Raw genomic sequence first — 72,089 nt, 5'->3', positions numbered from 1 at the left:
TAGCACAGTGTCCAAAGACGGGCCGAAAGTATATAGAATGGTGTCGTCTGCGTAGAGGTGGATCAGGGAATCGCCCGCAGCAAGAGCAACATCATTGATATACACAGAGAAAAGAGTCGGCCCGAGAATTGAACCCTGTGGCACCCCCATAGAGACTGCCAGAGGACCGGACAGCATGCCCTCCGATTTGACACACTGAACTCTGTCTGCAAAGTAATTGGTGAACCAGGCAAGGCAGTCATCCGAAAAACCGAGGCTACTGAGTCTGCCGATAAGAATATGGTGATTGACAGAGTCGAAAGCCTTGGCGAGGTCGATGAAGACGGCTGCACAGTACTGTCTTTTATCGATGGCGGTTATGATGTCGTTTAGTACCTTGAGTGTGGCTGAGGTGCACCCATGACCGGCTCGGAAACCAGATTGCACAGCGGAGAAGGTACGGTGGGATTCGAGATGGTCAGTGACCTGTTTGTTGACTTGGCTTTCGAAGACCTTAGATAGGCAGGGCAGGATGGATATAGGTCTGTAACAGTTTGGGTCCAGGGTGTCTCCCCCTTTGAAGAGGGGGATGACTGCGGCAGCTTTCCAATCCTTGGGGATCTCAGACGAGATGAAAGAGAGGTTGAACAGGCTGGTAATAGGGGTTGCGACAATGGTGGCAGATAGTTTCAGAAATAGAGGGTCCAGATTGTCAAGCCCAGCTGATTTGTACGGGTCCAGGTTTTGCAGCTCTTTCAGAACATCTGCTATCTGGATTTGGGTAAAGGAGAACCTGGAGAGGCTTGGGCGAGGAGCTGCGGGGGGGGCGGAGCTGTTGGCCGAGGTTGAAGTAGCCAGGCGGAAGGCATGGCCAGCCGTTGAGAAATGCTTATTGAAGTTTTCGATAATCATGGATTTATCAGTGGTGACCGTGTTACCTAGCCTCAGTGCAGTGGGCAGCTGGGAGGAGGTGCTCTTGTTCTCCATGGACTTCACAGTGTCCCAGAACTTTTTGGAGTTGGAGCTACAGGATGCAAACTTCTGCCTGAAGAAGCTGGCCTTAGCTTTCCTGACTGACTGCGTGTATTGGTTCCGGACTTCCCTGAACAGTTGCATATCACGGGGACTATTCGATGCTATTGCAGTCCGCCACAGGATGTTTTTGTGCTGGTCGAGGGCAGTCAGGTCTGGGGTGAACCAAGGGCTGTATCTGTTCTTAGTTCTGCATTTTTTGAACGGAGCATGCTTATCTAAAATGGTGAGGAAGTTACTTTTAAAGAATGACCAGGCATCCTCAACTGACGGGATGAGGTCAATGTCCTTCCAGGATACCCGGGCCAGGTCGATTAGAAAGGCCTGCTCACAGAAGTGTTTTAGGGAGCGCTTGACAGTGATGAGGGGTGGTCGTTTGACTGCGGTTCCGTAGCGGATACAGGCAATGAGGCAGTGATCGCTGAGATCCTGGTTGAAGACAGCGGAGGTGTATTTGGAGGGCCAGTTGGTCAGGATGACGTCTATGAGGGTGCCCTTGTTTACAGAGTTAGGGTTGTACCTGGTGGGTTCCTTGATGATTTGTGTGAGATTGAGGGCATCTAGCTTAGATTGTAGGACTGGCGGGGTGTTAAGCATATCCCAGTTTAGGTCACCTAACAGAACAAACTCTGAAGCTAGATGGGGGGCGATCAATTCACAAATGGTGTCCAGGGCACAGCTGGGAGCTGAGGGGGGTCGGTAGCAGGCGGCAACCGTGAGAGACTTATTTCTGGAGAGAGTAATTTTCAAAATTAGTAGTTCGAGCTGTTTGGGTATGGACCTGGAAAGTATGACATTACTTTGCAGGCCATCTCTGCAGTAAACTGCAACTCCTCCCCCTTTGGCAGTTCTATCTTGACGGAAGATGTTATAGTTGGGTATGGAAATCTCTGAATTTTTGGTGGCCTTCCTGAGCCAGGATTCAGACACAGCAAGGACATCAGGGTTAGCAGAGTGTGCTAAAGCAGTGAGTAAGACAAACTTAGGGAGGAGGCTTCTGATGTTGACATGCATGAAACCAAGGCTTTTTCGAACACAGAAGTCAACAAATGAGGGTGCCTGGGGACATGCAGGGCCTGGGTTTACCTCCACATCACCCGCGGAACAGAGAAGGAGTAGTATGAGGGTGCGGCTAAAGGCTATCAAAACTGGTCGCCTAGAGCGTTGGGGACAGAGAATAAGAGGAGCAGGTTTCTGGGCATGGTAGAATATATTCAGGGCATAATGCGCAGACAGGGGTATGGTGGGGTGCGGGTACAGCGGAGGTAAGCCCAGGCACTGGGTGATGATGAGAGAGGTTGTGTCTCTGGACATGCTGGTAGTAATGGGTGAGGTCACCGCATGTGTGGGAGGTGGGACAAAGGAGTTATCAGGGGTATGAAGAGTGGAACTAGGGGCTCCATTGTGAACTAAAACAATGATAACTAACCTGAACAACAGTATACAAGGCATATTGACATTTGAGAGAGACATACAGCGAGGCATACAGTAATCACAGGTGTTGAATTGGGAAAGCTAGCTAAAACAGTAGGTGAGACAACAGCTAATCAGCTAGCACAACAACAGCAGGTAAAATGGCGTAGACTAGGCAACGGGGCCAACAGATAAAACAAACAAGCAGAATGGAGTACCGTGATTTATGGACAGTCCAGCGTGCATCAGCTATGTAGCCAAGAGATCAGTGTCCAGGGGGCAGCGGTGGATGGGGAAGGGAAGCTGGACTGGCGAGTGTTATCCAGGTTAAAAAAACGAACAATGACTAAATAGCTTGTAGCTAGTTAGCTGGTTAGCTTCTGGAGGTTCTTGAGTGTGTTCTAAAAATAAATAAAAAATAATAGCGATTCCGTATCACATTGGGTGAGGCAGGTTTCCGGAAGGTATAAACAAATTAAAAGTCAAAAGAGATAGAAAGTAAATATGGGTCCGGTGGGCGTTTGGGACGCGGCGATTCAGGCGGTTAGCAGGCCTGTGCTAACAAGCTAACAGTTTGTAGGCCCGGGCTAGACAAGGTAGCAGTTAGCGGGCCTGCGTCTGTAATGGGTCCGCGGTAAAACGACCACCCCTCATCACTGTCAAACGCTCCCTAAAACACTTCAGCGAGCAGGCCTTTCTAATCGATCCTGGAAGGATATTAACAAACAGATCGCCCACCATTTCGAATCCCACGTTACCTTCTCCACTATGCAATCTGGTTTCCGAGCTGGTCATGGGTGCACCTCAGCCACGCTCAAGGTCCTAAACGATATAATAACCGCCATTGATAAAAGACAGTACTGTGCAGCCGTCTTCATCGACCTGGCCAGGGCTGTCAACTCTGTCAATCACAGCATTCTTATCGACAGACTCAATAGCCTTGGCTTCTCAAATGACTGCCTCGTCTGGTTCACCAACTACTTATCTGATAGAGTTCAGTGTGTCAAATCGGAGGGCCTGTTGTCCGGACCTCTGGCAGTCTATGGGGGTGCAACAGGTTTCAATTCTCAGGCCGACTATTTTCTCTGTATATATCAATGATGTCGCTCTTGCTGCTGGTGATTCCCTGATCCACCTCTACGCAGACGACACCATTCTGTATACATCTGGCCCTTCTTTGGACACTGTGCTAACAAACCCCCAAACTAGCTTCAACGCCATACAACACTCCTTCCGTGGCCTCCAACTGCTTTTAAATGCTAGTAAAACTAAATGCATGCTCTTCAACCGATTGCTGCCCGCACCCTCTTGTCCGACTAGCATCACTACTCTGGACGGTTCGGACTTAGAATATGTGGATAACTACAAATACCTAGTTGTCTGGTTAGACTGTAAACTCTCCTTCCAGACTCACATTAAGCATCTCCAATCCAAAATTAAATCTAGAATCGGCTTCCTATTTCGCAACAAAGCCTCCTTCACTCATGCTGCCAAACATACCCTCGTAAAACTGATTATCCTACCGATCCTCGACTTTGGCGATGTCATTTACAAAATAGCCTCCAACACTCTACTCAGCAAATTGGATGCAGTCTATCACAGTGCCATCCGTTTTGTCACCAAAGCCCCATATACTACCCACCACTGCGACCTGTACGCTCTCGTTGGCTGGCCCTCGCTTCATACTCGTCGCCAAACCCACTGGCTCCAGGTCATCTATAAGTCTTTGCTAGGTAAAGTCCCCGCCTTATCTCAGCTTGCTGGTCACCATAGCAACACCCACCCGTAGCATGCGCTCCAGCAGGTATATTTCACTGGTCACCCCCAAAGCCAACACTTCCTATGGCTGCCTTTCCTTCCAGTTCTCTGCTGCCAATGACTGGAAAGAATAGCAAAAAATCACTGAAGCTGGAGACTCATTTCTTCCTCACTAGCTTTAAGCACCAGCTGTCAGAGCAGCTTACTGATCACTGTACCTGTACATAGCCCATCTGTAAATAGCACACCAGACTACCTCATCCCAATATTATTACTTACCCTCTTGCTCTTTTTCACCCCAGTATCTCTACTTGCACCTCATCTGCACATCAATCACTCCAGTGTTAATGTTAAATTGTAATTTCTTCACCACTATGGCCTTTTTATTGTCTTACATCCTTACTCTTCTACATTTGCACACACTGTATATAGATTTATCTATTGTGTTATTGACTGTACATTTATGTGTAACTCTGTGTCGTAGTGCTCTGCTTTATCTTGGCCCGGTCGCAGTTGTAATTGAGAGCTTGTTCTCAACTGGCCTACCTGGTTAAAACATGGTGGTATAGTGTGTGTTTCCCCCCCCCCCTCCAGAATGGTGATATTATGTATGTTTCTGCCCCCCCTCCAGAATGGTGAAATTATGTATGTTTCTGCCCCCCCTCCAGAATGGTGATATTATGTATGTTTTGGTCCCCCCTTCCAGAATGGTGATATTATGTATTTTTCTGCCCCCCCCCCCCCCTCCAGAATGGTGATATTATGTATGTTTCTGCCCCCCCCCCCCCTCCAGAATGGTGATATTATGTATGTTTTGGTCCCCGCCTCCAGAATGGTGATATTATGTATGTTTCTGCCCCCCCCCCCCTCCAGAATGGTGATATTATGTATGTTTTGGTCCCCCCCTCCAGTATGGTGATGTTATGTATGTTTCTGCCCCCCCTCCAGAATGGTGACTGACGTGCAGCTGGCCATCTTTGCCAACATGTTGGGTGTGTCTCTGTTCCTGCTGGTGGTTCTGTATCACTACGTAGCTGTCAACAACCCCAAGAAACTGGAGTAGAACTGGTTTTTCCAGAGAGGAGGAGAGATGGAGGTGAGGAGAGGGCGTGGGGTGAGGAGGAGAAGGGTTGGGGTGAGGAGGAGAGATGGGGGGGGGGGGGGGGGGGGGTTGAGGAGGAGAGGGGGTGGGGTGAGAAAGAGGAGGAGAGATGGGGTGAGGAGAGTGGGTGGGGTGAGAAAGGAGTGATGGGGTGTGAGGGGGGAGGAGTGATGGGGTGTGGGGGGAGAAGTGATGGGGTGTGAGGGTGGAGGAGTGATGGGGTGTGAGGATGAGGTGTGGGGGGGAGTGATAGGGGGGGTGAGGATGAGGTGTGGGGGGAGTGATGGGGGGAGTGAGGATGAGGTTAGGGAGAGGAGTGATGGGGTTAGGGAGAGGAGTGAGGATGAGGTTAGGGAGAGGAGTGATGGGGTTAGGGAGAGGAGTGAGGGGGAGTGAGGATGAGGTTAGGGAGAGGAGTGATGGGGTTAGGGAGAGTGAGGATGAGGTTAGGGAGAGGAGTGAGGATGAGGTTAGGGAGAGGAGTGATGGGGTTAGGGAGAGTGAGGATGAGGTTAGGGAGAGGAGTGATGGGGTTAGGGAAAGGAGTGAGGGAGTGAGGATGAGGTTAGGGAGTGGAGTGATGGGGTTAGGGAGAGTGAGGATGAGGTTAGGGAGAGGAGTGATGGGGTTAGGGAGAGGAGTGATGGGGTTAGGGAGAGGAGTGATGGGGTTAGGGAGAGGAGTGATGGGGTTAGGGAGAGGAGTGAGGATGAGGTTAAGGAGAGGAGTGATTGTGTTAGGGAGAGGAGTGAGGGGGAGTGAGGATGAGGTTAGGGTGAGGGGGAGTGAGGATGAGGTTAGGGAGAGTGAGGATGAGGTTAGGGAGAGTGAGGATGAGGTTAGGGAGAGGAGTGATGGGGGTTAGGGAGAGGAGTGATGGGGTTTGGGAGAGGAGTGATGGGGAGTGAGGATGAGGTGATGGGGAGTGAGGATGAGGTTAGGGAGAGGAGTGATGGGTTTAGGGAGAGGAGTGAGGGGGAGTGAGGATGAGGTTAGGGAGAGTGAGGATGAGGTTAGGGAGAGGAGTGATGGGGTTAGGGAGAGGAGTGATGGGGTTTGGGAGAGGAGTGATGGGGAGTGAGGATGAGGTTAGGGAGAGGAGTGATGGGTTTAGGGAGAGGAGTGAGGGGGAGTGAGGATGAGGTTAGGGAGAGGAGTGATGGGGTTAGGGAGAGGAGTGAGGGAGTGAGGATGAGGTTAGGGAGAGGAGTGATGAGGTTAGGGAGAGGAGTGATGGGGTTAGGGAGAGGAGTGATGGGGTGATGGGGGGCTGGGGAGTGAGGATGAGGTAAAGAGGGTCTGAAGAAAGGGATGATAACTCTGCTAGTCAGCCATTGGAGGTTCTGCCCCCAGATATTGGTATCAGTTTACCCCTACCAGTTTTCTAACCATCCTGTCAGTCTGTTCTTTCGTTCCAAATGGAATCCTATTTAGTATTTAGTGCACTACTATAGACCAAAGCCCATAGGGTCAAATATAGGGAACGGGGTGCCATTTGGTCATCAGGATTTGACTTGACTTCTCTCTCCTCACAGGTGGCTGAAGAGGACCATCGAGAGTAGCAGTCAGATGCCATACCTCTGCTTGCATTAGTGCTGTCTCATTCAGTGCAGGTGTTTTCTAATAAAATTACTCTACAAACACCTGTCAGTTTATTGTGTGGTGATTGATTAGAAAGAATTGTTCATTTTAACACAAAAATGACATACAAACATTACATACAAATATGGACACTCAGGGATGGAACTTATTGATTTTTTAAATTACTTCTATACAACAATTCCTACTGCCCTGCATCCAAAATCTGGGCCATGGGATATTTGAGGAGACCAACATTTTCTACTAGCCTGGTCTGAAAAATGTCAGGTATCTTGATTACCACTGTGTACACTATACAGAACATGTCTCAGAGCTGTCTGCCAACATGTATTTAGTAACTATATAGAACATGTCTCAGAGCTGTTGTCTTCAAGCTCACCGTTATAGAGGTCTATAGAGCCTGTCTGCATTCAGGATTTCTGTAACCGTTTGCTACCCTGTGTAAAAATGGACTTAATTTCAGAAACTTTTTTTTATTTATTTTTTTCAAACATGGTCCTGTTTTATCAATTGCTGTGCTGATCAATGGACAGTTCATTACCTCTGTCAAATTATTATGTAGCTTAAAGTTGTATTTTATTCATATTTGCAAAGATGACGCTACAATACACATTTACACTAAACCTATATCTAAAAATACATCCTAATGATAGATCTACACTACATATATACAGTGGCAAAAACAAATGTGAACCCTTTGAAAATACATGTATTTCTACATAAATTGTTCATTAAATTTGATCTATACTTCATCTAGGTCTCAATAATAGACAGTCTGCTTAAACTAATAACACACAATTCTACGTTTTCATGTCTTTATTGAACACACCATGTAAACATTCACTGGTTGTCCCTTTGGCAACAATAACCTCAACCAAACGTTTTCTGTAGTTGTGGATCAGACCTGCACAACGGTCAGGAGAAATGTTGGACCATTCCTCTTTACAAAACTGTTTCAGTTCAGCAATATTCTTGGGATGTCTGGTGTGAACTGTTCTCGAGGTCACGCCACAGCATCTCAATCGGGTTGAGGTCAGGACTCCAGAAGGTGTAATTTCTTCTGTTGAAGCTTTTCGGTTGTTCGTTTTCTTCTGTGTTTTGGGTCGTTGTACTGTTGCATCACCCAACTTCTGTTGAGCTTCAATTGGCGGACAGATAGCCTAACATTCTCCTGCAAAATGTCTTGATTTTTCCATCGATAATGGCAAGCTGTCCAGGCCCTGAGGCAGCAAAGCAACTCCAAACCATGATGCTCCCTCCACCAGCCTTTACAGTTGGATTTTGATGTTGGTGTGCTGTGCTGTGCCTTTTTTTCTCCATAATTAGTGTGTGTGTTCCTTCCAAACAACTAAACTGTAGTTTCACCTGTCCACAGAATTGTTTTATTTAACTAGGCAAGTCAGTTAAGAACAAATTCTTATTTTCAATGACGGCCTATGAACATGCAGAACCCACTGTTCCGGGGCAGAACGACATATTTGTACCTTGTCAGCTCTGGGGTTTGAACTTGCAACCTTCTGGTTACTAGTCCAACGCGCTAACCACTAGGCTACCCTAGTTGTGCTGTGGAACATCCAGGTGCACTTTTGCAAAAAAAATTGGACAGCAGTGGCTTCTTCCGTGGTGACCTCCTGTGAACACCAATCTTGTTTAGTGTTTGACATATCGTAGACTTGTCAACAGAGATGTTAGCATGTTCCAGAGATTTCTGTAAGTCTTTAGCTGACACTATAAGATTCTTCTTAACCTCATTGAGCATTTTGCACAGTGCTCTTGCAGTCATCTTTGCAGGACGACCACTCCTAGGGAGAGTAGCAACAGTGATGAACTTTCTCCATTTATAGACAATTGGTCTTACCTTGGACTGATGAACATCAAGGCTTTTAGAGATACTTTTGTAACCCTTTCCAGCTTTATACAAGTCAACAATTCTTAATCTTCTGAGATCTCTTTTGTTCGTGGCATGGCTCACATCAGGCAATGCTTCTTGTGAATAGTAAACTCACATTTTGTGAGTGTTTTTTATAGGGCTAGGCAGCTCTAACCAACATCTCCAATCTCGTCTCATTGATTGGACTTCAGGTTAGCTGACTCCTGGGGTGGCAGGTAGCCTAGTGGTTAGAGCGTTGGACTTGTAACCCAAAAGGTTGCAAGATCAAATCCACCAAGGTAAAAATCTGTCTTTCTGCCCCTGAACAAGGCAGTTAACCCACTGTTCCTAGGCCATCATTGAAAATAATAATTTGTTCTTAAACTGACTTGCCTAGTTAAATGGAGAAGTCATTAGCCTAGGGGTTCACATATCTTTTCCAACCTACACTATGAATGTTTAAATGATGTATTCAATATAGACATAAATGAGTGTTATTAGTTTGAGCAAACTATGTTTATCTATTGTTGTTGTGACTTAGATGAAGATCAGATCAAATGACCAATTTATGCAGAAATCCAGGTCATTCCAAACAGTTCACATACTTTTTCTTGCTACTGTACATTATTTTCCTAACATGTTACTGTAACACATTTACACTAGGCCTACATCTAAAAATACATCCTAATGATAGATATACAGTATATACATAATTGTCCTATCATTAGGATGTGTTTTCAGATACAGTTGAAGTCGGAAGTTCACACCTTAGCCAAAAACATTTAAACTCAGTTTTTCACAATTCCTGACATTCAATCCTAGTAAAAATTCCCTGTCTTAGGTCAGTTGGGATCACCACTTCATTTTAAGAATGTGAAGAGAAAACGCGTCTCCTTCCTGAGCGGCTGCGTGGTCCCATGGTGTTTATACGTGCATACTATTGTACAGATGAATGTGGTACCTTCAGGCGTTTGGAAATTGCTCCCAATGATGAACCAGACTTGTGTAAGTCTACAATTTTTTTTCTGAGGTCTTGGCTGATTTCTTTTGATTTTCCCATGATGTCAAAGAGGCACTGAGTTTGAAGGTAGGCCTTGAAATACATCCACAGGTACACCTCAAATGGACTCAAATTATGTCAATTAACCTATCAGAAGCTTCTAAAGCCATGACATAATTTTCTGGAATTTTCCAAGCTGTTTAAAAGGCACAGTCAACTTCAGACCCACTGGAATTGTGATAAAATCAAATCAAATCAAATTGTATTTGTCACATACACATGGTTAGCAGATGTTAATGCGAGTGTAGCTAAATGCTTGTGCTTCTAGTTCCGACAATGCAGTAATAACCAACAAGTAATCTAACTAACAATTCCAAAACTACTGTCTTATACACACAAGTGTAAGGGGATAAAGAATATGTACATACAGTGCCTTGCGAAAGTATTCGGCCCCCTTGAACTTTGCGACCTTTTGCCACATTTCAGGCTTCAAACACAAAGATATAAAACTGAAAAATTGGGCGTTGCTAAATTATTCAGCCCCCTTACTTTCAGTGCAGCAAACTCTCTCCAGAAGTTCAGTGAGGATCTCTGAATGATCCAATGTTGACCTAAATGACTAATGATGATAAATACAATCCACCTGTGTGTAATCAAGTCTCCGTATAAATGCACCTGCACTGTGATAGTCTCAGAGGTCCGTTAAAAGCGCAGAGAGCATTATGAAGAACAAGGAACACACCAGGCAGGTCCGAGATACTGTTGTGAAGAAGTTTAAAGCCGGATTTGGATACAAAAAGATTTCCCAAGCTTTAAACATCCCAAGGAGCACTGTGCAAGCGATAATATTGAAATGGAAGGAGTATCAGACCACTGCAAATCTACCAAGACCTGGCCGTCCCTCTAAACTTTCAGCTCATACAAGGAGAAGACTGATCAGAGATGCAGCCAAAAGGCCCATGATCACTCTGGATGAACTGCAGAGATCTACAGCTGAGGTGGGAGACTCTGTCCATAGGACAACAATCAGCTGTATATTGCACAAATCTGGCCTTTATGGAAGAGTGGCAAGAAGAAAGCCATTTCTTAAAGACATCCATAAAAAGTGTTGTTTAAAGTTTGCCACAAGCCACCTGGGAGACACACCAAACATGTGGAAGAAGGTGCTCTGGTCAGATGAAACCAAAATTGTACTTTTTGGCAACAATGCAAAACGTTATGTTTGGCGTAAAAGCAACACACCTCATCACCCTGAACACACCATCCCCACTGTCAAACATGGTGGTGGCAGCATCATGGTTTGGGCCTGCTTTTCTTCAACAGGGACAGGGAAGATGGTTAAAATTGATGGGAAGATGGATGGAGCCAAATACAGGACAATTCTGGAAGAAAACCTGATGGAGTCTGCAAAAGACCTGAGACTGGGACGGAGATTTGTCTTCCAACAAGACAATGATCCAAAACATAAAGCAAAATCTAGAATGGAATGGTTCAAAAATAAACATATCCAGGTGTTAGAATGGCCAAGTCAAAGTCCAGACCTGAATCCAATCGAGAATCTGTGGAAAGAACTGAAAACTGCTGTTCACAAATGCTCTCCATCCAACCTCACTGAGCTCGAGCTGTTTTGCAAGGAGGAATGGGAAAAAATTTCAGTCTCTCGATGTGCAAAACTGATAGAGACATACCCCAAGATTACAGCTGTAATCGCAGCAAAAGGTGGCGCTACAAAGTTTTAACTTAAGGGGGCTGAATAATTTTGCACGCCCAATTTTTCAGTTTTTGATTTTTGTTAAAAAAGTTTGAAATATCCAATAAATGTCGTTCCACTTCATGATTGTGTCCCACTTGTTGTTGATTCTTCACAAAAAAATACAGTTTTATATCTTTATGTTTGAAGCCTGAAATGTGGCAAAAGGTTGCAAAGTTCAAGGGGGCCGAATACTTTCGCAAGGCACTGTAAAGATATATGAATGAGTGATGGTACAGAGCGGCATAGGCAAGATACAGTAGATGGTATCGAGTACAGAATATACATATGAGATGAGTATGTAAACAAAGTGGCATAGTTAAAGTGGCTAGTGATACATGTATTACATAAAGATGCAGTAGATGATATAGAGTACAGTATATACGTATACATATGAGATGAATAATGTAGGGTATGTAAACATTATATTAGGTAGCATTGTTTAAAGTGGCTAGTGATATATTTTACATCATTTCCCATCAATTCCCATTATTAAAGTGGCTGGAGTTGAGTCAGTGTGTTGGCAGCAGCCACTCAATGTTAGTGGTGGCTGTTTAACAGTCTGATGGCCTTGAGATAGAAGCTGTTTTTCAGTCTCTCGGTCCCAGCTTTGATACACCTGTACTGACCTCGCCTTCTGGATGATAGCGGGGTGAACAGGCAGTGGCTCGGGTGGTTGTTGTCCTTGATGATCTTTATGGTCTTCCTGTAACATCGGGTGGTGTAGGTGTCCTGGAGGGCAGGTAGTTTGCCCCCGGTGATGCGTTGTGCAGACCTCACTACCCTCTGGAGAGCCTTACGGTTGTGGGCGGAGCAGTTGCCGTACCAGGCGGTGATACAGCCCGCCAGGATGCTCTCGATTGTGCATCTGTAGAAGTTTGTGGGTGCTTTTGGTGACAAGACGAATTTCTTCAGCCTCCTGAGGTTGCTTCACGCGCTGCTTCACGATGCTGTCTGTGTGGGTGGACCAATTCAGTTTGTCTGTGATGTGTACGCCGAGGAACTTAAAACTTTACTACCCTCTCCACTACTGTTCCTTCAATGTGGATAGGGGGGTGTTCCCTCTGCTGTTTCCTGAAGTCCACAATCATCTCCTTAATTTTGTTGACGTTGAGTGTGAGGTTATTTTCCTGACACCACACTCCGAGGGTGTAAGGGAAATAATCTGTAAACAAGTGTTGTAAAAATGACTTGTGTCATGCACAAAGTAGATGTCCTAACCGACTTGCCAAAGCTATAGTTTGTTAACAAGAAATTTGTGGTGGTTGAAAAGCGAGTTTTAATGACTCCAACCTCAGTGTATGTAAACTTCTGACTTCAACTGTATAGGCCTAGTGTAAATGTGTTAGATATACAGTGTATACATGATTTTCCTTTCAGGACACTAAAGTCCCTTATTCCACTGAATAGTATGAATTAGGCTGTTTGAGAAGGTTTGAATCCTAAGCAACCTGCTTACACAGTTTGAAGTACAATAGACCAGCATAGCTACTGTCGTAGGTCAAAGCTGTGTACTGGAAAATGTGGAGCATGGGTGGAGTAGTGTTTGGCTTGCTCCTCAAGAAATGCTGGCAGCCATAAGTTGACTTGAGGTTTGATGCGGGTGTTTCTTCTTGGGTGTGTCCTTGCCACCACCAAGACAGACGCACCCTCAACATCAGTCAAATGTTGGTGAGGTCTGGTCTTCCAACACGCAGTACCTTTCTAGACAAAGTGCCGGACGGTAACTATAGATATATTTTATTTTTTTCACCAGGTAGGCCAGTTGAGAACAAGTTCTCATTTACAACTGCGACCTGGCCAAGATAAAGCAAAGCAGTTCGACACATACAACAACACAGAGTTACACATGGGATAAAACAAACATACAGTCAATAATAAAATAGAAAAATAAGTCTATATACAATGTGAGCAAATGAGGTGAGATAAGGGAGGTAAAGGCAAAAAAAGGTCATGGTGGCGAAGTAAATACAATATAGCAATTAAACACTGGAATGGTAGTTTTGCAATGGAAGAAAGTGCAAAGTAGAAATATAAATAATGGGGTGCAAAGGACCAAAATAAATAAATACAGTTGGTGAAAAGGTAGTTGTTTGAGCTAAATTATAGATGGGCTATGTACAGGTGCAGTAATATGTGAGCTGCTCTGACAGCTGGTGCTTAAAGCTAGTGAGGGAGATAAGTGTTTCCAGTGTCAAATATTTGTGTTCGTTCCAGTCGTTGGCAGCAGAGAACTGGAAGGAAAGATTGACAGAGTCGAAAGCCTTGACCAGGTCAATGAATACGGCTGCACAGTATTGTTTCTTATTCGTGGCGGTTAAGATATCGTTTAGGACCTTGAGCGTGGCTGAGGTGTACCCATGACCAGCTCTGAAACCAGATTGCATAGTGGAGAAGGTACGGTGGGATTCGAAATGGTCGGTAATCTGTTTGTTGACTTGACTTTCGAAGACCTTAGAAAGGCAGGGTAGGATAGATATAGGTCTGTAACAGTTAGGGTCAAGAGTGTACCCCCCTTTGAAGAGGGGGGTGACCGCAGCTGCTTTCCAATCTTTGGGAATCTCAGATGACACGAAAGAGAGGTTGAACAGGCTAGTAATAGGGGTTGCAACAATTTCGGCAGATCATTTTAGAAAGAGAGGGTCCAGATTGTCTAGCCCGGCTGATTTGTAGGGGTCCAGATTTTGCAGCTCTTTCAGAACATCAGCTATCTGGATTTGGGAGAAGGAGAAATGGCGAAGGATTGGGCGAGTTGCTGTGGGGGTGCAGTGCTGTTGACCGGGGTAGGGGTAGCCAGGTGGAAAGCATGACCAGCCGTAGAAAAATGCTTATTGAAATTATAGTGGATTTATTTCCTATACTCAGTGCAGTTGGCAGCTGGGAGGAGGTGTTCTTATTCTCCATGGACTTTACAGTGTCCCAGAACTTTTTTGAGTTTGTGTTTGTGTTGCAGGAAGCAAATTTCTGCTTGAAAAAGCAAGCCTTGGCTTGTCTAACTGCCTGTGTATATTGGTTTCTAACTTCCCTGAGGATGTGGCGGATGTACCCAGTATAACTTTACCAACGAATGCACGATGTTCAATCCCCCTATTACGGGCAAGGTCATTCAAATTAAGGGCAGTTGTTCCCCTTCCATTTAATCCCAACAAACCTCCTGCAAGTTGAGTTCAATAACTACAGTTATGGTGAGATGCCGGAGGAAGCTTTGAATAGGTCAGTAGCACATGAGCACAGGAGGTTGGAGGCACCTTAATTGGGGAGAACAGGCTCATGGTAATGGCTGCAGCGGAAGGGGTGGAATGGCATCAGATACATCAAACATGGTTTCCATTACATTTTAACTGTTCCAGCCATTATTATGAGCTGTCCTCCCCTCAGCAGCCTCCACTGGTCAGCAGCAATTGCTGTATTTATGTAGATATTAGGTAAAGTGTTATGGTATCTTTCAACAATAGCAAGAAGTCCATGTAGAATAAACAACCCTTTACATAATACCATATAATCAGTGTTCTGCTAATATAACAAAGTTCACCATCATCTTTCATTGTCATTTCCAGCCGACACAGATACTGTCATTCCCAGCCGATGCAGATACTGTCATTCCCAGCCGATACAGACACTGTCATTCCCAGTAGATACAGATACTGTCATTCCCAGATACATATACTGTCATTCCCAGCCGATACAGACACGGTCATTCCCAGCAGATACAGATACTGTCAATCCCAGCCGATACAGATACTGTCACTCCCAGCTGATACAGATACTGCCATTCCCAGCCGATACAGATACTGCCATTAACAGCCGATACAGATACTGTCATTCCCAGATACAGACAATGTCATTCCCAGATACATATACTGTCATTCCCAGCAGAAACAGATACTGTCATACAGACACTGTCATTCCCAGCCGATACAGATACTGTCATTCCCAGCCGATACAGATACTGTCATTCCCAGCCGATACAGATACTGTCATTCCCAGCCGATACAGATACTGTCATTCCCAGCCGATACAGATACTGTCATTCCCAGCCGATACAGATACTGTCATTCCCAGCCGATACAGATACTGTCATTCCCAGATACAGATACTGTCATTCCCAGCCGATACAGATACTGTCATTCCCAGATACAGATACTGTCATTCCCAGCCGATACAGATACTGTCATTCCCAGCAGATACAGATAATGTCATTCCCAGATATAGATACTGTCATTCCCAGATACAGATACTGTCATTCCCAGCCGATACAGATACTGTCATTCACAGATACAGATACTGTCATTCACAGCAGATACAGATACTGTCATTCACAGATACAGATACTGTCATTCCCAGCAGATACAGATACTGTCATTCCTAGCAGATAGAGATACTGTCATTCCCAGATACAGATACTGTCATTCCCAGATACATATACTGTCATTCCCAGCCGATACAGACACTGTCATTCCCAGCAGATACAGATACTGTCATTCCCAGATACAGACACTGTCATTCCCAGATACAGACACTGTCATTCCCAATCGATACAGATACTGTCATTCCCAATCGATACAGATACTGTCATTCCCAGATACAGATACTGTCATTCCCTGTTTTCTGTCCAGTTATGTAGACCACTACTCCCTGACTGTGCTCTGCCAATGCCCTCTACTCTTCCCTGTCCCCCTCTTCACTCCCTCTCACCCATAAAACGTATCACCTCTTTATACAATCCATAAAGCCTTAAGAGCCGCCTAATCATTTCCAATAAGCACACACCATGTGTGGGGTGTCAAAACTGTAAACCAAAGAGATCCAAGGCTGGTGACGGTAGCCAGTACAAACCCTGTCATGACACTACTTAAATAGTCTGGTAAAGACCGGAATCTTTCGTCTCATTATGTTTTTGTTGTTCATTCACTCAGTACTGATTGCACATTTATTTATCTTGCTTGGTAAAAAAAATAAGAAATAGCCTAAAACAGTGTTGAAAACAGTCACATAGCTAGCAAGTTTTCTTTTGACTGCCAAAAAGGTCACGCAAGTAAGCAGTAATGTTGGTGTGTTTAATCTGGGTGCACCCCACCTCCCTGGACACTTGGTGTGTTTAACCTGGGTGCACCCCACCTCCCTGGACACTTGGTGTGTTTAACCTGGGTGCACCCCACCTCCCTGGACACTTGGTGTGTTTAACCTGGGTGCACCCCTAATTGGCTACAATCCACCTTTGCCCTCTGAATGAGAGAACTGCATGAATGAGAGATGTACTGGCCTTTGAGATCAAATCAAATTCCATTAGTCACATACGCTGAATACAACAGGTGTTGACCTCACAGTGATATGATTACTTATGAGCCCTTAACCAACAATGCAGTTTAAAAAAATACAGATAAGAATAAGAAATGAAAGTAACAAGTAATTAAAGAGCAGTAAAATAACAATAGCGAGACTATATACAGGGGGTACCGGTTAGTTGAGGTAATATGTACCTGTAGGTAGAGTTATTAAAGTGACTGTGCATAGATAATAAACAGAGTAGCAGAGATGTAAAAGAGGAGGGGGGGCAATGCAAATAGTCTGGGTAGCCATTTGATTAGATATTCAGGAGCCTTGGGGGTAGACACTGTTTAGAAGCTTCTTGGACTTAGACTTGATGCTCCAGTACCGCTTGCCATGCAGTAGCAGAGAGAAGTCTATGACTAGGGTGGCTGGAGTTTTTGACAATTTTTAGGGCCTTCCTCTGACACCGCCTGGGATAGAGGTCCTGGATGGCAGGAACCTTGGCCCCAGTGATGTACTGGGCCGTATGCACTACCCTCTGTAGTGCCTTCCGGTCGGAGGCCGAGCAGTTGCCGAGCAGTTGCCGTACCAGGCAGTGATGCAACCATGCTCTCGATGGTGCAGCTGTATAAACTTTTGAGGATCTGAGGACCCATTCCAAATCTTTTCAGTCTCCTGAGGGGGAATAGGTTTTGTCGTACCCTCTTCACGACTGTCTTGGTGTGTTTGGACCATGTTAGTTTGTTGGTGATGTGGACACGAAGGAACTTGAAGCTCTCAATCTGCTCCACTACAGCCCCGTCGATAAGAATGGGGGCGTTCTCTGTCCTCTTTTTCGTGAGTCCACAATCATCTCCTTTGTCTTGATCACGTTGAGGGAGAGGTTGTTGTCCTGGCATTACATGGCCAGGTCTCTGATCTCCTCCCTATAGGCTGTCTCGTCGTTGATCAGGCCTACCACTGTTGTGTCATCAGCAAAATGAATGATAGTGTTGGAGTCGTTTTTCTCTGCCCCTTTTCTCTGCTTTTGCCAACGCTATTTCTTTCTCTCTGTGTGCCCAGTGAGGGCTGGATGTGTTCCAGGGAGCCAGGGTAGACTGTGGAGAGGTCACACGGTATAGCGCTGATATATGCAGCGCTATACCGTGAATGCAGTCTCTGCTAACACAGGAACATTGCCTTTAAACTTCTATCGCACTGTAGCGCAGCTATTCAGCACTACGGATTGAATCGAGCACTGAATCTAGGCCTGTGTGTGTGTCATAGACGTAAGGTGTGTGTCTGTCTGTGTGTGTCCACTCCTACAATAAGAGTCGACCAGTCTATTCCTTCTGGTTTTGAACCCATCTCTTTATTCAGCATCGTAATAAAATGACAAACATTGCATGTCTATCACAGGGCTGCCATGACAACCAGGGGCAGCTGTCAGTCACCACTAAGTCCTGCTCCCCATCACCATGACAGAGACTGTGGTGTTTTTAACACAGTGCAACATGTCAACAACAACACGTCAACAACCCCCCAAAAAAACTCTAAATCAAAGACAGCAGCTAAAACAATAATCCACATTCACCCATTAGTATCTATGGTATAGTAGTGTGTTTTTGTTCATTCATATAGCTTCATAATAAAAGCCTTCTCTGGGTAATAAATAGATTCACATTAACCACCTTGTTAACCTGTTAGCCACTCCATGTTTATGCTAACTAACTCCACATTCAAAACAATACAACAATTTAACCCAGGGTGAATTCAGTGGTTAACACCCGCAGACTGTTGCAGACAGTTGAGTCTGTCAGTTGAGTCTGTTCTACTGTAATCCAGTTCTGAATGTTATATAACGTTGCTCCCTGCTGAATAGAGACCCCTGCTTCCTGCTGGCCTCACCCAATCACCTTACATGTAGGTTTCTGGATCATTCTGATTGGTTTGTTTTGCTTCCATTGGTGCAAGCTTCTCCACCCTCCCTTATCCAATCCAGAGTTCGGAAGGAACGGAAAATAACCGCTAAAGAAATAAAATCATGCCGTCTGGTTAATCGCTTCTTTACAACAGGCTGTTTCCCTGACGACAGAGTGACTTGACAACTGACAACATGGTGGTGCTGCTGAGCCCATATTATTAATGCAGGGACTGATGACTGATATGTGTATGGTAGGCAGAGGCCGAGCCCTAATGCTGAACTGGGCCAGTGAGTCAGTGGAGTGAGTCTCTTTCCAATATGAGAGAAGCATGCGAGACTTGGTTCTGGGTTCAGAGATGATGGAGTTTGATGTGTGACCTGCATCTATAGGGAGAGGGCTCTATAGAGCCATACTTTGTGCTAACAACCTGACATCTCCTTTACACTAGCCATTAGCCTAGCACCCTGCTAACACCTCCCATACAGATTAACCAAAGATTTTTTATAACTAACCCAAGATAGACAGGAGTCTGTCATTTCCAATGGGAGCAAATAAACCATAGTGGGCAGAGCCAACCACGAGCTAGTGAGATCCTATTGGCACATTCTGGCATTTATTTGCATATTTCCATTAGGGAACGCCTACTCTGAAGTGCGTGTGTGCAATAACTCAATTCACCCTTACACTTTTTCTAAACAACACAATACTTCGAAACTTTCGTAAAGGATAAATTCTACAAAACGCAGTACACTCTGCTTGTTACAGATTCTAGTTTGGGAAACAGAAAAACTGTAGAGGTCAAATGTTTCATTGATGAGAAAATTTGCAGAATGTCAGCCAAAATACTTCTCCCACTGCCGGCCACTGTGCTTCATCTCATCACCATATTTGGTAGAGCTAGCTATTAGCCTAGCATCCTGCTAACAACGCCCATACAGATGAACTGTTCAGAGCTAGCTATTAGCCTAGCATCCTGCTAACAACGCCCATACAGAGGCGCTGTTCAGAGCTAGCTAGTAGCCTAGCATCCTGCTAACAATGCCCATTCAGATGAACTGTCCGGAGCAGACATGTCTTGGGGGGTGGTTGGGAGAGGATGGGAGAAGAGAAGGGGAAGGATGAGAATCTTGAAGAGGTGATCCACGGAGGGAAGTGGTGCAGAGAAAGGAGGTATGGAGTGGTGCAGAGAAAGGAGGTATGGAGTGGTGCAGAGAAAGGAGGCGTGGAGTGGTGCAGAGAAAGGAGGCGTGGAATGGTGCAGAGAAAGGAGGCGTGGAGTGGTGCAGAGAAAGGAGGTATGGAGTGGTGCAGAGAAAGGAGGCGTGGAGTGGTGCAGAGAAAGGAGGCGTGGAGTGGTGCAGAGAAAGGAGGCGTGGAGTGGTGCAGAGAAAGGAGGCGTGGAATGGTGCAGAGAAAGGAGGCGTGGAGTGGTGCAGAGAAAGGAGGCGTGGAGTGGTGCAGAGAAAGGAGGCGTGGAGTGGTGCAGAGAAAGGAGGCGTGGAGTGGTGCAGAGAAAGGAGGCGTGGAGTGGTGCAGAGAAAGGAGGCGTGGAGTGGTGCAGATAAAGGAGGCGTGGAGTGGTGCAGAGAAAGGAGGCGTGGAGTGGTGCAGATAAAGGAGGCGTGGAGTGGTGCAGAGAAAGGAGGCGTGGAGTGGTGCAGAGAAAGGAGGCGTGGAGTGGTGCAGAGAAAGGAGGCGTGGAGTGGTGCAGAGAAAGGAGGCGTGGAGTGGTGCAGAGAAAGGAGGCGTGGAGTGGTGCAGATAAAGGAGGCGTGGAGTGATGCAGAGAAAGGAGGCGTGGAGTGGTGCAGATAAAGGAGGTGTGGAGTGGTGCAGAGAAAGGAGGCGTGGAGTGGTGCAGAGAAAGGAGGCGTGTTTAGTATTCTTCTTGGTCTCCCTGTGGCGCCTCCTCCACCTTGTCGTACTCTGGCGCCATGAAGCCATCCTAAAACACACACATGCACACAGAGGTCAGACAGAGGTCAGGGGCTGGCTGGGGGTGTGTAAGTGTGTGTGCATGTGAAAAGTTGTGTGAATGGTGTGTGTGTAATTATTAATTTTATTCACCTTTAGTGATCAGGTAAGTTGTCTGAGAAGGTATTCTCTTTCTCAACCTCGCCCTGGGGAAGATTTACAGGGGAGAGGTGGAGAGGAGAGGGGGAGAGGAGGCGGAGGAGAGGGGGAGAATTACAATGGAGAGGGGGAGAGGTACAGAAGAGAGGAGGGGGGAGAGTTACAGGGGAGAGGTGGAGAGGGGGAGAGTTGTAACCTAGCTGGTAACCTGGTAACCTAGCTGGTAAGCTAGCTGGCAACCTAGCTGGTAACCTAGCTGGTAACCTAGCTGGTAGCCTAGCTGGTAACCTAGCTGGTAACCTAGCTGGTAACCTAGCTGGTAGCCTAGCTGGTAGCCTAGCTGGTAACCTAGCTGGTAACCTAGCTGGTAACCTAGCTGGTAACCTAGCTGGTAGCCTAGCTGGTAGCCTAGCTGGTAACCTAGCTGGTAGCCTAGCTGGTAGCCTAGCTGGTAACCTAGCTGGTAACCTAGCTGGTAACCTAGCTGGTAACCTAGCTTCATACACTTATAGGGGAACTTGAGTGTTTTATAACTTGAGTCAATGGGCGAGTTATAATCCATGGAAAGCCGTTTAGACGACATTTATGGTGAGGAACCTTCTAACGTCAAGTTGTAAAACACTGAACTTCACAACACTCATAAAAAACAAACAAAACAAACAATGGTTAGTATGACTATTAAACAGTTTGTTAATATTTTAATAGCTTGATTAATTCTACCTCCTATTTTGAACATGACTTTTAGAAGCTTCTAGTTGATGGAGCAGCAGCTCCTCCTGTAGGACTGTGTGTAATCACAGGACACCGCCCTCTACTGTGGATGGCAATATACAGCGCATTCAGAAGGTATTCAGACCCCTTCACGTTTTTCACATTTTGTTACGTTACAGTCTTCTTCTAAAATACATTAAATACATGTGTTTTTCTCATCAATCTACACACAATACCCCATCATGACATCACAATACCCCGTCATGACATCACAATACCCCGTCATGACATCACAATACCCCATCATGACATCACAATACCCCATCATGACATCACAATACCCCATCATGACATCACAATACCCCATCATGACATCACAATACCCCATCATGACATCACAATACCCCATCATGACATCACAATACCCCATCATGACATCACAATACCCCATAATGATAATTTTTGCAAATGTATTAAAAATAAGAAACATAAATCCCTTATTTACATAGGTATTCAGACACTTTGCAATGAAACTCGAAATTGAGCTCAGGTGCATCCTGTTTCCGTTGATCATCCTTGAGATGTTTCTACAACTTGATTGGAGTCCACCTGATATAAATTAAATTGATTGGATATGATTTTGGGCTCCCGAGAGGCGCAGCGGTCTAAGGCACTGTATCTCAATGCTAGAGGTGTCACTACAAACCCTGGTTTGATTCCAGGCTGTATTACAACCAGCCGTGATTGGGAGTCCCATAGGGCGGAACACAATTGTCCCAACATTGTCCGGGTTTGGCCAGGTTAGGCCGTCATTATAAATAAGAATTTGTACTTAACTGACTTGCCTAGTTAAATTAAGGTTAAATAAAAAACCATTTTTGGGGAAGGGAACACAACTGTCTATATAAGGTCCAAAAACCAAGCCATGAGGTCGAAGGAATTGTCCGTAGAGCTCCGAGACAGGATTGTGTCGAGGCACAGATCTGGGGAAGGGTACCAAAACATTTCTGCAACATTGAAGGTCCCCAAGAACACAGTGGCCTCCATAATTCTTAAATAGAAGAAGTTTGGAACCACCGAGACTCTTCCTAGAGCTGGCCACCCGGCCAAACTGAGCAATTGGGGGAGAAGGTCCTTGGTCAGGGAGGTGGCCAAGAACCCAATGGTCATTCTGACAGAGCTCCAGAGTTCCTCTGTGGAGATGGGAGAACCTTCCAGACGGATAACCATCTCTGCAGCACTCCACCAATCAGGCCTTTATGGTAGAGTGGCCAAAAAGAAGCCACTCCTCAGTAAAAGGCACATGACAGCCCGCATGACAGTTTGCCAAAAGGCACCTAAAGGACTCTCAGACCATGAGAAACAAGTTTATCTGGAATGATGAAACCAAGATGGAACTCTTTGGCCTAAATGACAAGCGTCACATCTGGAGGAAACCTGGCACCATCCCTACAGTGAAGCATGGTGGTGGCAGCATCATGCTGTGGGGATGTTTTTCAGCGGCAGGGACTGGGGGACTAGTCAGGATGGAGGGAAAGATGAATGGAGGAAAGTAGAGATCCTTGATGAAAACCTGCTCCAGAGTGCTCAGGACCTCAGACTGGGGCGAAGGTTCACCTTCCAACAAGACAACGACACAAAGCACACAGCCAAGACAACGCAGGAGTGGATTCGGGACTCTGAATGTCCTTGAATGACCAAGCCAGAGCCCGGACTTGAACCCGATTTAACATCTCTAGAGATATCTGAAAGTAGCTGTGCAGCGATACTCATCTAACCTGACAGAGCTTGAGAGGATCTGCAGAGAAGAATGGGAGGAACTCCCCAAATACAGGTGTACCAAGCTTGTAGAGTCATACCCAAGAAGACTCCAGGCTGTAATCGCTGCCAAAGGTGCTTCAACAAAGTACTGAGTAAAGGGTCTGAATACTAATGTAAATGTAATATTTCAGTTTTACATTTTTTATAAGTTGCCAAAATGTCTAAACACCTGTTTATGCTTTGTCATTATGGGGTATTGTGATGTCCTTATGGGGTATTGTGATGTCCTTATGGGGTATTGTGATGTCATTATGGGGTATTGTGATGTCCTTATGGGGTATTGTGATGTCATTATGGGGGTATTGTGATGTCCTTATGGGGTATTGTGATGTCATTATGGGGTATTGTGATGTCATTATGGGGGTATTGTGATGTCATTATGGGGGTATTGTGATGTCATTATGGGGGTATTGTGATGTCCTTATGGGGGTATTGTGATGTCCTTATGGGGTATTGTGATGTCATTATGGGGTATTGTGATGTCATTATGGGGTATTGTGATGTCCTTATGGGGTATTGTGATGTCCTTATGGGGTATTGTGATGTCCTTATGGGGTATTGTGATGTCCTTATGGGGTATTGTGATGTCCTTATGGGGTATTGTGATGTCATTATGGGGTATTGTGATGTCATTATGGGGTATTGTGATGTCATTATGGGGTATTGATGTCATTATGGGGGTATTGTGATGTCATTATGGGGGTATTGTGATGTCCTTATGGGGTATTGTGATGTCCTTATGGGGTATTGTGATGTCCTTATGGGGGTATTGTGATGTCCTTATGGGGGTATTGTGATGTCATTATGGGGGTATTGTGATGTCATTATGGGGGTATTGTGATGTCATTATGGGGGTATTGTGATGTCATTATGGGGGTATTGTGATGTCATTATGGGGGTATTGTGATGTCATTATGGGGGTATTGTGATGTCATTATGGGGGTATTGTGATGTCATTATGGGGGTATTGTGATGTCATTATGGGGGTATTGTGATGTCATTATGGGGGTATTGTGATGTCATTATGGGGTATTGTGATGTCATTATGGGGTATTGTGATGTCCTTATGGGGTATTGTGATGTCCTTATGGGGTATTGTGATGTCCTTATGGGGTATTGTGATGTCCTTATGGGGTATTGTGATGTCCTTATGGGGTATTGTGATGTCCTTATGGGGTATTGTGATGTCCTTATGGGGTATTGTGATGTCCTTATGGGGTATTGTGATGTCCTTATGGGGTATTGTGATGTCATTATGGGGTATTGTGATGTCATTATGGGGTATTGTGATGTCATTATGGGGTATTGTGATGTCATTATGGGGTATTGTGATGTCATTATGGGGTATTGTGATGTCCTTATGGGGTATTGTGATGTCCTTATGGGGTATTGTGATGTCCTTATGGGGTATTGTGATGTCCTTATGGGGTATTGTGATGTCCTTATGGGGTATTGTGATGTCCTTATGGGGTATTGTGATGTCCTTATGGGGTATTGTGATGTCCTTATGGGGTATTGTGATGTCATTATGGGGTATTGTGATGTCATTATGGGGTATTGTGATGTCATTATGGGGTATTGTGATGTCCTTATGGGGTATTGTGATGTCCTTATGGGGTATTGTGATGTCATTATGGGGTATTGTGATGTCCTTATGGGGTATTGTGTGTAGATCGATGAGGGGGAAAAAACAATCCTATACATTTTAGAATAAGGCTGTGATGTAACGAAATGTTTTAAAAAGTCGAGGGGTACTTTTTCTGAATACTTTCCGAATGCCATGCTGTATATAGTGTGTGTTTCAACATACACAAGTACAGTACCAGTCAAAAGTTCTGTGTGTGTGTGTTTTATCCAGTGTGTGTGTGTGTGTTTTATCCAGTGTGTGTCTGTTTTATTCAGTGTGTGTGTATTACTCAGTGTGTGTGTTTTATTCAGTATGTGTGTCTGTTTTATCCATTGTGTGTGTATTACTCAGTGTGTGTGTGTGTGTTTTATCCAGTGTGTGTCTGTTTTATTCAGTGTGTGTGTATTACTCAGTGTGTGTGTTTTATTCAGTATGTGTGTCTGTTTTATTCAGTGTGTGTGTATTACTCAGTGTGTGTGTTTTATTCAGTATGTGTGTCTGTTTTATCCATTGTGTGTGTATTACTCAGTGTGTGTGTGTGTGTGTGTCTGTTTTATCCAGTGTGTGTGTGTGTGTGTGTGTGTGTGTGTGTGTGTGTCTGTTTTATCCAGTGTGTGTGTGTGTGTCTGTTTTATCCAGTGTGTGTGTGTGTGTGTGTCTGTTTTATCCAGTGTGTGTGTGTGTGTGTGTCTGTTTTATCCAGTGTGTGTGTGTGTGTGTGTGTGTGTGTGTGTCTTATTCAGTGTGTGTGTTTTATCCAGTGTGTGTGTGTGTGTTTTATCCAGTGTGTGTGTTTTATCCCGTGTGTGTGTGTGTGTCTTATTCAGTGTGTGTGTGTGTGTTTTATCCAGTGTGTGTGTGTGTGTTTTATCCAGTGTGTGTGTGTGTGTTTTATCCAGTGTGTGTGTGTTTTATCCTGTGTGTGTGTGTCTTATTCAGTGTGTGTGTGTGTTTTATCTAGTGTGTGTGCATTTTATCCAGTGTGTGTGTGTGTTTTATTCAGTGTGTGTGTCCTACCTCAGTAGCGTACAGTATATCCATGATCTTGGAGAGTGTTGGGCTGGCGTTGGTCTCATTCTCCTGACAGATCAACTCGATGTCTCTCAGCTTACTGAAGTAGAAATCTCTCTCTTTCTCCAGACCATCCACCGTCAGCTTCAGATCCAACATCTACACACACACACACACACACACACACACACACACACACACACACACACACACACACACACGAAGAGGTAGAGAGAGAGAAGGGGGAGGCAGAGGTAAGAGCACCTAATAAGAGCACCTCCTCCCAGCTGCCCACTGCTCTGAGGATAGGAAACACTGTCACCACCGATAAATCCACTATAATTGAGAATATCAATAAGATTTTTCTACGGCTGGCCTTGCTTTCCACCTGGCTACCCCTACCCCGGTCAACTGCCGGCACCCCCCACAGCAACTCCAAGCCTCCCCCATTTCTCCTTCACCCAAATCCAGATAGCTGATGTTCTGAAAGAACTGCAAAATCTGGACCCCTACAAATCAGCCGGGCTAGACAATCTGGACCCTTTCTTTCTAAAACTATAATTAAACTAAAATTATCTCCCGAAAATGTTGCAACCCCTATTTCTAGCCTGTTCAACCTCTCTTTTGTATCGTCTGAGATCCCAAATAATTGTAAAGCTGCAGGAGAACCTTCTCCGCTATGCAATCTGGTTTCCGAGCTGGTCATGGGTGCACCTCAGCCACGCTCAAGGTCCTAAACGATATCATAACCACCATCGATAAAAGACAGTACTGTGCAGCCGTCTTCATTGACCTGGCCAAGGCTTTCGACTCTGTCAATCACCACATCCTCATCGGCAGACTCAACAGCCTTGGTTTCTCAAATGATTGCCTCGCCTGGTTCACCAACTACTTCTCAGACAGAGTTCAGTGTGTCAAATCGGAGGGTCTGTTGTCCGGGCCTCTGGCAGTTTCTATGGGGGTACCACAGGGTTCAATTCTTGGGCCAACTCTCTTCTCTGTATACATCAATGATGTCGCTCTTGCTCCTGGTGAGTCTCTGATCCACCTCTACGCAGACGACACCATTCTTTAAACTTCTGGCCCTTCTTTGGCACTGTGTCAACAAACCTCCAAACAAGCTTCAATGCCATACAACTCTCCTTCCGTGGCCTCCAACTGCTCTTAAATACAAGTAAAACTAAATGCATGCTTTTCAACCGATCGCTGCCTGCACCTGCACCTGCCCGCCCGTCCAGCATCACTACTCTGGACGGTTCTGACTTAGAATATGTGGAAAACTACAAATACCTAGGTGTCTGGTTAGACTGTAAACTCTCCTTCCAGACTCACATTAAGTATATCCAATCCCAAATTTAATCGAGAATCGGCTTCCTATTTCACAACAAAGCATACTTCATCATGCTGCCAAACATACCCTCGTAAAACTGACCATTCTACCGATCCTCGACTTCGGCAATGTCATTTACGAAATAGTCTCCAACTCTACTCAGCAAATTGGATGCGGTCTATCACAGTGCCATCCGTTTTGCCACCAAAGCCCCATATACTACCCACCACTACGACCTGTATGCTCTCGTTGGCTGGCCCTCGCTTCATACTCGTCGCCAAACCCACTGGCTCCAGGTCATCTATAAGTCTTTGCTAGGTAAAGTACCCGCCTTATCTCAGCTCACTTGTCACCATAGCAGCACCCACTCGTAGCACGCGCTCCAGCAGGTATATGTCACTGGTCACCCCCAAACCCTTTGGCTGCCTTTCCTTCCAGTTCTCTGCTAACAATGACTGGAACAAATTGAAAAAGAATCACTGAAACTTGAGACTCATATCTCCCTCACTAGCTTTAAGCACCAGCTGTCAGAGCAGCTCAGACCACTGCTCCTATGCATAGCCCATCTGTAAACAACCCATCTACCTACCTCATCCCCAAACTGTATTTATTTAGCTCCTTTGCACCCCAGTATATCTACTTGCACAATCATCTTCTGCACATCTACCATTCCAGTGTGTAATTGCTAAATTGTAATTACTTCGCCACTATGGCCTATTTATTGCCTTAACTCCCTTATCTTACCTCATTTGCACTCACTGTATATATATTTTTATACTGTATTATTGACTGTATGTTTGTTTTACTCCATGTGTAACTCTGTGTTGTTGTTTGTGTCGCAAAGCTTTGCATTATCTTGGCCAGGTCGCAATTGTAAATGAGAACTTGTTCTCAACTGGCCTACCTGGTTAAATAAAGGTGTTCTCAACTAGCCTACCTGGTTAAATAAAGGTGTTCTCAACTAGCCTACCTGGTTAAATAAAGGTGTTCTCAACTAGCCTACCTGGTTAAATAAAGGTGTTCTCAACTAGCCTACCTGGTTAAATAAAGGTGTTCTCAACTAGCCTACCTGGTTAAATAAAGGTGTTCTCAACTGACCTACCTGGTTAAATAAAGGTGTTCTCAACTGGCCTACCTGGTTAAATAAAGGTGTTCTCAACTGGCCTACCTGGTTAAATAAAGGTGTTCTCAACTGGCCTACCTGGTTAAATAAAGGTGTTCTCAACTGACCTACCTGGTTAAATAAAGGTGTTCTCAACTGACCTACCTGGTTAAATAAAGGTGTTCTCAACTGGCCTACCTGGTTAAATAAAGGTGTTCTCAACTGGCCTACCTGGTTAAATAAAGGTGTTCTCAACTAGCCTACCTGGTTAAATAAAGGTGTTCTCAACTGACCTACCTGGTTAAATAAAGGTGTTCTCAACTAGCCTACCTGGTTAAATAAAGGTGTTCTCAACTGACCTACCTGGTTAAATAAAGGTGTTCTCAACTGACCTACCTGGTTAAATAAAGGTGTTCTCAACTGGCCTACCTGGTTAAATAAAGGTGTTCTCAACTGACCTACCTGGTTAAATAAAGGTGTTCTCAACTAGCCTACCTGGTTAAATAAAGGTGTTCTCAACTAGCCTACCTGGTTAAATAAAGGTGTTCTCAACTGGCCTACCTGGTTAAATAAAGGTGTTCTCAACTGACCTACCTGGTTAAATAAAGGTGTTCTCAACTGACCTACCTGGTTAAATAAAGGTGTTCTCAACTGGCCTACCTGGTTAAATAAAGGTGTTCTCAACTAGCCTACCTGGTTAAATAAAGGTGTTCTCAACTAGCCTACCTGGTTAAATAAAGGTGTTCTCAACTAGCCTACCTGGTTAAATAAAGGTGTTCTCAACTAGCCTACCTGGTTAAATAAAGGTGTTCTCAACTAGCCTACCTGGTTAAATAAAGGTGTTCTCAACTAGCCTACCTGGTTAAATAAAGGTGTTCTCAACTAGCCTACCTGGTTAAATAAAGGTGTTCTCAACTAGCCTACCTGGTTAAATAAAGGTGTTCTCAACTAGCCTACCTGGTTAAATAAAGGTGTTCTCAACTAGCCTACCTGGTTAAATAAAGGTGTTCTCAACTAGCCTACCTGGTTAAATAAAGGTGTTCTCAACTAGCCTACCTGGTTAAATAAAGGTGTTCTCAACTAGCCTACCTGGTTAAATAAAGGTGTTCTCAACTAGCCTACCTGGTTAAATAAAGGTGTTCTCAACTGGCCTACCTGGTTAAATAAAGGTGTTCTCAACTAGCCTACCTGGTTAAATAAAGGTGTTCTCAACTAGCCTACCTGGTTAAATAAAGGTGTTCTCAACTAGCCTACCTGGTTAAATAAAGGTGTTCTCAACTAGCCTACCTGGTTAAATAAAGGTGTTCTCAGCTGGCCTACCTGGTTAAATAAAGGTGTTCTCAACTAGCCTACCTGGTTAAATAAAGGTGTTCTCAACTAGCCTACCTGGTTAAATAAAGGTGTTCTCAACTAGCCTACCTGGTTAAATAAAGGTGTTCTCAACTAGCCTACCTGGTTAAATAAAGGTGTTCTCAACTGGCCTACCTGGTTAAATAAAGGTGTTCTCAACTAGCCTACCTGGTTAAATAAAGGTGTTCTCAACTAGCCTACCTGGTTAAATAAAGGTGTTCTCAACTAGCCTACCTGGTTAAATAAAGGTGTTCTCAACTAGCCTACCTGGTTAAATAAAGGTGTTCTCAACTAGCCTACCTGGTTAAATAAAGGTGTTCTCAACTAGCCTACCTGGTTAAATAAAGGTGTTCTCAACTAGCCTACCTGGTTAAATAAAGGTGTTCTCAACTAGCCTACCTGGTTAAATAAAGGTGTTCTCAACTAGCCTACCTGGTTAAATAAAGGTGTTCTCAACTAGCCTACCTGGTTAAATAAAGGTGTTCTCAACTAGCCTACCTGGTTAAATAAAGGTGTTCTCAACTAGCCTACCTGGTTAAATAAAGGTGTTCTCAACTAGCCTACCTGGTTAAATAAAGGTGTTCTCAACTAGCCTACCTGGTTAAATAAAGGTGTTCTCAACTAGCCTACCTGGTTAAATAAAGGTGTTCTCAACTAGCCTACCTGGTTAAATAAAGGTGTTCTCAACTAGCCTACCTGGTTAAATAAAGGTGTTCTCAACTAGCCTACCTGGTTAAATAAGGTGTTCTCAACTAGCCTACCTGGTTAAATAAAGGTGTTCTCAACTAGCCTACCTGGTTAAATAAAGGTGTTCTCAACTAGCCTACCTGGTTAAATAAAGGTGTTCTCAACTAGCCTACCTGGTTAAATAAAGGTGTTCTCAACTAGCCTACCTGGTTAAATAAAGGTGAAATAAAATAAATATATAATAAAAAAGGAAGCTGTGTGTGTGTGTGTGTGTGTGTGTGTGTGTGTGTGTAAGAGAGTGTGTGTGTGTATGAGTGTGTGTGTGTGTGTGTGTGTGTGTGTGTGTGTGTGTGTGTGTGTAAGAGAGTGTGTGTGTGTATGAGTGTGTGTGTGTGTGTGTGTGTGTGTAAGAGAGTGTGTGTGTGTATGAGTGTGTGTGTGTGTGTGTGTGTGTGTATGAGTGTGTGTGTGTGTGTGTGTGTGTGTGTGTGTGTGTGTGTGTGTGTGTGTAAGAGAGTGTGTGTGTGTATGAGTGTGTGTGTGTGTGTGTGTGTGTGTAAGAGAGTGTGTGTGTGTATGAGTGTGTGTGTGTGTGTGTGTAAGAGAGTGTGTGTGTGAGAGTGTGTAAGAGAGTGTGTGAGAGAGAGTGTGTGCGTATGTGTGAGAGAGTGTGTGCGTATGTGTGAGAGAGAGTGTGTGCGTATGTGTGAGTGTGTGCGTATGTGTGAGTGTGTGCGTATGTGTGAGAGAGAGTGTGTGCGTATGTGTGAGAGAGAGTGTGTGCGTATGTGTGAGAGAGAGTGTGTGCGTATGTGTGTGTGAGTGTGTGCGTATGTGTGAGTGTGTGCGTATGTGTGAGTGTGTGCGTATGTGTGAGTGTGTGCGTATGTGTGAGTGTGTGCGTATGTGTGAGTGTGTATGTGTGTGTGTGTGTGTGTACCTGCTGGTTCAGTTCTAGGATCTCAGCGTCTGATGGTCTGGTTGCTCTAGTGGGCATCGCCCTGCGGATGGAGGCAGAGTTTATCTGCCTGGAGGGGGCTGTCTTGGTCACTGTGGGAGATGTCCTCTGGGGGCCTGGAAACACAGCCAATCAGAACCAAGCCTCTCAGCAGCACCCAATCAACAGCTAGCAACATTACTGCCAGGACATTGAGCAGGAAACCAGATTCATTGACCCTAATTACAGTTGGGGGACGTCTGTTACACTGTTAACTCATTAGGTTAGAGGAGACTGGAGCTGTTAACTCATTAGGTTAGAGGAGACTGGGGCTGTTAACTCATTAGGTTAGAGGAGACTGGGGCTGTTAACTCATTAGGTTAGAGGAGACTGGGGTCACACTGTTAACTCATTAGGTTAGAGGAGACTGGGTCTGTTAACTCATTAGGTTAGGGGAGACTGGGTCTGTTAACTCATTAGGTTAGAGGAGACTGGGGCTGTTAACTCATTAGGTTAGAGGAGACTGGAGCTGTTAATTCATTAGGTTAGGGGAGACTGGGGCTGTTAACTCATTAGGTTAGAGGAGACTGGGTCTGTTAACTCATTAGGTTAGGGGAGACTGGGTCTGTTAACTCATTAGGTTAGAGGAGACTGGGGCTGTTAACTCATTAGGTTAGAGGAGACTGGGGTCACACTGTTAACTCATTAGGTTAGGGGAGACTGGGGCTGTTAACTCATTAGGTTAGAGGAGACTGGCGTCACCCTGTTACCTCATTAGGTTAGGGGAGACTGGGGCTGTTAACTCATTAGGTTAGAGGAGACTGGGTCTGTTAACTCATTAGGTTAGAGGAGACTGGGTCTGTTAACTCATTAGGTTAGAGGAGACTGGGGCTGTTAACTCATTAGGTTAGAGGAGACTGGGTCTGTTAACTCATTAGGTTAGAGGAGACTGGGGTCACACTGTTAACTCATTAGGTTAGGGTAGACTGGGTCTGTTAACTCATTAGGTTAGAGGAGACTGGGGCTGTTAACTCATTAGGTTAGGGGAGACTGGGTCTGTTAACTCATTAGGTTAGGGGAGACTGGGTCTGTTAACTCATTAGGTTAGGGGAGACTGGGTCTGTTAACTCATTAGGTTAGGGGAGACTGGGTCTGTTAACTCATTAGGTTAGGGGAGACTGGGTCTGTTAACTCATTAGGTTAGGGGAGACTGGGTCTGTTAACTCATTAGGTTAGGGGAGACTGGGTCTGTTAACTCATTAGGTTAGGGGAGACTGGGTCTGTTAACTCATTAGGTTAGGGGAGACTGGGTCTGTTAACTCATTAGGTTAGAGGAGACTGGGGCTGTTAACTCATTAGGTTAGAGGAGACTGGGGCTGTTAACTCATTAGGTTAGAGGAGACTGGGGCTGTTAACTCATTCGGTTAGAGGAGACTGGGGTCACACTGTTAACTCATTAGGTTAGTGGAGACTGGGGTCACACTGTTAACTCATTAGGTTAGGGGAGACTGGGGCTGTTAACTCATTAGGTTAGAGGAGACTGGGGTCACACTGTTAACTCATTAGGTTAGAGGAGACTGGGGCTGTTAACTCATTAGGTTAGGGGAGACTGGGGCTGTTAACTCATTAGGTTAGGGGAGACTGGGTCTGTTAACTCATTAGGTTAGGGGAGACTGGGTCTGTTAACTCATTAGGTTACTGGAGACTGGGTCTGTTAACTCATTAGGTTAGGGGAGACTGGGTCTGTTAACTCATTAGGTTAGGGGAGACTGGGTCTGTTAACTCATTAGGTTAGGGGAGACTGGGTCTGTTAACTCATTAGGTTAGGGGAGACTGGGTCTGTTAACTCATTAGGTTAGAGGAGACTGGGGCTGTTAACTCATTAGGTTAGAGGAGACTGGGGCTGTTAACTCATTAGGTTAGAGGAGACTGGGGCTGTTAACTCATTAGGTTAGAGGAGACTGGGGTCACCCTGTTAATTCATTAGGTTAGAGGAGACTGGGGTCACCCTGTTAATTCATTAGGTTAGGGGAGACTGGGGCTGTTAACTCATTAGGTTAGGGGAGACTGGGTCTGTTAACTCATTAGGTTAGGGGAGACTGGGGCTGTTAACTCATTAGGTTAGAGGAGACTGGGGTCACACTGTTAACTCATTAGGTTAGCGGAGACTGGGGTCACCCTGTTAACTCATTAGGTTAGAGGAGACTGGGGCTGTTAACTCATTAGGTTAGAGGAGACTGGCGTCACCCTGTTAATTCATTAGGTTATAGGAGACTGGGGCTGTTAACTCATTAGGTTAGAGCAGTGGTTCCCAAAGGTTTTGTAGTCCTATACCACTTCAAACATTCAACCTCCAACTGCGTAACCCCTCTAACACCAGGGTCAGCTGTACCCCCTCTAGCACCAGGGTCAGCTGTACCCCCTCTAGCACCAGGGTCAGCTGTACCCCCTCTAGCACCAGGGTCAGCTGTACCCCCTCTAGCACCAGGGTCAGCTGTAACCCCTCTAGCACCAGGGTCAGCTGTAACCCCTCTAGCACCAGGGTCAGCTGTAACCCCTCTAGCACCAGGGTCAGCTGTACCCCCTCTAGCACCAGGGTCAGCTGTAACCCCTCTAGCACCAGGGTCAGCTGTAACCCCTCTAGCACCAGGGTCAGCTGTAACCCCTCTAGCACCAGGGTCAGCTGTAACCCCTCTAGCACCAGGGTCAGCTGTAACCCCTCTAGCACCAGGGTCAGCTGTAACCCCTCTAGCACCAGGGTCAGCTGTAACCCCTCTAGCACCAGGGTCAGCTGTAACCCCTCTAGCACCAGGGTCAGCTGTACCCCCTCTAGCACCAGGGTCAGCTGTACCCCCTCTAGCACCAGGGTCAGCTGTACCCCCTCTAGCACCAGGGTCAGCTGTAACCCCTCTAGCACCAGGGTCAGCTGTAACCCCTCTAGCACCAGGGTCAGCTGTAACCCCTCTAGCACCAGGGTCAGCTGTAACCCCTCTAGCACCAGGGTCAGCGTCACACACACACACTATACGATACATTTATTAAACATAAGAACGAGTGTGAGTTGTCACAATCCGGCTCGTGGGAAGTGACAAAGATCTCTTTTAGGACCAGGGCACAAATAATAATATAACAATAATTAACCATCTTGCATTTAAAACCTTATTTGTTCATTGAAAATTGTGAATAACTCACCACAGGTTAATAAGAAGGTTGTGCTTGAAAGGATGCACATAACTCTGCAATGTTGGGTTGTATTGGAGAGAGTCTCAGTCTTAAAATCATTTTCCACACACATCTGTGCCTGTATTTAGTTTTCATGCTAGTGAGGGCCGAGAATCCACTCTCACATAGGTACGTGGTTGCAAAGGGCATCAGTGTCTTAACAGCACGATTTGCCAAGGCAGGATACTCTGAGCGCAGCCCAATCCAGAAATAAGGCAGTGGCTTCTGATTAAATTAAATTTTCACAGAACCGCTTGTTGCAACGTCGATGAGTCTCTCTTGTTCAGATATCGTTAACTGGACTGGAGGCAGGTTGTTTGTGTCATCCGATTGTCTGTGTCATCCATTTCGGGAAAGTACCTGCGTAATTGCGCACTCAACTCACTCAGGTGCTTCGCTATATCACATTTGACATTGTCCGTAAGATTGAGTTCATTTGCACACAAAAAAATATATAAAATGGTGGAAAGACCTGTGTGTTGTCCTTGTTAATGCAGACAAGAGCTCCAACTTCTTAATCATAGCCTCAATTTTGTCCCGCACATTGAATATAGTTGCGGAGAGTCCCTGTAATTCTAGATACAGATCATTCAGGTGAGAAGAATATCACCCAGGCCAGTCGTGTGAGAAACCTGTCATCATGCAAGCTGTCAGACACGTGAAAATTATGGTCAGTAAATAAAACTTTCACAAGTTTAAAAAAATGTGTCAATACTTTGCCCCTAGATAACCAGTGCACTCCTGTATGTTGTAAAAGCGTTACATGGTCGCTGCTCATATCATTGCATAGAGCAGAAAATACACGCGTTCAGGGGCCTTGCTTTAACAAAGTTAAGCATTTTCACAGTGGTGTCCAGAACGTCTTTCAAGCCGTCAGGCATTCCCTTGGCAGCAAGATCCTCTCGGTGGATGCTGCAGTGACCCAAGTGGTGTTGGGAGCAACTGCTTGCACGCGCGTTACCACTCCACTATGTCTCCCTGTCATGGCTTTTGCACCATCAGTACAGATACCAACACATCTTGACCACCAAAGTCCATTTGATGTCACAAAGCTGTCCAGTACATTAAAAATATCCTCTCCTGGTTTCCAGAAGAGGAGGTCTTCCTTAATTGACCCCCCCATAAACGTTACAGACGGATACCAGGAGCTGTGTCAGGACCGCCACGTCTGTTGTCTCATCCAGCTGTAATGCATAGAATTCACTGGCTTGTATGCGAAGCAGCCATTTCTGCGGCAGCAGGAAGAATGAAGTCGTCCACAATAGTATGGGCTTGCCTGTCCTAGCCACTCGGTAGCTCACCATATAAGATCCTTCTATCCCCTTCTTACTAACTGTATCTGGTGCTTTTATACATGTCTTACTACTCAAAAGGCTTCTTTATTCTAGCTCAGAAAACACGGGAGTGAAGGTTTCATCAAGTTGTGAGATAGTACTTTTGCACATTATCCCAATATATTTGAACCCCAAATCAATGTAGTTCTCATCATATTTGCACCTCTTCGATGGTCCAACGTCCCTGTCTGTTGTTAGGTGCTTTCCCGGGTAAGGGGTCAGTAGCTTGGTGCTTTCCTGGGTAAGGGGGCAGTAGCTTGGTGCTTTCCTGGGTAAGGGGGCAGTAGCTTGGTGCTTTCCTGGGTAATGGGGCAGTAGCTCTTCGGCTGCATCAGATTCACAGCTGTCAGTGTCCATGCTAGCTGGGCTAACAACAAATGTAGAATTACTGATGCTAGCATTGGATGTGCTCGTGGAAGCAGAACAACTTGTGTCGTCGACAGGTGCAGTACTGCTGGTAATAGCAGTACTAGCAATATGGCCTTACTTTTTTAAAACAATTTATCAATTTTCGAGCAAACTGAATGAGCAGCAGCTACGTTTGGCTACATTGTGTTGTTATTTCGCTGAACACTAGATGGTTTCATTTTATTTTTGGCAGTGAAACGAGGTTACTCAAGCAAGAAAAAGACCTCCAAATGTATAGCCCTTTCTGAAAATATAAATGTACTGTTTGAAAATGTGAAGAAACATTTTTAAAAAATTATGTTACGGCATTGCGTGTTTGGGAATACCTGACTTAGAGCAACAGCAGAAGAACCAACACAAAAAAAACACAGCAAAACAACAACAGGTTCCAGAACAAACATTTATAATAATAATAATTACAACACTCAGAATGAAAACAGAACCACAGACTGATGGGATGGTATGGGAGGGAGGGGAGGGAGGGAGGGAGGGAGGGAGGGAGGGAGGGAGGGAGGGAGGGAGGGAGGGAGGGAGGGAGGGAGGGAGGGAGGGGAGGGAGGGAGGGAGGGAGGGAGGGAGGGAGGGAGGGAGGGAGGGAGGGAGGGAGGGAGGGAGGGAGGGTAGTCGAAACATACAGGGGCCATACTTGTGAACAATAGAAGATTTTGAATGTAAATGAAATGTAATCAATTTCTCTGTCTCAAAATGCGCATCAGCCAATTAAAATCGTTGCTATACTTGGACCTGATAGAACGCTACATTGTAACTGGTCCCATCAGTTACAATGTAGCCACATGTTAGCCCTATGCTAATCATAACAGATGACAGTGATTATTTCCTGGAACAAGTTCTGCATCAGCCAATTACAAATGTTGACATACACTATATATACAAAATTATGTAGACATCCCTTCAAATTTGTGGATTCGGCTATTTCAGCCAACCCATTGCTGACAGGTGTATAAAATTGAGCCCACAGACGCCATGCAATCTCCATAGACAAACAATGGCAGTAGAATGGCTTTACTGAAGAGCTCCGTGGCACCGTCATAGGATGCCAACTTTCCAACAAGTCAGTTCATCACATATCTGTCCTGCTAGAGCTGCCCCGGTCATCTGTAAGTATTGTTACTGTGAAGTGGTAACATCTAGGAGCAACAACGGCTCAGCCGCGAATTGGTAGGCCACACAAGCTCACAGAACGGGACAGCCGAGTGCTAAACTGCCTCTGGAAGCAACGTCAGCACAAGAACTGTTGAGAGCTTCATGAAATGGGTTTCCATGGCCGAGCAGTCATTGCACCATGCGCAATGCCAAGCGCCGACTGGAGTGGTGTAAAGCTCACCGTCATTGGACTCTGGAGCAGTGGAAACGTGTTCTCTGGAGTGATGAATCACGCTTCACCATCTGGCAGTCCGATGGAAGGATATGAGTTTGGCGGATGCCAAGAGAACGCTACCTGCCCACATGCCAACTGTAAAGTCTGGTGGAGGAGGAATAATGGTCTGAGACAGTTTTTCATGGTTCGTGCTAGGCCCCTTAGTTCCAGGAAAATCTTAACGCTACAGCATACAATGACATTCTAGATGATTATGTGCTTCCAACATTGTAGCAACAGTTTGGGGAAGGTCCTTTCCTGTTTAAGCATGACAATGCCTCCGTGTACAAAACGAGGTCCATACAGAAATGGTTTGTCGAGATCGGTGTGGAAGAACTTGACCGTCCTGCACAGAGCCCTGACATCAACCCCATCAAACCCCTTTGGGATGAATTGGAACGCCGACAGCGAGCCAGGCCTAATCGCCCAGCATCATCAGTGCCCGACCTCACTAATGCTCTTGTGGCTGAATGGAAGCAAGTCCCCGCAGCAACGTCCCAACATCTAGTGGAAAGCCTTCCCAGAAGAGTGGAGGCTGTTATAGCAGCAAAGGGGGATCAACTCCATATTAACCTCATATTTTTTGCCTATGATTTTTGAATGAGCTGTTGGACCAGCAAGTGTCCACATACTGTCGGTAATAGAGTGTAGATGGAAAGCAGTGCAGTAACACCTGTCAATCAACACATCCTACTGCACTGTAGACCTGTTAATAAGGTGGTAACACAGATCATTCAGGGTTTTCAGGGTGTTGTCATAGTGACAACTGCAAATACTACTTCATTGTAATGAATTAATGAAAACTAATTCAAAAACTTCCTCGCTGATCAAGAGATTTTTATTTTTTGAATGTTTGTGAACTCCTTTCAGTGTTGAGGAGTTCAACTGGTTAGGGGTTCAAGCAGCGAAGCGCCTTTCCATTCACCTTCACACCCCTGGATCAGACCACACTCAATCATAAGACCTTATTGAAGAGATGAGTCTTCAATAAAGACTTAAAAGTCAAGACCTAGTCGGCGCCTCTCACATGGCTAGGGTATGACTGTACGTACATACACCAACCAGAAGCCATGGATTACAGGCAACATTCGCACTGAGCTAAAAGGGTAGAGCTGCCGCTTTAAAAGGAGTGGGACTATAACCCGGAAGCTTATAAGAAATCGCGCTATGCCCTCCGATGAACCATCAAACAGGCAAAACGTCAATACAGGGCTAAGATTGAATCATACTACACTGGCTCTGATGCTCGTCTTATGTTTTTTTTTTTTATTATTTATTTTACCTTTATTTAACCAGGCAAGTCAGTTAAGAACACATTCTTATTTTCAATGACGGCCTGGGAACAGTGGGTTAACTGCCTGTTCAGGGGCAGAACAACAGATTTGTACCTTGTCAGCTCGGGGGTTTGAACTCGCAACCTTCCGGTTAATAGTCCAACGCTCTAACCACTAGGCTACGCTGCCGCCCCTGTGGCAGGGCTTGCAAACTATTAAAGACTACAAAGGGAAGCACAGCCAAGAGCTGTCCAGTGACACGAGCCTACCAGACGAGATAAATCACTTCTATGCTCGCTTCAAGGCAAGTAACACTGAAACATGCATCAGATGTTCCGGACGACTGTGTGATCATGCTAACCGGAGCCGATGTGAGTAAGACCTTTCAACAGGTCAACATTCACAAGGCCGCAGGGCCAGACGGATTACCAGGACGTGTATTCCGAACATGCGCTGACTAACTGGCAAGTGTCTTCACTGACATTTTCAACTTCTCCCTGTCCGAGTGTGTAATACCAACATGTTTCAAGCAGACCACCATAGTCCCTGTGCCCAAGAACACCTGCCTAAATGACTACCGACACGTAGCACTCACATCTGTAGACATGAAATGCTTTGAAAGGCTGGTCATGGCTCAAATCAACACCATTTATCCTAGAAACCCTAGACCCACTCCAATTTGCATAACGCACCAACAGATCCACAGATGATACAATCTCTATTCATTGACTATAGCTCAGTGTTCAACACCATAGTGCACTCAGAGCTCATCACTAAGCTAAGGACCCTGGGACTAAACACCTCCCTCTGCAACTGGATCCTGGACTTCCTGATGGGCCGCCCCCAGGTGGTAAGGGTAGGTAACAACACATCCGCCACACTGATCCTCAACACAGGGGCCCCTCAGGGGTGCGTGCTCAGTCCCCTCCTGTACTCCCTGTTCACTCATGACTACACGGCCAGGCACTACTCCAACACCATCATTACGTTTGCTGATGCCACAATAGTGGGAGGCCTGATCACAGACAACAATGCCTATAGGGAGGAGGTCAGAGACCTGACTGTGTGGTGCAAGGACAATAACCTCTTCCCTCAACGTGATCCCCCATTCTCATTGATGGGGCTGTAGTAGAGCAGGTTAAGAGCTTCAAGTTCTTTGGCGTCCACATCACCAAAAAACTAACAATGGTCGAAGCACACCAAGACAGTTGTGAAAAGGGCACGACAAAACCTATTCCCCCTCAGGAGACTGACAAGATTTGGCATGGGTCCTCAGATCCTCAAAAGGTTATACAGCTGCATCACCGCCTGGTATGGCAACTGCTTGGCCTCCGACCACAAGGTATTACAGGGTACATTACAGGTGCCAAGCTTCCTGCCATCCAGGACCTCAATACCAGGCGGTGTCAGAGGAAGGCCCTAAAAATTGTCATGGACTCCAGCCACCCTAGTCATAGACTGTTCTCTCTGCTACCCCACAACAAGCAGTACTGGAGAGCCAAGTCTAGGTCTAAGAGGCTTCTAAATAGCTTCTACCCCCAAGCCATAAGACTCCTGAACAACTAATCAAATGGCCACCCAGACTATTTGCATTGCCCCACCCCCCCTCTTTTACACTGCTGCTACTCTCTGTTTATTATCTATGCATAGTCACTTTAATAACTCTACCTACTTGTACATATTACCTCAACTAACCGGTGCCTCGACACATTGACTGTACCGGTACTGCCTGTATATATATATATATATATATTTTTTTTTTAACCTTTATTTTACTAGGCAAGTCAGTTAAGAACAAATTCTTATTTTCAATGACAGCGCAAACTGGCCCTAACCAGAATTGAAAGAAGTGGGCAGATCGGCTGTACCGACTTCAGACGAGTCCCAGAGGGTCGTAGAGCAAAATTAAGAAAACCATCGTGTGACTTTCATTATAGTTTGTATGCCAAACTGTTTGGACACTACAGAAGATTTTGTGAGAAGACTTATTTTCGGGATGTCTCATGGCCAGACAAACAGTGCTCTAGCCTTGTTACCATTCACCGCAGATGGGGAAGTGTGACATAGCGGATGTGTTGGATTGAGACGCAGCCAACGCAAACAAACAGATGGTATCAAACACATCAAGCACGTGGCTTCTATTCCATTGACTCCATTCCAGACATTATTATGAGCCATCCTCCCCTCAGATGCCTCCTCTCGGGCTAACGTATGCCAGGTTATCTGATGGGACCAGCTACAATATAGTATTCTATGACGTGCAAGTTTGGGATGGGTTGAGATATACTTTATTAACCCTTCACCAGCCTCTACTGGGATGATCTGAGACAGAGATATACTTTATTAACCCTTCACCAGCCTCTCTACTGGGATGGTCTGAGACAGAGAGATACTTTATTCACCCTTCACCAGCCTCTACTGGGATGATCTGAGACATGCGCATTTTGAGAAACTGGCCCACACACACAGAATGGAGGAAGAGGAGAGTCGTTTGGGTTTGTGGATAATGAGTTGACCTGGTCAGAGGCGTTGGAGGAGGTGATGACAAGAGGGTGTGTTTGTACCTGGGTTGGGTGAGGGGGCGCCCTCCTGCCCCTGGCGTGTGGCCACAGGGTCATACTCCTTCCCGTCGTAGTTGGCATCAAAAAACTTCTTAAACCATTGGATGAACTCAAAGTTATCCTGAAACCTCCCCTTCACCAGCCTCTCTACTGGGATGATCTGAGACAGAGAGACAGAGAGATACTTTATTCATCCTTCACCAGCCTCTACTGGGATGATCTGAGACAGAGAGATACTTTAACCCTTCACTAGTCTCTCTACTGGGATGATCTGAGACAGAGATACTTTATTCACCCTTCACCAGCCTCTACTGGGATGATCTGAGACAGAGAGATACTTTAACCCTTCACCAGCCTCTACTGGGATGATTTGAAACAGAGAGATACTTTATTAACCCTTCACCAGCCTCTACTGGGATGGTCTGACACAGAGAGAGATACTTTAACCCTTCACCAGCCTCTACTGGGATGGTCTGAGACAGAGAGATACTTTAACCCTTCACCAGCCTCTACTGGGATGGTCTGAGACAGAGAGATACTTTATTCACCCTTCACCAGCCTCCCTACTGGGATGGTTGAGAAAGAGCGAGCGAGAGAGAGACAGAGGGGGGGGACACAGAGAGACAGAGGGGGACGACACAGAGACAGAGGGGGACGACACAGAGACACACTACCCACAAAATGAGGTGGAAACTGAGCTGCACCTCCTAACATCCTGCCAAATGTATGACCATATTAGAGACACATATTTCCCTCAGATTACACAGATCCAAAGAATTAGAAAACAAACCCAATTTTGATAAAGTCCCATATCTACTGGGTGAAATCCCACAGTGTGCCATCACAGCAGCAAGATGTGTGACCTGTTGCCATAAGAAAAGGGCAACCAGTGAAGAACAAACACCATTGTAAATCCAACCTATATTTATGTTTATTTATTTTCCCTTTTGTACTTTAAAATGTCTTTATTATTTTGGAATGTTTGCTGTTCATTTGTATTATTTATTTCACATAGGTAACATAGGTTTAACTAGGTAAAATTGTGTCACTTCTCTTGCAACAGAGTCAGGGTATATGCAGCAGTTTGGGCCGCCTGGCTCGTTGCGAACTGTGTGTAGACTATTTCTTCCTAACAAAGACAGCCAACTTCGCCAAACGGGGGATGATTTAACAATCGTTGGACGACTGTACCGAACCATAAACATCAATGCCTTTCTTAAAATCAATACACAGAAGTATATATTTTTAAACCTGCATATTTAGCTAAAATAAATCCAGGTTAGCAGGCAATATTAACCAGGTGAAATTGTGTCATTTCTCTTGCATTCATTGCACACATAGTCAGGGTATATGCAACAGTTTGGGCCGCCTGGCTCGTTGCAAACAAATTTTCCAGATTTGTACTTAATTATGACATAACATTGAAGGTTGTACAATGTAACAGCAATATTTAGACTTAGGGATGCCACCAATTAGATAAAATACGGAACAGTTCCGTATTTACTTTGCCATCATGGCCTTTTTTGCCTTTACCTCCCTTCTCACCTCATTTGCTCACATTGTATATAGACTTGTTTATACTGCATTATTGACTGTATGTTTGTTTTTACTCCATGTGTAACTCTGTGTCGTTTTATCTGTCGAACTGCTTTGCTTTATCTTGGCCAGGTCGCAATTGTAAATGAGAACTTGTTCTCAACTTGCCTACCTGGTTAAATAAAGGTGAAATAAATAAATAAAAACATTTCACTGAAAGAATAAACGTTTTTTTCCCGAAATGATAGTTTCCGGATTCGACCATATTAATGACCAAAGGCTCGTATTTCTGTGTGTTATTATGTTATAATTAAGTCTATGATTTGATATTTGATAGAGCAGTGTGACTGAGCGATGGTAGGCACCAGCAAGCTCATAAGCATTCATTCAAACAGCACTTTCGTGCGTTTTGCCAGCAGCTCTTCGCAATGTTTCAAGCATTGCGCTGTTTATGACTTCAAGCCGATCAACTCCCGAGACTAGGCTGGTGTAACCGATGTGAAATGGCTAGCTAGTTAGCGGGGTGCACGCTAATAGCGTTTCAATCGGTGACGTCACTCGCTCTGAGACTTGGAGTAGTTGTTCCCCTTGTCCTGCAAGGGCCGCGGCTTTTGTGGAGCGATGGGCAACGATGCGTCAAGGGTGGCTGTTGTCGATGTGTTCCTGGTTCGAGCCCAATGTAGGGCCGAGGAGAGGGACGGAAGCTATACTGTTACACTAGCAATACTAATGTGCCTATAAGAACATCCAATAGTCAAAGGAATATGAAATACAAATGGTGTGGAGAGAAATAGTCCTATAATTCCTATAATAACTACAACCTAAAACTTGTTACCTGGGAATATTGAAGACTCATGTTAAAAGGAACCACCAACTTTCATATGTTCTCATGTTCTGAGCAAGGAACTTAAATGTTAGCTTTTTTACATGGCACATATTGCACTTTTACTTTCTTCTCCAACACTTTGTTTTTGCATTATTTAAACGAAATTGAACATGTTTCATTATTTATTTGAGGCTAAATTGATTTTATTGATGTATTATATTAAGTTAAAATAAGTGTTAATTTAGTATTGTTGTAATTGTCATTATTACAAATAAATTAAATTAAAATTAAAATTGGACGTTTAATTGGTATCGGTTTTGTTTTGGTCCTCCAATAAATCGGTATCGGCATTGAAAAATCATAACCGGCCGACCTCTAGTTTGTACAGTTGTGGCCAAAAGTTTTGAGAATGACACAAATATTCATTTTCCCAAAGTCTGCTGCCTCAGTTTTTATGATGGCAATTTGCATATACTCCAGAATGTTATGAAGAGTGATCAGATGAATTGCAATTAACTGCAAAGTCCCTCTTTGCCATGCAAAGAACTGAATCCCCAAAAAACTTTCCCAATGCATTTCAGCCCTGCCACAAAAGGACCAGCTGACATCATGTCAGTGATTCTCTCATTATTTTAATAAAAATGTACCTTTATTTTACTAGGCAAGTCAGTTAAGAACAAATTCTTATTTTCAATGACGGCCTAGGAACAGTGGGTTAACTGCCTGTTCAGGAGCAGAACGACAGATTTGTACCATGTCAGCTCGGGGTTTCGAACTTGCAACCTTTCAGTTACTAGTCCAACGCTCTAACCACTAGGCTACCCAGCCACCCAGGTGGTGTGAGTGATGACGAGGATAAGGCTGGAGATCACTCTGTCATGCTGATTGAGTTCGAATCACAGACTGGAAGCTTCAAAAGGAGGGTGGTGCTTGGAATCATTGTTCTTCCCCTGTCAACCATGATAACCTGCAAGGAAACACGTGCGGTCATCATTGCTTTGCACAAAAAGGGCTTCACAGGCAAGGATATTGCTGCCAGTAAGATTGCACCTAAATCAACCATTTATCGGATCATCAAGTACTTCAAGGAGAGCGGTTCAATTGTTGTGAAGAAGGCTTCAGGACGCCCAAGAAAGTCCAGCCAGCGCCAGGACCATCTCCTAAAGTTGATTCAGCTGCAGGATCGGGGCACCACCAGTACAGAGCTTGCTCAAATGGCAGCAGGCAGGTGTGAGTGCATCTGCACGCACAATGAGGCAAAGACTTTGAGGATGGCGTGGTGTCAAGAAGGGCAGCAAAGTAGCCACTTCTCTCCAGGAAACACATCAGGGACAGACTGATATTCTGCAGAAGGTACAGGGATTGGACTGCTGAGGACTGGGGTAAAGTCATTGTCTCTGATGAATCCCCTTTCCGATTGTTTGGGGCATTCGGAAAAAAGCTTGTCCAGAGAAAACATGGTGAGCGCTACCATCAGTCCTGTGTCATGCCAACAGTAAATCTTCCTGAGACCATTCATGTGTGGGGTTGCTTCTCAACCAAGGGAGTGGGCTCACTCACAATGTTGCCTAAGAACACAACAATGAATAAAGAATGGTACCAACACATTCTCCGAGAGCAACTTCTCCCAACCATCCAGGAACAGTTTGGTAATGAACAATGTATTTTCCAACATGATGGAGCACCTTGCCATAAGGCAAAAGTGATAACTAAGTGGCCCAGGGAACAAAACATCTATATTTTGGGTCCATAGCCAGGAAACTCCCCACACCTCAAGAGGTGGATGGACAAACAAAACCCCACAAATTCTGACAAACTCCAAGCATTGATTGTGCAAGAATGGGCTGCCATCAGTCAGGATGTGGCACAGAAGTTGATTGACAGCATGCCAGGGCGGATTGCAGAGGTCTTGAAAAAGATGGGTCAACACTGCAAATATTGACTCTTTGCATCAACTTTATGTAATTGTCAATAAAAGCCTTTGACACATGAATTGCTTGTAATTCTACTTCAGTATCCATAGTAACATCTGACAAAAATATCTAGACACTGAAGCAGCAAACTTTGTGGAAATTAATATTTGTGTCATTCTCAAAACTTTTGGCCAAAACTGTAGTTCCCTTTTCTATATATTTATGTTGGTCACCATTTTGAACAATCCATAATCCGCTTGGACTGGCCGACCGACAGGTCAAGAGAGACAGAGCTGGCCCTGGACCACGGTAAAGTGTCTCCTGGGTACATGCAGTCAACACCTGGACATATAGGCTTGCTTCTCCAGTCTACACACATGGAGTCTGGTTACAGAACACTTAGAAAAGCCTAGAACCTCTAGACTGAGCGAGTACAGTGTTAACAGTACGACTAATCGTTTTCCATTAATATTGTCAAAAAGCTACAATTTTTTGGGGAATTTGAGTCATGAATTTAGCGAGGACTGTGTGGGAGTGGTCTGAGTGAGAGGTGTAATTGGAGGGATATGTAACCTGAAAACGAGCTGTTAATGGTCCATTTGCATGGCCCGGTATACCAGGTGGGTTTCACTTCAGTATCAATGGAATGGTCTAAAATGTGCAGACTGCGAAATGAACTCGCCCAGAGAGGTGTGGAATTATTTGTTATTGACCTATTAATTTATACCACCTGATGATGTCACCAGGCGAGCAAAAACTCCACCCATGTAAAACCTGCTGATCAGAAGGTCCTGTGTAGATGGTATTTTCATCCAAAAACTATCAGGAAATAACACTGATCACATTTATTTGTTTCAAACTTTTACAGTGTTAGTTTCAACAGCTGTTGTACAAGATGCGACAAAAAAAGACAAAGAAAAACAGAATTTGGACTCCACTGGGCCTTTCATTCATGATGATGATACCTTGTCTACGCTCGTCCTCTTGAAGGAGGGCTTGTAGGTAAGGGTGTGTGTGTGTGTGTGTGTGTGTGTACCTTGTCTACGCCCATTCTCTTGAAGGAGGCCTGTAGGACCTTGAAGTTGTTGATGAACTCATGTTCCAGCCGGGCTGCGAACTTCACCTTCTTCAGCAGGACACAGCCAGGGAACAACATGTCCATGAACTGACAATACACTGCACCTACACACACAACATTTACAAGTTAGCATATCATTCATTATGACATTAATCTAAATGATTGAAATGTGTGCGTGTTACCTGAACACAGTTGTTCTATCTTGGTGTAGGTGAGCCGTAGAGAGTCGTTGACCCAGGACAGCATCTCATGACGACTCAGGTTCTCCAGAGCCGAAGAGATGGAGAATACATTCACCGCCATCAACCTGCAACACACAGGCAGGCACGCAGGCAGGCAGGCACAAACAGAGTTTAAGATTATACTACATTATTAGTCATGAATGGTTAAAACACAATCCTTTTACGTTAAATAACATGTTTACAAAAACAGTGTTCATGTTTGAAAACAAGGTTAAACATAATCGAATTAAACACCTAAGGGCGCGCACCCACACACACACACACAAATCAAATTTATTTATATAGCCCTTCGTACATCAGCTGATATCTCAAAGTGCTGTACAGAAACCCAGCCTAAAACCCCAAACAGCAAGCAATGCAGGTGTAGAAGCACGTAAAGGCTCTTAGAGACACGAGAGAGCGAGAGAGAGAGACAGAGGGGGGAGAAAGAGAGAGGTAGAGAGACAGAGAGGGGGACAGAAAGAGAGAGGGAGAGAAGAGAGAGAGAGACGGGAGGGGGAGAGAGACAGAGGTGGAGAGTGAGAGGGGGAGAGAGAGGTGGAGAGTGAGAGGGGGAGAGAGACAGAGGTGGAGAGTCGGCTGATTAATCGGTATCGGCTTTTTGGGTCCTCCAATAAATCGGCGTATCGGCGTTAAAAAAAATCATAATCGGTCGACCTCTAGTAGGTACAGCTATAGCTCATCTCTTGGCAGTAGTACTGTAGACTACTTTATCACTGACCTCAACCCAGAGTATCTTAGAGCGTTCACTGACACCCCTATCAGGCCACAGCAAAATCACAGGCTACTTGAACAGAGCAATACTCAATCATGAGGCATCAAAGCTAGGGATGCTATATCGATATATATCGGTAAGCATATCAGAATCGTCCGATATTAGCGAAAATGCCAACATCGGCATTGGCACGATGTCTTGGTTAATAAACGCCAATGTGCAAAATCGATGTCAAAGCTGACATGCATACCTATATAAACGTAGGTAGATGGCGTAATGAAGCCACGAACAATATAGCGCTAAACATGCAACACAGCATTCCTAACCCACAACGTCTGCTGTGTGGATCGAGGAGTCAACAAGTCCATCAGTCATTTGAAAGAGTAAGAACATTTCAGCAAGACAACTCAATGGTGAAATCCATTAACGACAAGAAAATGGAATTCATTGCCCTTGACAAATCAACTGTCCTCTGTCGCGGATGATGTTGGCTTTCGCCGACTGGTCGAACACCTCGGGGTCCGGTACACACTACCAAGTAGTATTCTTCCGGTGTTGCCCTACCGGAGTTACACAGTAGTGTTCGCACATGAGCTACTTGCTATGGGCTTCAATGCCATTAGCTGTCACGACTGACATTTGGACTAGCGATGTCAGCCCCATGAGTATGCTAAGTCAACAAGGATTTCGTACTGAGGAAAGCCGTATTGCTCAAGAATGTGCTGGTTGTCATACCGCTGCTGCCATTTCAATGGCATTTGAGAACATGTTTGAAACATGAACACACTCCTAGGTCCAGTCTAACAACTGACTGTAGAAATAAGCTCATCAACTGCATCTGCAGCAGACGTGATGCCCTCTGTCATGGCATTGAAACGCCTGCTCAACTAAACTGCCCACACAGACCGTGGGGTTAATTTGGAAAAGTACTCTACAAGAGGCTGTGAACAAGTGATTCGATGGTATTCTCTCTGAGCCTCTTGACTGTGTCGTCACCGTGCTCGATGTTAGGTACAAGGACCACTACTTCTTTAACAGGCATTCTCTCTTTACTGTGTCGCCACCATGTTCAATGCTAGGTACAAGGACCGCTACTTATTTAACAGGCATTTTCTCTGAGCCTCTTTACTGTGTCTCCACCTTGCTCGATGCTAGGTACAAGGACCGCTACTTATTTAACAGGCATTCTCTCTTTACTGTGTCGCCACCATGCTCGATGCTAGGTACAAGGACCGCTACTTCTATAATCGGCATTCTCTCTGAGCCTCTTTACTGTGTCTCCACCTTGCTCGATGCTAGGTACAAGGACCGCTACTTCTTTAACAGGCATTTTCTCTGAGCCTCTTTACTGTGTCGCCACCATGTTCGATGCTAGGTACAAGGACCACTACTTCAATGCAGACAAGAAACAGGGTTTACCTGAAATGTTATAGACACAGCTGGACACTGACAGTGCGAACCGAGGAAGAGAGGCCACGGACAGACAGCACTGAAACTTCACTGCTTGACACGTATGATGAAATCCTGGTTGAGAATGAAATGACTGAACAATTGAACAACGAAACAACACAGCTGAAATAGTGAAAGAAGTAGGTTTTGATGATGTTTTACTGGTAATGGGGACATACGTAAATGCCAACAAAATAACATTTTGGTCAGTGTGTGTTTGTGTGTTTCAGCTATTTTTTCAAATCAAATCAAATTTTATTTGTCACATACACATGGTTAGCAGATGTTAATGCGAGTGTAGCGAAATGCTTGTCTATTTAACTATACTAGAATACTTAAAAAGCCAGTAAAAAAAATGTTATATCGGGTTTTTTGACAAGGAAAATATCATATATCGGTATCGACCAAAGATGTAATATGGGTGCCAAAGGAACTGAATAATATTAAGAAATGCTATAGATGGAAAGAAAATAGTGTGGAAATCTAACAAAAATCAATTAGGCAACAACAAATGCAATAACTTCTAGACAATTTCCTGGACAAAAGGTTCCACTGTAATAGTGAAGGTGTAAACTTGGCAGTAGAAAACCTAAACAGTTCATTTGACCTCTCAGCTTCCCTATTAAATTTAACAATTAGATTAACAACAATGACAAATGGTTTGATGAAGAATGAAAAAAACCTAAGAAAGAAATCGAGAAGCCTATCCAAAACCTGAGACTATGCCTTCATTATGGTGAATCACTAAAACAATACAGAAATACACTAGGGAAAAAGAAGGAACAGCACGTCAGAAATCAGCTCAATGTAATTGAAGAATCCATAGACTCTAACCTTTTACAGCTGCACCAGCGAGAGCATCCTGACTTGCTGTATTACCGTCTGGTATGGCAACTGTACTGCCCTCGACCGGAAAGCCCTACAGAGGGTGGTGCGGACGGCCCAGCGCATCACTGGGGGTGAGCTTCCAGCTATCCAGGACGTACATGCCAGGTGTCTGAGAAAGGCCCGAAGAATTGCCAAAGACTCCAGCTACCCGAGACATGGACTGTTCTCCATGCTTCCGTCTGGCAGGCGGTACCGGTGCATCAAGGCTCAGATCAACAGGCTCCAAAACAGCTTCTATCCCCTGGCCAAAATACTGTAACATGAGTTACCAAAAAAGCATAACGTGAAAATGAAATGAAACGTTGCCCCTAAAATAAATTAAATAATGAATATATGAAAAGAATGTGTTGGTATATACTGGGCCAAGACTACACTAACACACTGTTTGTGAAGATAGTTACCCATTATGATTGGGGCGGTGTGGGGCGTGTCCAAGCCACAGGGGCCATCTTGAATCGACTGCAAGTCCATGGTGGGGGAAGGCTAGCATGTTTTTGTTGTGGGCTAAGAGGGATTTTAGGCCTCTTTCGTTGCCCAAACCAATGTTGTGGTGGTAAAATAGTGGAATAGTTGAGAGCCATCCTCTTCACTTGGGGGAGTAACAACTATTTATTTGGAGTTGGACATCCATTCAAGGACTTAAAGGCTCAACAACAGGTTCTAATAGGACTACGGTTTCCTAATTGAGATGCTAACTCTGACAGGACTATTCATTTGTTTTTGATTTATTGAAATATTATTTTGTTGTTTATGCTAAACCCCATTTGATACTTCCTATCAATACATCATTGCACTAAACAAGTTTCCCAATTCTTATTACTGACAAGGTTGTGTGGTATATGCAGGTTTATAAATGGCTAACAAGTACTGATCTCCCACAGACTATCCACACCTCCTTCAGATGGCACTGACATACATGGTCACCCTGTTTCTAGCTCCTAGACAACTTTTTTTATATGCTTTCATTTCTTACATTATTTGCAGAAAGCATTTCTTGTATTATTACCTACAGCCGAAATATTAGATCTGCGGTCACTCACCAGAAATGAATCTTCCCTGACCTGGATCCATTGTTTGAACTTCCCAAGGCAGCTCTATTCATCCCGGGGTCTACACCAAAACACCAATGCCGGAGAAGAGGAAGAAGTGGGGCCCTAGTCAGACTCAGGAGGCATGCATCCCATCTACCACTTCTGAGTATACAGAGCATTCGGAAAGTATTTAGACCCCTCGACTTTTTCCACATTTTGCTACGTTACAGCCTTATTTGAAGAAAAAAACTGAAATAACTTACTTACATCAGTATTCAGACCCTTTGTTATGAGACTCGAAATTGAGCTCAGTTGCATCATGTTTCCATTGATCATCCTTGAGATGTTTATACAACTTGATTGGATTCCACCTATAGGCAATGCTTTTCATTGACCATTTAGGCCAAATTGAACTGATGCAATTGGCGATGTTCAACGTCAATTCACTGCTGGGCCGGCGTTATGGCCTGGCATGCCCTACCGTACCTCCTTGCCCGTCCAAATAAAATATAGAAATATTGATCATTTATTTGACAGAGATGTGCACTAACTGAAAGACGCATTAGTCTCAGTTAAAGCATACAAGCGAGCAAAACAGCACCTCTCTGTCTCAGTATGTGTAGACCATGTATCTGATGCTGTCTGGACAGCACCTCTCTGTTTCAGTATGTGGAGACCATGCATCTGTCTAAATCACTTCTATGCTCGCTTCAAGGCAAGCAACACTGAGGCATGCATGAGAGCATCAGCTGTTCCGTACCACTGTGTGATCGCGCTCTCCGTGTCGACGTGAGTAAGATCTTTAAACAGGTCAACATTCACAAGGCTGTGGGGCCAGATGGAGTACCAGGACGTGTGCTCCGGGCATGTGCTGACCATTTGGCAGGTGTCTTCACTGACATTTTCAACATGTCCCTGATTGAGTCTATAATACCAACATGTTTCAAGCAGACCACCATAGTCCCTGTGCCAAAGAACACAAAGGCAACCTGCCTAAATGACTACAGACCTGTAGCACTCACATCCGTAGCCATGAAGTGCTTTGAAAGGCTGGTAATGGCTCACATCAACACCATTTTCCCAGAAACCCTAGACCAACTCCAATTTGAATACCGCCCAAACAGATCCTCAGATGATCAAATCTCTAATCCACTCCACACTGCCCTTTCCCACCTGAACAAAAGGAACGCCTACGTGAGAATGCTATTCATTGACTACAGCTCAGCGTTCAACACCATAATACCCTCAAAGGTCATCACTAAGCAAAGGATCCTGGGACTAAACACCTCCCTCTGCAACTGGATCCTGGACTTCCTGCCGCCCCCAGGTGGTGAGGGTATCTGCCACACTGATCCTCAACACTGGAGCCCCTCAGGGGTGCATGCTCAGTCCCCTCCTGTACTCCCTGTTCACCCACGACTGCATGGCCAGGCACGACACCAACACCATCATTAAGTTTGCAGATGACACAACAGTGGTTTGATCACTAACAACGAGCCAGCCTATAGGGAGGAGGTCAGAGACCTGGCCGGGTGGTGCCAGAATAACAACCTATTCCTCAACGTAACCAAGACTAAGGAGATGATTATGGACTACAGGAAAAGGAGCACCGAGCACGCCCCCATTCTCATTGACGGGGCTGTAGTGGAGCAGGTTGAGAGCTTCAAGTTCCTTGGTGTAAACATCACCAACAAACTAGAATGGTCCAAACACACCAAAACAGTCGTGAAGAGGACACGACAAAGCCTATTCCCCCCCCAGGACACTAAAAAGATTTGGCATGGGTCCTCAGATCCTCAAAAGGTTCTACAGCTGCAAAATCGAGAGCATCCTGGTTGCATCACTGCCTGGTACGGCAACTGCTCGGCCTCCGACCGCAAGGCACTACAGTGGGTAGTGCGTATGGCCCAGTACATCACTGGGGCTAAGCTACCTGCCCCAGGACCTCTACACCAGGCGGTGTCAGAGGAAGGCCCTAAAGATTGTCTAAGAACCCATCCACGCCAGTGATAGACTTCTCTCTAATACTGCATGGCAAGCGGTACCGGAATGCCAAGTCTAGGACAAAAAGGCTTCTCAACAGTTTTTACCCCCAAACCATAAGACTCCTGAACAGGTAATCAAATGGCTACCCGGACTATTTGCATTGTGTTCCCCCCCAACCCCTCTTTTACACTGCTGCTACTCTCTGTTTATCATATATGCATAGTCACTTTAACTATACATTCATGTATAGGGGCGGCAGAGTAGCCTAGTGGTTAGAGCGTTGAGACTAGTAACCGAAAGGCTGCAAGATCGAATCCCTGAGCTGACAAGGTTCAAATCTGTCGTTCTGTCCCTAAACAAGGCAGTTAATCCACTGTTCCCAGGCTGTCATTGAAAATAAGAATTTGTTCTTAACTGACTTGCCTGGTTAAATGAAGGTTAAAAAAATACATTCCAAAAAATGTACATACCACCTCAATTAGCCCAACTAACCGGTGTCTGTATGTAGCCTAGCTACTGTTATTTTTCACTGTCTTTTTTTACTGTTGTTTTCATTTCTGTACTTACCTATTGTTCACCTAATACCTAATACCTTTTTTTGCACTATTGGTTAGAGCCTGTAAGTAAGCATTTCACTTTAAGGTCTACACCTGTTGTATTCGGCGCACGTGACAAATGAACCTTTGATTTGATGGAGGAATTAAGTAACGTACTGGAGGATAAACAGACTGTCAAAACGAAGGAAAACACCTGGGCCATTTTATGTGACAGACTTAATGGATCGACACGGATTAAAGAGAAGAGGGACCCAAATCAGATAAAGGCTGGAAAAAATGCAAAGCCAAAGCCAAAAAGGATGCGTCAGAGGAGAGGTGGGGGCTATTTCAGACCAGAGGGGGGCGCCTCTGTCCAAGGGAATTGATCCCCAGCAGTTTGCCCCTCTCCTTAACCCCTATGATTACGATATTCAACTCGACCCACCAATATTTAGTAAGCATAAATAACTGGTAAATATCAATGACTATAAAGTACGTTAAAACTAACATTAATGCTACTTCACTACAATGTTACCGTTATCAGGCCCGTCACGGCATGTTACCGTTATCAGGCCCGTTACCGTTATCAGGCCGTCACAGTGTGTTACCGTTATCAGGCCGTCACAGTGTGTTACCGTTATCAGGCCCGTCACGGCATGTTACCGTTATCAGGCCCGTTACCGTTATCAGGCCGTCACAGCGTGTTACCGTTATCAGGCCGTCACAGCGTGTTACCGTTATCAGGCCCGTCACAGCGTGTTACCGTTATCAGGCCCGTCACAGCGTGTTACCGTTATCAGGCCCGTCACAGCATGTTACCGTTATCAGGCCTGTCACAGCATGTTACCGTTATCAGGCCCGTCACAGTATGTTACCGTTATCTGGCCCGTCACAGCATGTTACCGTTATCAGGCCCGTCACAGCATGTTAACGCTATCAGGCCCGTTACAGCTATCAGGCCCATTACAGCATGTTACCGTTATCAGGCCCGTTACAGCGTGTTACCGCTATCAGGCCCGTTACAGCGTGTTACCGCTATCGGGCCCGTTACAGCGTGTTACCGTTATCGGGCCCGTTACAGCGTGTTACCGTTATCGGGCCCGTTACAGCGTGTTACCGTTATCGGGCCCGTTACAGCGTGTTACCGTTATCGGGCCCGTTACAGCGTGTTACCGTTATCGGGCCCGTTACAGCGTGTTACCGTTATCGGGCCCGTTACAGCGTGTTACCGTTATCGGGCCCGTTACAGCGTGTTACCGTTATCGGGCCCGTTACAGCGTGTTACCGTTATCGGGCCCGTTACAGCGTGTTACCGTTATCGGGCCCGTTACAGCGTGTTACCGTTATCGGGCCCGTTACAGCGTGTTACCGTTATCGGGCCCGTTACAGCGTGTTACCGTTATCGGGCCCGTTACAGCGTGTTACCGTTATCGGGCCCGTTACAGCGTGTTACCGTTATCGGGCCCGTTACAGCGGGTTACCGTTATCGGGCCCGTTACAGCGGGTTACCGTTATCAGGCCCGTTACAGCGTGTTACCGTTATCAGGCCCGTTACAGCGTGTTACCGTTATCAGGCCCGTTACAGCGTGTTACCGTTATCAGGCCCGTTACAGCGTGTTACCGTTATCAGGCCCGTTACAGCGTGTTACCGTTATCAGGCCCGTTACAGCGTGTTACCGTTATCAGGCCCGTTACAGCGTGTTACCGTTATCAGGCCCGTTACAGCTTGTTACCGTTATCAGGCCCGTTACAGCATGTTACCGTTATCAGGCCCGTTACAGCATGTTACCGTTATCAGGCCCGTTACAGCATGTTACCGTTATCAGGCCCGTTACAGCATGTTACCGTTATCAGGCCCATTACAGCGTGTTACCGTTATCGGGCCCGTCAGTGTGTTACCGTTATCAGGCCCGTTACAGCATGTTACCGTTATCAGGCCCGTTACATCATGTTACCGTTATCAGGCCCATTACAGCATGTTACCGTTATCAGGCCCGTTACAGCATGTTACCGTTATCAGGCCCATTACAGTGTGTTACATAACATCATCATTAATACCAAGGCTGCTCATATCATAAGCCCCAATTCAATTGTTGTACAAAATGGGCACGTAAATAGCCAAATAAAAATTGTTAATTTTCTTTCATTTATTTTCTTTCCTTGAGTTGAACGGACACCCTGTGCCGTGGAGAAGCAGCAGTGCCTGGGTCTTGCACCAGCAACAAAAACACCAGACAGGCCAAGCAAATCCCCCAGAACTGACATGAACCAAGCTCATATTGATGTTTTGGAGCTGGGGCCAGAGAAAAATCTACTGCAGATTGAGGTCCTGAATTTACAAAAAGAGCTACTGTGAATTCACAAACAGAAACTCCTTCAGGGAAACAAACGCCCACTGTGTAATGAATGCTGATCTTTTTATGTATTTCAGCAATTATTTATTAAAACAATTGTTGGTAAAATTATGATTAAATGACTGAACAAATCATTTTAAATGGAACTTTAACTAAGTAAAACTTATACTCTGTTTTATTATATCTGGTTAACAATATGAGTTCTTAAGAAGGGATTGTGAGACACGGACAAGGAGTAATTAAAGTTAATGAGCACCATTCCAACTAGGAAGAAACAAATGGGTTGTGGACTGTGAAAACAGATAAGGTCGTTACCCTATGGTTTTGAACCTACAGAAACTTAGCTCTGGGGTTTCTAGGAATACACTCACTGTCTTTTCTGTTAATTAGAACTGTCAGCTCAGTGGTGATCGATAATGTTGAGGGGTCAAAAGTTACCTGGGAATGTGTTAGTAAGTTAGAATGAATTTTTCACCTCACTTTTCCCGGTCGAGAGGAGGGGATTCTGTTAAAGCAATGAAATGACGTCATGAAATGTATATAAACTGTTGTTCGTGGTTAAGTGGCAGCGCGCTCCGAGAATAAATTATTTTACCTATTATTGAAAGACTGGTCTGCGTCTATTTTATGCAAACAAGAATCTTACAAATTCTCATAAAATAGATTAAGGGTTTTCAATTAATGAAAGCACATTGGCATAATTAAATGACAGTAACAACAATGCTTTCCCAAGCAGTGTCCTCCAGTCTTGTCCCCACTCTTGTGTTCTGGTGCTTCCAGTGCCACCCTGTATGGTATTGAGAATAACCAAGTCTTAATAATACCTATACAGATAGCCTAATTAGGAATTGATGTGTCGATCAAAATCTAATATTGCTTTTTACATGTTACCAATGTTACATTATACACACCTTAGGCTGCAAAATGGTTCTCAATCAAGGTTCTCCTCACAGCATTCCCAATGGCATCGGCAGCCTGGTCCTCAACGGTCTCCTCAGGTAGGTCCTCCACGGTCTCCTCAGGTAGGTCCTCCAAGGTCTCCTCAAGTAGGTCCTCCTCAGGTAGGTCCTCCTCAGCCTCCTCAGGTAGGTCCTCCTCAGCCTCCTCAGGTAGGTCCTCCTCAGCTAGGTCCTCCTCAGCTAGGTCCTCCTCAGCTAGGTCCTCAGGTAGATCGTCTCCTTGTCTCTTGCCAAAGTTATACAGAACTGCCACTGCAATAATGACTGTCAGGGTAGTGTCCTATACCATCTTCGTGCCGAACCCCTCCTTTAGGCACGGGAATCTTTTTTTCCACACTCCAAAAACTCTCTCTATGAGACCTCCTGCCAGGATATGAGAGGTGTTGTATTCTCTCTCTTCAGGTGTCTGGGGGTTTAAAAGGGGAGTCATAAGATATGCCTGTTGTGAATGTGTGAACAGTCTATTGCCCCTAGTACACCTGGGAATCTAGCTCTCCTGTCAAATCCAGCTGTTGTTTCCTCTGTAGGACTGAACCTGATGTACTGATTCTTCAGATCGGAAATAGCACTGGACAGAGAACTGTGTATAGCACAGTTACATATAACTGTAGGGCCACCAGGAGCTGACGTAGTGGGGGTACAGCTGCGATCTTATCCCTCCCAAACTTCATGGTTGGTCCAACCTTTCTTTCCAGTTGCATTACAGTCCTTGGAAAAGCAGTATCTCCTTGAAAACTCACATTATCATAAAACTCAACGGGGTTCAACCTGTCTCTAATTGTTCTGACGAACTCTGTCGTTTTGGTTTCTCCACAGTAGATATGCTGCCATTTGATCAATTAAACCACCTCAAGTGGCAGTTTCGAATTAATCTCCATCTAAATGTATTTTTTATTCATTGAGCAACAGACTTAAAATTTATCTAGGTTTAAAAGGGAAAACTAAACTTAGATTGGAGAATGGATTTAATTTAACTAGGATTAATTTAAAACTAAATTTACAATTTGGTGCAACAAGATTTATAGATAAAATGGGTTAAATCAAGGTTTAAGAGTTCATCCATGTTGGTGCAACCCACCCTAAGGCAAATAGTTTCCTCCGTTGCAAAAATACTGAATCTTAGGAGTTGATTCATAGCGGAAATGAAGCTTGACATCCAGAAATGGGAGTCGACGGGAATCAATTTTTTTGGAGTCGACTCCCCACCACTACCTGTGGGAAAACAACCTAGGTTATCCAATCAGTTCACAGCAAAAAACATTACCCTTTCAAATGCAATTGTCTTGTTGTCTGCTTGTTTTAGACCAACATTACAAACAGATGGATGATAACAGCTACAAGTGGTGAGTGGAGTTACAAATGGCCTCTACTAAACAAGGTAAATGTCTTAGCTGTGATGAAATGTTTTCCACACACAAAGAAACGTGGAGCCTAGCCTACTTGGGGTGCGTTCGTAAATTCACTCTGGCTATTTTCTCAGATTTCACAGCAGTCTAGTCTGAGTGTGCCAGAGCGCAAAATAACGGATTAATTTACGAATGCTCAACATTTGTTGAATATGGCCGTTGCCAGTAAACGTCGGCATAAAAGCGTTATTAAATTGTTGCCGGGATCACAGTTACAGTCACCAACGCCCTGGATAACATGAAAACAGCCTAACCAGCTCTGCTAGGGTGAGTAAAATGGTCAGAGAGCAGTTCTCTCATTTATGTCTGGAAGTAGCTAGTAAGCGAGCTAAATTTAGCCAGTTAGATTGGGTGCTTGACTGCTGTTGTGAGGTCAGAACGCTCGGATCAACCCTGCTCCTCGGCCAGAACGTCCAGTGTGCTCTCTGAATGCCCAGAGAGCGAAACGCTCTAAATTTACAAACTGACAACGCTTTGAATTTACAAATGCCCAGAGTACACTATGAGCGCTCTGTGGCATAGTGAATTTACGAACGCCCAGAGTACACTGAGCGTCTGTGGCAGTGAATTTACGAATGCCCAGAGTACACTGAGCACTCTGTGGCATAGTGAATTTACAAACGCCCAGAGTACACTGAGCACTCTGTGGCATAGTGAATTTACAAACGCCCAGAGTACACTGAGCGTCTGTGGCAGTGAATTTACGAATGCCCAGAGTACACTATGAGCGTCTGTAGCATAGTGAATTTACGAATGCCCAGAGTACACTATGAGCGTCTGTGGCATAGTGAATTTACAAACGCCCAGAGTACACTGAGCACTGTGGCATAGTGAATTTACAAACGCCCAGAGTACACTGAGCGCTCTGTGGCATAGTGAATTTACAAACGCCCAGAGTACACTGAGCGCTCTGTGGCATAGTGAATTTACGAATGCCCAGAGTACACTATGAGCGTCTGTAGCATAGTGAATTTACGAATGCCCAGAGTACACTATGAGCGTCTGTGGCATAGTGAATTTACGAATGCCCAGAGTACACTATGAGCGTCTGTGGCATAGTGAATTTACAAATGCCCAGAGTACACTGAGCGCTCTGTGGCATAGTGAATTTACGAATGCACCCATAGACACCGGGTCCCCACATTTCCCATAGCTAACAATATCCTGAAGCCACCAGGGCTCTTATTTCCCTACATGGGAGCATTGTGATCCGTCGTTTTTATTTTTTTTAAGCCACCAGGGCTCTATTTCCCAATGTGGGAGCATTGTGATCCGTCGGTCAGGTTTTTTAAAGACACCAGGGCTCTACAAATTTGTGCAAATTTGTGCAAATTTGTTCAAACGAGGCTGCAATGAAAACTATTTTTTTTATTTTTTTATTTTTTTTTACTTAACTAGGCAAGTCAGTTAAGAACATATTCTTATTTACAATGAAGGCCTACACCGGCCAAACCCGGACGCTGGGAAAATGATGCGCTGCCCAATCACGGCCGGTTGTGATACAGCCTGGATTCGAACAGGGTGTCTGTAGCGACGCCTCTAGTACTGAGATGCAGTGCCTTAGACCGCTGCACCACTCAGGAGCCCTAATGGGACTGTAGCGACATCAAAATCAGGGGTGTTAACTACGTTTCTATTCAAGCGTTGATTGACATGGTAATAGTGAGATAGTATCGGAGTAAAGTTGAAAAAAAACTGGGTGAGGGAGACAGGGACAGGGGACAGGGTGGGGGGACAGGATAAGGGGACAGGGTGGGGGGTCAGGGGACAGGGTGGGGGGGAACAGGGTAAGGGGACAGGGATAGATAGTATCGGAGTAAAGTTGAAAAAAAAACGGACCCCTCTGACGCTGTACGTATCATTGTGACGTATCACGATGTAACGTATGACACGCACTATGCCACACGTGTGCAGTACAGCCTCTCTCCACCAGGTATGGCACTTCTCTCACAGATTAAAACTAGGGAAAGGGACAGGGTGGGGGGACAGGGGACAGTGTGGGGGGACAGGGTAAGGGGACAGGGTAAGGGGCATGTTTTGTATTTATTTTATATTATAACAACAACTAGGCAAGTCAGTTAAGAACATATTCTCATTTACCATGACGGCCCTAACCTGGACAAGCCCTAACCTGGACGACGCTGGGCCAATTTTGCACCGCTCCATGGGACTCTGAATCACGGCCAGTTGTGATACAGCCTGGAATCGAACCAGAGTCTGTAGCGAAGCCTCTAGCACTGAGATGCAGTGCCTTAGACCACTGCACCACTCGGGTGCCCCATCAAATTAAATTGTATTTTACACACGCATTGAAAACAACAGGTGCAGACCTTACAGTGAAATGCTTACTTACAACAATGCTTTAAAATAAGTTAAGATTTTTTTTAAATAAGTGTTAAGTAAAAAATAGATAAGTAGACAATAGAAAATAAAAGGAACAAATAATTAAACAGCAGCAGTAAAATAACAATCAAGGCTATATACAGGTACCATACAGAGTCAATGTGGAGGCTATATACAGGTACCATACAGAGTCAATGTGGAGGCTATATACAGGTACCATACAGAGTCAATGTGGAGGCTATATACAGGTACCATACAGAGTCAATGTGGAGGCTATATACAGGGAGTACTGTTACAGAGTCAATGTGGAGGCTATATACAGGTACCATACAGAGTCAATGTGGAGGCTATATACAGGGAGTACTGTTACAGAGTCAATGTGGAGGCTATATACAGGTACCATACAGAGTCAATGTGGAGGCTATATACAGGTACCATACAGAGTCAATGTGGAGGCTATATACAGGTACCATACAGAGTCAATGTGGAGGCTATATACAGGTACCATACAGAGTCAATGTGGAGGCTATATACAGGTACCATACAGAGTCAATGTGGAGACTATATACAGGTACCATACAGAGTCAATGTGGAGGCTATATACAGGTACCATACAGAGTCAATGTGGAGACTATATACAGGTACCATACAGAGTCAATGTGGAGGCTATATACAGGTACCATACAGAGTCAATGTCAAGGCTATATACAGGTACCATACAGAGTCAATGTCAAGGCTATATACAGGTACCATACAGAGTCAATGTCAAGGCTATATACAGGTACCATACAGAGTCAATGTGGAGGCTATATACAGGTACCATACAGAGTCAATGTCAAGGCTATATACAGGTACCATACAGAGTCAATGTCAAGGCTATATACAGGTACCATACAGAGTCAATGTCAAGGCTATATACAGGTACCATACAGAGTCAATGTGGAGGCTATATACAGGTACCATACAGAGTCAATGTGGAGGCTATATACAGGTACCATACAGAGTCAATGTGGAGGCTATATACAGGTACCATACAGAGTCAATGTGCGGGAGCACCGTTAGTCGAGGTAATGGAGGTAATATGTACATGTAGGTAGAGTTAAAGTGACTATTGCATAAATAATAGACAGAGAGTACCAGCAGCAGGGTAAAAGAGGGGTCTGGGTAGCAACGGGGGTGAATGTGAAGGAATGTTCCCCAAGCCGTGAGCTTGGTCCAGGGGAAATCCTTATTACTACCTGAAACCGACTCCACCCATGAGTTGATAAATCCATTACCAGGGTTACAGCTTCCAAGCCCGTTCCACTCATAACTATTTCTATGCTACTGTCAGCTTGTTGACGGGGGAAAAAAGTTGTTTTATATCAGTTAACTAACTACTAGGTAAATAATAACATCGTAACGTTACCTATATAGATAAAGGAATTATTCATACTAGGACAACAGTCAAACACTATCTAGCTAGATAACCATAATAACGTGACTTCGTCAGTGGCTAGCTTAACAACAGAGTTAGTGCGACAGGCTAGCTAACGGAGTTAGCTAAAGCTGCTAGCCTACGTACTTACTAGTCGAGGGATGTAGCTAATGTTAACTAAACATAACGGTCGGTCTGGCCAACCGGTCCGGCCAGCCGGTCCAGCAGCATTGAACTGTACTGTTATTTATATGATGCTGTCATTCTGAAAACTGTACAGTTTTCAGCCAACCCCCTCTGGGGGCCTCCGTTATAATCACACACATACCCACTCACTCACTCACTGCGCCGCTCACGCGTTGACTGCGGTGGGACTCGAGGAGCATCTACCTGCTTAGCAGTTAGCTAACTAACTATTAAAACAAAACTAGTTGCCAACAAAGTCCGCTTCTAAATGGTTTAGATCGTAGTGATAATAGTTAGTGACATTTACTGACTGTCTCGTGTGAAGAGCCTCTATTTGATGCGGTGTTCCGAGCCTGTCCGGTCTGTGCTAGTTGCGTTGCTACAGTCGGTCCACTCAGATACCTGTCGACCAGCTCTTCTGTCTGCCCAAGTGCGCCTGCGCGGCACCCATACGGTCCCAGTGGCAAGGTTTGACCTGCGTCACAGCGAAACTGCATCACCTCGTATCCCCCCGGGTGCCATGGTGGATCTATATCACTTGGGGTTTTATTCATTCAGCCTAATCTGTTGCAAAACGTTTCTTAAACGAAAGCAAAACGGAACGAAACGAGGGACTTTGGAACAGTTCGAAATGTTACTGTTTATTATATATACTGTTTCTTAGTAACTTTATCCCTACCTAGCCACCTCATTTTCGAACGTTGCTATGGGTACAGCCAAACAACGGAAGTGATGGTTCCGATTTACCACCCTACTGCGTCACCACATTGGCAAACTTCAAATCAAATCAAATTGCATTTGTCACATGCGCTGAATACAACAGGTGTAGATCTTACCGTGAAATGCTTACTTACAAGCCCTTAACCAACAATGCAGTTCAAGAAATAGAGTTAAAGAACATATTTACTAAATAAACTAAAGTAAAAAATAAAAAAGTAGCACAAAATTACATAATAATGAGGCTATAAACAAGGGGTAATTTTCAGTTAGCTGCAGCTATCCACTGGAACGAGCTGCAAAAAAACCTCAAACTGGACAGTAATCCAATAATTGTTTTTGAGAAGAGGTGGCTACCATTGGAGACTTCCAGTAATTGTTTTTGAGATGTGATGGCTACCATTGTCGAGTTCAAGTAATTGTTTTTGAGAGGAGATGGCTACTATTGGAGACTTCCAGTAATTGTTTTTGATAATAGCTTGCTACCATTGGACGCTTCCAGTAATTGTTTTTGAGAGCAGCTGTCTACCATTGGAGATTTCCAGTAATTGTTATTGAGACATTTGACTACCCTTGGAAACATCCAGCAATTGTTTTTGAGAGGAGAAGGCTAAAAATAGAGACTTCCAGTAGTTGTTTTTGAGAGGAGCTGGCTACCATTGTCGAGTTCAAGTAATTGTTTTTGAGAGGAGCTGGCTACTATTGGAGACTTCCTATAATTGTTTTTGAGAGCAGCTGGCTACCATTGGAAACTTCCAGCAATTGTTATTGAGATTAGCTGGCTACCATTGGAGACTTCCAGTAATAGTTTTTTTACAATCAGAGACTACCAATAGTTGTTTTTGAGAGGAGCTGACTACAATTGGAGACTTCCAGTCATTGTTTTTGAGAGGAGCTGGCTAAAAATAGAGACTTCCAGTAGTTGTTTTTGAGAGGAGGTGGCTACCATTGTTGAGTTCAAGAAATTGTTTTTGAGAGGAGATGGCTACTATTAGAGACTTCCAGTCATTGTTTTTGAGAGGAGCTGGCTAAAAATAGAGACTTCCAGTAATTGTTTTTGAGAGGATCTGGCTACCATTGGAGACTTCCAATAATTGTTTTTGAGAGGAGCTGGCTACCATTGGAGACTTCCAATAATTGTTTTTGAGAGGAGCTGGCTACAATCAGAGACTACCAATAGTTGTTTTTGAGAGGAGCTGACTACAATTGGAGACTTCCAGTCATTGTTTTTGAGAGGAGCTGGCTAAAAATAGAGACTTCCAGTAGTTGTTTTTGAGAGGAGGTGGCTACCATTGTTGAGTTCAAGAAATTATTTTTGAGAGGAGATGGCTACTATTGGAGACTTCCAGTCATTGTTTTTGAGAGGATCTGGCTACCATTGGAGACTTCCAATAATTGTTTTTGAGAGGATCTGGCTACCATTGGAGACTTCCAATAATTGTTTTTGAGAGAAGCTGGCTTCCATTTATGAGTTCCAGAGTTTTTTATTGAGGGGAGCTGTCTACCATTTGTGACTTCTAGTAATTGTTTTTGAGAGGAGCTGGCTACCAGTGCGAATTCCAGTAATTGTTCTTGAGAGGAGGAGTGGGACAACATTCCACAGGCCACAATCAACAGCCTTATCAACTCTAATCAAAGGAGATGTGTTGTGCTGCATTTGGCAAATGGTGATTACAACAGATACAGATATGGTTTTCTAATCCCTACCTTTTTAAAAGGTATCTGTGACCAACAGATGCATATCTTTATTCTCAGTCACGTGAAATCCACAGATTAGGGTCAAATGAATTGATTTAAATTGACTGATTTCCTAATATGAACTGTAACTCAATAAAATCGTTGAAATTGTTGCATGTTGCATTTCTGTTGTTGTTCCGTATATACAGTGGGGCGAAAAACTATTTAGTCAGCCACCAATTGTGCAAGTTCTCCCACTTAAAAAGATGAGAGAGGTCTGTAATTTTCCATCATAGGTATGACAGACAAAATGAGAAGAAAAAAATCCAGAAAATCACATTGTATGATTTTTTATGAATTTATTAGCAAATTATGGTGGAAAATAAGAGTGGGGGGTAGTGTCACACCAGGCTACCCTGCATCACACACACCTGCCATCATCTATTACGCACACCTGCCATCATCTATTACGCACACCTGCCATCATCTATTACGCACACCTGCCATCATCTATTACGCACACCTGCCATCATCTATTACGCACACCTGCCATCATCTATTACGCACACCTGTCATCATCTATTACGCACACCTGCCATCATCTATTACGCACACCTGTCACCCGTCACGCGCATCAGCGATATTGGACTCACTCATCAACTATTTATTACCTCCCCTATATTTGTCCGTTCCCCTGCTGTGTTCTGTTCCCCACTGATGTCTGTGTTACCCGTGTGCTGACGCTGTTCCTGTCTCGTTCCATGCCCGTTCCATATTAAATGTTCGACTCTCCGTATCTGCTTCGCTTCTCCAGCGTCATCCTTGTGACATCACTAATGTGTTCCAATGTCACGTTGTGTTAGCTAATCCAAGTTTATTCTTTTAAAAGGCTAATTGATCATTAGAAAAAAAAATGTAATTATGTTAGTGCAGCTGAAAACTGTTGTTCTGATTAAAGAAGCAATAAAACGGGCCTTTAGACTAGTTGATTATCTGAAGCATCTGCATTTGTGGGTTCGATTGCAGGCTCAAAATGGCCAGAAACAAAGAACTTTCAAAGACCAGTCAATTCGTGTTCTGAGATAGAGAAATTGCCAAGAAACTAAAGATCTCGTACTACTCCCTTCACAGAACAGAGCAAACTGGACCTAACCAGAATAGAAAGAGGAGTGGGAGGCCCTGATGCACAACTGAGCAAGAGGACAAGTACATTAGAGTGTCTAGTGTGAGAAACAGACATCTCACAAGTCCTCAACTGGCAGCTTCATTAAATAGTACCCACAAAACACCAGTCTCAACGTCAACAGTGAAGAGGTGACTCCGGGATGCTAGCCTTCTAGGCAGAGTTCCTCTGTCCAGTGTCTGTGTTCTTTAATTGGCCAGTCTGAGATGTTGGCAATATCAGTTGGTTTTTGTGATGAATGAGCTATCTGATTCAAAGAAAGATGGAGCTGAGTTTGCCAATCTTTCAAAAAATTGTAAGGTGCTCCAAAGCTTTTTACTATCCTTTATGTAATTTCTTTGTTTCATAGGGTAGTTTCTTCTCCTTTTTATTCAGTTTAGCCACATGATTTCTCAATTTGCAGTACGTCTTGCCAATCAGTTGTGCAGCCAGACTTATTTGTCACTCCTTTTGACTCATCCCCATCAACCATACAATCTTTCAATTCCTCATCAACCCACAGGGATTTAACAGTTTTTACAGTCATTTTGGGTGCTTATTGGGTGCTTATTAGTAACTGGAATAAGCAATTTCATAAACGTGTCAAGATCAGTTTCTGTTTGCTCCTTACGACACACCACGGACCAACAGATATTCTTTACATCATCAACATATGAATCACTACAAAACTTATTGTATGACCTCTTATATACAATATTAGGCCCAGTCTTTGGAACTGTGGTTTTCCTAGATATGGCTACTATATTGTGATCACTACATCCTATGGATCTGGATACTGCTTTCAAGCTAATTTTGTTAGTAAAGCTGTGATAAATACATGTAGATGATTTCATTCCTGTGCTGTTTGTAGCTAGGTTGGTTGCAGACACTGGTTACAGTTTGAAGCTTTTTCTTGAGTGGGCGGCTTGATGAAAGCCAGTCAATATTTAAATCACACAGAAAATATACCTCTCTGTTGACATCACATACATTATCAAGCATTTTCCACTTTATCCAGATACTGACTGTTAGCACTTGGTGGTCTATAGCAGCTTCCTACCAGAAATGGCTTTAGGTGAGGCAGGTGAACCTGTAGCCATATTACTTCAACAATATTTAACATGAGATCCTCTCTAAGCTCTACAGGAATGTGGTTCTGAATATAAACAGCAAGACCTCCAACATTGGCATTTCTATCTTTTCTGTAAATGTTATAACCTTGTATTGCTGCCACTGTATCATCAAATGTTTTATCTAAGTGAGTTTCAGAGATAGTCAGAATAGGAATGTCATCTGTTACTAGCAAATGATTGACATCCTGAACCTTGTTTTTTATGTTACATATGTTAACGTGGGCTATTTTGGATTTTTTTAGGACTTTTCTGGGATGCTTGATGGTTTTCATTGCTTTACTGGGAACCTTAGCAGAAGAAGACATGCTCATGTTATTTATCCTGTGTGAATTTAAGTATGCTCTCTCTAATTCTCTCTCTCTTTCTTTCTCTCGACCTATTTCTCTCTCTCGACCCTGACCTGTTCACCGGACGTGCTACCAGACCTGCTGTTTTCAACTCTCTAGAGACAGCAGGAGTGGTAGAGATACTCTTAATGATCGGCTATGAAAAGCCAACTGACATTTACTCCCGAGGTGCTGACTTGCTGCACCCTCGACAACTACTGTGATTATTATTATTTGACCATGCTGGTCATTGATGAACATTTGAACATCTTGGCCATGTCCTGTTATAATCTCCACCCGGCACAGCCAGAAGAGGACTGGCCACCCATCATAGCCTGGTTCCTCTCTAGGTTACTTCCTAGGTTTTGGCCTTTCTAAGGAGTTTTTCCTAGCCACAGTGCTTCTACACCTGCATTGCTTGCTGTTTGGGGTTTTAGGCTGGGTTTCTGTACAGCACTTTGAGATATCAGCTGATGTAAGAAGGGCTATATAAAAAAATTGTTCTGAATTATGTTTGTGCAGGGTGAGCAGCACACAGTGGACTTCCTACTTATTACTGCACTGTCAGAACTAGAAGCATAAGCCTTTCGCTACACTCACAATAAATCAAATCTAATGTATTGGTCACATACACTTGTTTAGCAGATGTTATTGCGGGTGTAGCGAAATGCTTGATTTCTTCAAACCAAGCTGCTTACCTGTTTCTGGTGTCCTTTGACAGCTCTTTGGTCTTGGCCATAGTGGAGTTTGGAGTGTGACTGTTTGAGGTTGTGGACAGGTGTCTTTTATACTGATAACAAGTTCAGACAGGTGCCATTAATACAGGTAACGAGTGGAGGACAGAGGAACTGCTTAAATAAGAAGTTACAGGTCTGTGAGAGCCAGAAATCTTGCTTGTTTGTAGGTGACCAAATACTTATTTTCCACCATAATTTGCAAATAAATTCATAAAAAATCCTACAATGTGATTTTCTGGATTTTTTTCTCTCATTTTGTCTGTCATAGTTGAAGTGTACTTATGATGAAAATTACAGGCCTCTCTCATCTTTTTAAGTTGGAGAACTTGCACAATTGGTGGCTGACTAAATACTTTTTTGCCCCACTGTACATATGAAATGGGTAATGCAGTATTTACACACAATTAAAGTGACTAAGATACCGAAGAACAGTATAGAGTACAATTTATACATATGAGATGAGTAATACAAGATACGGAGATTTTATTAAAGTGGCTAGTGTTTCATGTCCTTAAAGTGGCCAGTGATTCCTAATTTATGTCTATAGGCAGCAGCCTCTGATGTGCTAGTGATGGCTTTTTAGCAGTCTGATGGCCTTGAGATAGAAGCTGTTTTTCAGTCTCTCGGTCCCAGCTTTGATGCACAAGTACTGACCTCGTCTTCTGGATGATAGCGGGGTGAACATGCAGTGGCTCGAGTGGTTGTTGTCCTTGATGGTCCCTTTGGCCTTCCTGTGACATCAGGTGCTGTAGGTGTCATGGAGGGCAGGTAGTTTGCCCCCGGTGATGTGTTGGGCAGACCGCACCACCCTCTGGAGAGCTTTGCGGTTGTGGGCGGTGCAGTTACCATACCAGGCGGTGATACAGCTCAACAGGATGCTCTCAATTGTACATCTTTAAACGTTAGTGAGGGTTTTCAGTGATAAGCCAAATTTTTTCAGCCTCCTGAGGTTGAAGAGGCACTGTTGCACCTTCTTCATTACACTGTCTGTGTGGGTGGACCATTTGCGACCATTCCAGGTCGCAATTGTAAATGAGAACTTGTTCTCAACTTGCCTACCTGGTTAAATAAAGGTGAAATAAAAATTTAAAAAATTCAGTTTGTCAGTGATGTGCACGCCGAGGAAGCTTTCCACCTTCTCCACTTCGGTCCCATCGATGTAGATAGGTAGGGTGCTCCCTCTGCTGTTTCCTGAGGTTATTTTCGTGGCACCACTCTCCCAGGTCCCTCACCTCCTCCCTGTAGGACGTCTCATCGTTGTTGGTAATCAGGCCTACTATGGTTGTGTTGTCTGCAGACTTGATGATTGAGTTGGAGGCGTGCATGGCCACCCAGTCGTGGGTGAACAGGGAGTACAGGAGAGGGCAGGGAACACACCCTTGTGGGGTGCTGTGTTGAGGATCAGTGAAGAGGTGTTGTTTTCTACCTTCACCACCTGGGGGCAGTCCACCAGGAAGTCCAGGACCCAGTTGTACAGGGCGGGGTTCAGACCCAGGGCCTCGAGCTTGATGATGAGCTTGGAGGGTACTATGGTGTTGAATGCTGAGCTGTAGTCAATGAACAGCATTCTTACATAGGTATGCTTCTTGTCCAGATGGGATAGGGCACCTGCTAACCATGTGTATGTGACCAATACATTTGATTTAGGGCACACCGGCTCAGTTCTAACAGTATAACTCTGGTTCATAGACACATGATTACTGCATCAATAGCTGTAGGATCAGCTGAGTCATTCAGGGTAGTTAGAGGGACACCAATTAGGTTACTTACATTGTGTCTTCCAACACCCCTGGTATAATGTACATTTACTGAAGCATTATGACAACTCAGCAACCCAATGGTAGGGATTAACTGAGCTGGGCTTGGGTCACTGATAAGTCACTGTCTCAACGTAGCATTTTAAGGCTGTGAAAGGATCCAGGAACCCAAATCATTTGAGTGGATCACTTAATCCTTATAAAACAAGCTTTGTTTCCAGAAGGTATCAACATTGTCAGTAAATGTTCCACCCACAGAGCTGTAATAGTCTGGTATCCAGTTATGGAGGGCTAAACGTCTGTTGAACTGTTCAATGCCACGATTTAGGGAGGGCAGAGGGACAGATATTATGGGGCATTTGTTGGTGTAAAGCAGAGACCCAATCAGTTCTTTAAAATCCATCTTCAGCTGTTCTGAGCTGCCCTTCATGTCATTGAACCCCACACGAACTATGATAGACTCAATTTCCTGATGCAGGTTTAAAATGTCTGGGAACAGCTTATTGATGTCTTGTACTTGTGCTCCTGGATAGCACAATGTTTGTGCTCCAGGGACTATGACATTTCTCACTGTTGAACTGCCCAATACAACGCCCGGAGAAGGGAATGGAGAAATCTGACCATGCCTACCCCTCACACAATTGGTTTAACCTTTCACAGGTTGATGAGAAGCAGGATAGCGTACATCTCTTCTCAGGAGGAAATGGTGGGAGTCTTTTAGGTTCCAGTTGTTGTTGCTAGTCAACTTTCAGTGGAGCGTCTGAGCATCTTTCAGAATCCCTCCTAAAACCTTGCCTGTTTTGTTTTGGTTGTTAGTTCCCCCTTCTGTTCGAGTGACATTTTTGCAGGGGAATATTTATTTTAATTTGACCTTTAATTAACTAGGCAATTCAGTTAAGAACAAATTCTTATTTAAGGAACAACTTTCAAAGCAGAATTACATTTCAATTGTTCCTCAACTATATAGCATGATATACAATGTTGTAGCTCTGAGTCTCTACTTTTATTCAATGTAAAAAAAAAGAAGATTTTGCTTCATACTTCATCCAGGTGGTGGGTCACATATTTTAGCATTTTTATACCTTAATTTAACTACACAAGTCAGTTAAGAACTAATTATCACTTTACCTTATTTAACTAGACAAGTCAGTTAAGAACTAATTATTACTTTACCTTATTTAACTAGACAAGTCAGTTAAGAACTAATTATTACTTTACCTTATTTAACTAGACAAGTCAGTTAAGAACTAATTATTACTTTACCTTATTTAACTAGACAAGTCAGTTAAGAACTAATTATTACTTTACCTTTATTTAACTAGACAAGTCAGTTAAGAACTAATTATTACTTTACCTTCATTTAACTCGACAAGTCAGTTAAGAACAAATTATTATTTTCAATGACGGCCTTGGAACAGTGGGTTAACTGCCTTGTTCAGCGGCAGAACGACAGATGTTTATCTTGTCAGCTCAGGGACTCGATCTTGCAGACTTTCAGTTACTAGTCCAACGCTCTAACCACTAGGCTGCTTTGGGACCATTTCTGCTGGTTTTGGGACTTGGACATTCTGACATTTATTTGGGGCTAATTTAATTGGTTTTGTGAATTTATACACTTTTAATATAATATATGATTATTTTTCTCACTTTATTAATTTTGTCTGTTTTGCTTCAGTCATTCTCATAGGAAAACAGTATTTATTTTATATGGTAGCATAGTTTACAATCCAAGCTGATTATTACAATGTTCCCACCAGACTGTTCCCACAACCCAATGAAACATTCTGGGAACCATTAAAGAACAGACTAAATGTGTTCTGGGAACGTTCTTGTAACACCAGGTGAATGTTTTTGGCACTGTAAAAGAAAAGTTGTAGAATCAGCAACACAACGGGACAGTTTTGGAACATATATATTGTGATGTTCCCACCAGACTGTTCCCACAACCTAAGGAAACATTCTGGGAACCTTTTAAAGAACACATTACATATGTTTATAGGAACGTTCTAGCAACATCATGCAAATGTTTTATACAAACATACAAACTTTTGGGGAATGTTCTATTGTGGTTGTTAAATGTTACATGAAATATCCTTGGAATGTCCTCTTAAAACACATTTGATAAATAAATATATGATATCATCCTAATGTTACATAAAACCCTAACTAGAACTTAATGGGAATCTGAGCTAACGTTCTGGGAATGTTCCC

The 72,089-nt window shown here is 44.3% G+C and overlaps 3 protein-coding genes across 12 annotated transcripts in view; 1 reads left to right on the top strand and 2 right to left on the bottom strand.

The window, feature by feature from the left end:
• The window catches only part of LOC109881383 (dolichyl-diphosphooligosaccharide--protein glycosyltransferase subunit 4), a 9,462-nt gene extending 2,533 nt beyond the window's left edge, over positions 1 to 6,929 (top strand). The window contains exons 2-3 of the mRNA XM_031836717.1: positions 5,131 to 5,278; positions 6,820 to 6,929. Coding sequence (XP_031692577.1) covers positions 5,132 to 5,245 — 114 coding nt within the window. The 5' untranslated portion in view covers position 5,131 and the 3' untranslated portion in view covers positions 5,246 to 5,278; positions 6,820 to 6,929. The remainder of the gene's footprint in view (positions 1 to 5,130; positions 5,279 to 6,819) is intronic.
• An 11,170-nt stretch (positions 6,930 to 18,099) lies between these two features.
• LOC109881384 (microtubule-associated protein RP/EB family member 3-like) lies at positions 18,100 to 62,886 on the bottom strand. 8 transcript variants are annotated; one of them, XR_004211826.1, is made up of 10 exons: positions 50,098 to 51,452; positions 49,234 to 49,338; positions 47,040 to 47,164; positions 46,816 to 46,961; positions 41,508 to 41,664; positions 31,331 to 31,464; positions 25,928 to 26,080; positions 21,472 to 21,565; positions 20,746 to 20,798; positions 18,100 to 20,623 (listed from the first exon to the last, which is right to left on the bottom strand). XR_004211826.1 is itself a non-coding variant. In XM_031836709.1 (10 exons), the coding sequence occupies exons 4-9, from the start codon at positions 47,158 to 47,160 to the stop codon at positions 20,748 to 20,750; spliced, it is 762 nt and encodes a 253-aa protein (XP_031692569.1). In that variant the 5' UTR covers positions 47,161 to 47,164; positions 49,234 to 49,338; positions 50,098 to 50,404; positions 50,553 to 51,452; the 3' UTR covers positions 18,100 to 20,623; positions 20,746 to 20,747. The 8 variants fall into 8 exon arrangements, 7 of the variants coding, with proteins under 7 accessions (XP_031692569.1, XP_031692570.1, XP_031692575.1 ...); XM_031836709.1 differs by lacking the exon at positions 21,472 to 21,565 and having other exon boundaries at positions 50,098 to 50,404; positions 50,553 to 51,452; XM_031836710.1 differs by lacking the exon at positions 21,472 to 21,565 and having other exon boundaries at positions 50,098 to 50,392; positions 50,553 to 51,452.
• An 8,673-nt stretch (positions 62,887 to 71,559) lies between these two features.
• LOC109881379 (DNA (cytosine-5)-methyltransferase 3A) overlaps positions 71,560 to 72,089 on the bottom strand; it is a 94,075-nt gene continuing 93,545 nt past the window's right edge. For all 3 annotated transcript variants that reach the window (XM_031836705.1, XM_031836707.1, XM_031836706.1), the window contains one exon: positions 71,560 to 72,089. This exon is cut by the window's right edge and continues 1,546 nt beyond it. The gene's annotated coding sequence lies outside the window, so the exon portion shown is untranslated.

This window comes from Oncorhynchus kisutch, linkage group LG12 (genome assembly GCF_002021735.2).
Source record: "Oncorhynchus kisutch isolate 150728-3 linkage group LG12, Okis_V2, whole genome shotgun sequence".
NCBI classification, from domain to species: Eukaryota; Metazoa; Chordata; class Actinopteri; order Salmoniformes; family Salmonidae; genus Oncorhynchus; species Oncorhynchus kisutch.
This window is presented reverse-complemented; position numbering and strand designations above follow the sequence as displayed.

Bases quoted from the DNA above. Each gene is read 5' to 3' on its own strand.
- LOC109881384 (XM_031836711.1), bottom strand. From the start codon at position 47,160: ATGGCGGTGAATGTATTCTCCATCTCTTCGGCTCTGGAGAACCTGAGT. The intron at 31,465-41,507 runs GTACAAACACAC...CTGTGTTTCCAG, and splicing joins CGCCCCCTCACCCAACCCAG to GCCCCCAGAGGACATCTCCC. The intron at 26,081-31,330 runs GTACACACACAC...GTGTGTGTGTAG, and splicing joins TCCTAGAACTGAACCAGCAG to ATGTTGGATCTGAAGCTGAC.